The sequence below is a fragment of the Bombina bombina genome, chromosome 5 (assembly GCF_027579735.1).
Source record: "Bombina bombina isolate aBomBom1 chromosome 5, aBomBom1.pri, whole genome shotgun sequence".
Lineage (NCBI taxonomy): Eukaryota > Metazoa > Chordata > Amphibia > Anura > Bombinatoridae > Bombina > Bombina bombina.
This window is the reverse complement of record NC_069503.1, coordinates 169,998,336-170,070,424: the sequence shown is the minus strand read 5'-3', so window position 1 is coordinate 170,070,424 and position 72,089 is coordinate 169,998,336. Positions and strand designations below refer to the sequence as shown.

Sequence of the window (72,089 nt, the reverse complement as noted above, 5' to 3'; positions counted from 1 at the left end):
CACATTTTTGTCCCTTCTCACTGGCTGATCTGATGAGCACAGCTAGCAACCTCTAATGAAATGCTGCTCCTTCAACAAAAGACACCAAGGGCGCGATCCGATATAGATCGTAGTTTGCGGCGCAAGCGAGGGAACCCGCGTCGCCCGCAGTTTCAGCTCGCAACTCGAGCTATCTCATATACGGCGCCGTCAGATGCTAACGTGCCGTAAGTCGGATAAACCAGCGATGTCCAGAAATCTGCGCAAGTACAAATTTCTGGCGTCGCCAGTGACTTGCGGCACGTTAGAAACTGCTGCCTACAAAACCTGACTAAAGTCTAAATCACCCGCACTGTCTAACACGCCTCCCTAACATAGCCCGACACGTCTAACACGCCTCCCTAACATAGCCCGACACGTCTAACCCTCTATCCGCTATCCCCCCTCACTAGCCTAACAATAAAATATGTATTAACCCCTAAACCGCCGCTCCCGAGCCCGCCGCTACCTAATAAAGTTATTAACCCCTAAACCGCCGCCAGCTATATTAAATCTATAACCCCCTAAAGTGAGCCCCTAACACCGCCGCCATCTACCTTACCTACCCCCTAAAGTGAGCCCCTACCCCGCCTATCTATATTAAATTATTTAACCCCTAAAATACTAAACTATCCCTACCACTAAACCTAAGTCTAACCCTACAAATAGCCCTGAAAAGGGCTTTTTGCGTGGCATTGCCCCAAAGTAACAGCTCTTTTGCCAGCCCTTAAAAGGGCTTTTTGCGGGGCATGCCCCAAAGTAACAGCTCTTTTGCCAGCCCTTAAAAGGGCTTTTGGCGGGGCTTTGTCACAAAGTAAACTGCTCTTTTGCCTACAATCTACATCCCCCTACACCGCGGCCACCTATAATAAATGTATTAACCCCTAATCTAATCCCCCTACACCGCCGCCAGCTATATTAACTATATTAACCCTAATTATATTAGGGTTAATATAGTTATTATATTATATATATTAACTATATTAACCCTAATTATATTAGGGTTAATATAGTTAATATCGTTATATATAATATATATTAAGTATAATAACCCTATCTAACTCTAGCATCCTAACTAAACCCTTATTAAAATAAATCTAAAATTAATATTATTAATTAAAATATTCCTATTTAAATCTAAATACTTACCTATAAAATAAACCCTAACATAGCTATAATGTAATTATAGCTATGTTAGGGTTTATATTTATTTTACAGGTAAATTGTTAATTATTTTAACTAGGTATAATAGCTATTAAATAGTTATTAACTATTTAATAGCTACCTAGTTAAAATAATTACCCAATTACCTGTAAAATAAATCCTAACCTAAGTTACAAATACACCTACACTATCAATAAATAAATAAACTACAAATATCTATCTAAAAATACAATTAAATAAACTAAACTAAAGTACAAAAAAAACAAACACTAAATTACAAAAAATAAAAAAAGATTACAAGATGTTTTAAGCTAATTACACCTATTCTAAGTCCCCTAATAAAATAATAAACCCCCAAAATAAAAAAATTCCCTACCCTATTCTAAATTAAAAAAAGTTCAAAGCTCTTTTACCTTACCAGCCCTTAAAAGGGCCTTTTGTGGGGGCATGCCCCAAAGAAAACTGCTCTTTTGCCTGCAAAAAAAAACACAATACCACCCCCCAACATTACAACCCACCACCCACATACCCCTAATCTAGCCCAAACCCCCTAAAATAAACCTAACACTACCCCCCCTGAAGATCTCCCTACCTTGTATTCACCCCGCCGGGCAGAACTCCTCATCTGATCCGGGCGATGTCTTCCAGCAAGCGGCAATGAAGTCTTCTTCCATCTGGGCGAGGTCTTGAAGCATGCGGCAGAGAGTCTTCTTCCATCGGCGATGTCTTCAAGCAAATCGGCATCTTCAATCTTCTTTGTTCGCTCCTCCACGCGGAGCATCCATCCGGCACGACGACTTCCCGACGAATGAGGTTCCTTTAAATGACGTCATCCAAGATGGCGTCCGCCGAATTCCGATTGGCTGATAGGATTCTATCAGCCAATCGGAATTAAGGTAGAAAAATCTGATTGGCTGATTGAATCAGCCAATCAGATTCAAGTTCAATCCGATTGGCTGAACCAATCAGCCAATCGATTGAACTTGAATCTGATTGGCTGATTCAATCAGCCAATCAGATTTTTCTACCTTAATTCCGATTGGCTGATAGAATCCTATCAGCCAATCGGAATTCGGCGGACGCCATCTTGGATGACGTAATTTAAAGGAACCTCATTCGTCGGGAAGTCGTCGTGCCGGATGGATGCTCCGCGGCGGAGGAGCGAACAAAGAAGATTGAAGATGCCGATTTGCTTGAAGACATCGCCAATGGAAGAAGACTCTCTGCCGTTTGCTTCAAGACATCGCCCGGATGGAAGAAGACTTCACTGCCGCTTGCTGGAAGACATCGCCCGGATCGGATGAGGAGTTCTGCCCGGCGGGGTGAATACAAGGTAGGGAGATCTTCAGGGGGGTAGTGTTAGGTTTATTTAAGGGGGGTTTGGGTTAGATTAGGGGTATGTGGGTGGTGGTTGTAATGTTGGGGGTGGTATTGTGTTTTTTTTTGCAGGCAAAAGAGCAGTTTTCTTTGGGGCATGCCCCCACAAAAGGCCCTTTTAAGGGCTAGTAAGGTAAAAGAGCTTTGAACTATTTTAAATTTAGAATAGGGTAGGGAATTTTTTTTTATTTTGGGGGTTTATTATTTTATTAGGGGGCTTAGAATAGGTGTAATTAGCGTAAAAATCTTGTAATTTTTTTATTTTTTGTAATTTAGTGTTTATTTTTTTTGTAATTTAGTTTAGTTTATTTAATTGTATTTTTAGATATACATTTGTAGTTTATTTAATTTATTGATAGTGTAGGTGTATTTGTAACTTAGGTTAGGATTTATTTTACAGGTAATTGGGTAATTATTTTAACTAGGTAGCTATTAAATAGGTAATAACTATTTAATAGCTATTATACCTAGTTAAAATAATTAACAATTTACCTGTAAAATAAATATAAACCCTAACATAGCTATAATGTAATTATTAATTACATTGTAGCTATCTTAGGGTTTATTTTATAGGTAAGTATTTAGATTTAAATAGGAATATTTTAGTTTATAATATGAATTAGATTTATTTAATAAGAATTTAGTTAGGGGGGTTAGGGGTTAGGGTTAGATAGAGTTAATATAGTTTATATAAATACTATAGTAACTATATTAACCCTAATATAATTAGGGTTAATATAGTTAATATATATAATGTAATAACTATATTAACTATAATATACTTAGGGTTAATATAGATAATATAGCTGGCGGCGGGGTAGGTAGATTAAATTAGGGGTTAATAATTTTAATATAATTCGGCGGTAATTAATAGAATCTAGATGGCGGCGGTGTAAGGGGTTCACATTAGGGGATAGTTCAGTTAGATGGTGGCGGTTTTAGGGGCTCACAGTAGGGGGTTAGTTTATGTAGATGGCGACGGTTTAGGGGTTAAATACTTTATTATGGATTGCGGCGGGGGATCGCGGTTGACAGGGAGATAGACATTGCACATGCGTTAGGTGTTAGGTTTATTTTAGCAGATCGCGGTTGACAGGGAGATAGACATTGCGCATGCGTTAGGTGTTAGGTTTATTTTAGCAGATCGCGGTTGACAGGGAGATAGACATTGCGCATGCGTTAGGTGTTAGGTTTATTTTAGCAGCCAGTTTAGGGAGTTACGGGGCTCCAATAGTCAGCGTAAGGCTTCTTACGGCTGCTTTTTGTGGCGAGGTGAAAATGGAGTAAGATTTCTCCATTTTCGCCACGTAAGTCCTTACGCTGTATATTGGATACCAAACTGCGCGGGTTTGGTATACCTGCCTATGGCCCAAAAAACTACGGGCGACGGCAGAAATATACGCGCGTAACTTCTAGGTTACGCCGTATATAGGATACCAAACCCGCGCAAATATTGGCGTCGCCGACTTTTGCAGGCAACGATTTTTATCGGATCGACCCCCAAGAAACCAGAGTTTAACTGAAAAGTTACATACACATTTGCCTGCTATGTTTATTATACTACTGACTTCATGCCGCATGGTACTAGTGGGCTTAGAGCGTATGTAGTGAAAAATGCTTGTTGACATGGTCCATTAAAGTTCTAGCAGAGATAATGTTCAAAATTACAATTATTTTGGAAATATTCTTCTAATTGTATATGATGTGTGCTAGGGATGTGCATCCAAGAAATTTTTGTTTAGAATATTCAGGGATATTTGTTTCCCCCGAATATTTGGTGGCTGCACTTATCAGCATTCGTTTAGTTAAAAACAAAATGAATACTAAATTTTATTTTCATTAAAGGGACAGTCTGCTCAAAATTAAACTTTCATTATTCAGATAGGACATAATAATTTTAAACGTTTCCAATTTACTTTTATTATCAAACGTGCTTGGTTCTCTTGGTATTCTTAGTTGAAAGCTAAAGCTAAGTAGTCTCATATGCTAATTTAAGAGTTAGCACAACAAAGTACTAATTGGATAAAGTTCAAAGTCAATAGATAAAATACAAAGTCACATGATCAGGGGTTTGTCAGAAGATGCTTGGATATAAGATATCACAGAGGTAAAAAGTATATTAATATGACCATGTTCACTGTGCAAAGCTGGGGAATGGGTAATAAATAACAATTCTGGTGTAGACTGACCCTTTAAAACAAATGTAAATGTACTAAAGATACAGGTGAAAAGTTCACCTGTAACTACAATAGTTTAACTTAACGCTCTCTGGAGAGTGCGCTAACCCGATCCTCTTCTGCCAGAACCCCGACTGCCCTAACAGCAGGGCTTAACGCTCTCGGTTTCCCAGGACCTGCACTAACTTTAGGGGTTAACTCGCTCTCCAGAGCTTTGTGTATACCTTCAGATTTTTGTTTAGTGGCAAAACAAATGCTCCTTATCCCTTCAGTAAAACATACAGTACATAGGAGGGTTGATCACATTTTCTATTTTTTGTTAATTATCGGCATGTTTTACAGCTGGATGAGCCCTTTTTGATGTCATTATTGACATCAGCTTTTTCTTGTTCCCCCCCACATTGGTCCTATACAAAATGGCCACTTACTAAGCATTTGTCAGTCCTGTTTGGTTGAGCACAATACGGTAATTAATGGCACATTTACAAGGTCATTTGTGACTATTCTTTTTTATTACCGAGTATCCCAAGTTTGCAAATGTAACATAGGTTTTGTGCCTGGTTACAAACACACTGACATTATCTCTGCCATATTTGATGGAGTTCAACAATTATTAATAAGGAACACACATATATGCCCACAATACTGCCCCTGCTCAAATCCCAATTTTCGCTGCTGTTTTCAGGAGGGTAACGGTTTCATGGGGTATTAAGAGTAAGAGTATTGAATGGTGATGTGCATTAAGGGTTGGAGGAATATCTGGCAAATGTGCAAGGGTGGGGAGTGTCCTAATATGCCTAAGGATGTCACAGTACCGGTGGGGGGTTGTATAAGGATGAAAGGTGTAAAAAAGAATACCTTGTTAGGTATCGCAGAAGTGTAGGAGAGCAACATGGGTGTACATAAGGGGAGATTAATGTCTTAAACAGAGAGAGAACACCTGCAGTGCGTGTAAGAGTAGAAGACCCACATGGAGGGTGTGCACGGCAATAGGAGAATGAAATGGGGGTTGGAAAATGCATAGGGTAAGTATGGAAGTATTGAGAGTGCATGGAAAGTGTGCAAAGAGTAGGGGATATATTTATCAAGCTCCGTATGAGCTTGATGCCCCGTGTTTCTGGCAAGCCTGCAGGCTCGCCAGAAAAAGCAAGTTATGAAGTCAGCGGTCACAAAGACCGCTGCTCCATAACCTGTCTGCCTGCTCTGAGCAGGCGGACAGACATCGCCGGAAATCAACCCGATAGAGTACGATCGGGTTTATTGAACACCACCCCCCCTGCTGGCATTGCTTGCCCTAATTCAGCGAGGTCTGGCGGACCTGATCCACACTGTCGGGATCTAGGTCCACCAGACTTTCATAAATAGGGGGCCTAGGAGTACACGTCTAAGAGGTGAGCATGTGTGTAGTTAAGATTATATATGTCTTCGTATGTGTACAAGGAAGAAAAAAGCACATGGTTGTATGTAAGAGTGTCTGTGTGTACAACAACAGACAAGAGTGCATGCATGTATGTATGTGCATATGTAACAGTGGTAGAGTGCCAGGAAATGTGTAAGGGCAAGAACGTAAACGGGCAGGTGTGCAGTGGGAAGAATTCCTGGAGATGCGCTGGGCGTGAACAGTAGGAGAAGAACTGGTGCTATATTTTTTTGGTGGAGACAGTCTAAGTATGTGAGGTAGAGTTACGAAAAGTTGGAGGAGCACAAGAAATCTTGGAGGTCGGAGAAAGATTAGTAATAATAGGAGCGGATGTAAGGTTGGAGGTTGATTGAAGAGGCAATTTAGGGAGTATCTGGAGATTACACATTAAATATGGTTGGATATGAAGTTGCTAAGAGCTTTTTAGGTTAGGATTAGTATTTTTAATTGATTTTAAAGCATGGGGAGATATTTTTAGAACAGGGCAGAAGTATGGGCATATATGGATCAGTGACTTGGGTGGAAGGGGTTGGAAGTTGGGAAAGGTCAATAAGAAATAGGCTGTAGTAATGAGTACAAAACAAGTGAGGTACTATGTAGGTGGAGTGGAGAGATCCAGTGCGATCCCAAGGCAGCGGGGACCTGTGTAAACTGTAGGAGAGATATGTGGTGTAGGTTTGTTTTTAAAAGTGCTGCAAATAAAGAACATTTCTGTTTCTGAGAGATTGAGCTGCAGGTAGTGTGTAAACATCAGGAAGAAAGTGCAGAGACAGCTAAATGATCTGGTTTAAGAGGGAGAGAGAACAGAAGAGGAAATCTAGATGTGAGTTGTCAATACAGAAGTTGGTGCTGGAGAGCAAAGATAGATATGAGTTTTAAATAGAAGCTGAATAGATTGAGAAAAGCAAGGGGCCCAAGATGAGCATTGTGTTACTACTACAGATAGAGACTAAGGGGTAGATTTACCAAAGGGTCGAGCAGACATGATTCGCTGTAGCTGGTGAAAATTTCTGGTGAAATGCTTTGTGCAATGCCACCCCCTGCCAATCGGAGGCTAGCAAGCCATCAATCATCCCGATCGGATCAGGATGATTTCAGTCCAAATCCTGAGATTTCCAACCTCTGCTTCTTAACTTCCATTTCAGGCAGGATGAAACGAAGGGTCGACGAGCAGCTTAATAAGATGGACCCCAGAGGAATCAGAAATATGCTGTTGAAATAGACTTTAAAGAGAAGTTGGTGAGATAGGCGGCGAGTGTACATTGGATGACAAAAGAATGGACATTTTGTAAGAGGGAGTATACCCTTATACTATACAAAAGGTCTGCCATTATAGCTGTAACCGCTCTCCACTGAAGCCGATTATTAAGAGCCATTATAGTCCAAAAAATGACATCCTCTTATCTGTAAGAGCAATATTTACACTACACTACTGTGTTGTTTTAGCCCTTTGAAAAATAGCGTTCAGGACCTTGCGAGGCACTGCTGTCCACGTCTGAGTTGTGCGACTAACGCTGCTGACTGGATACAGTTGCATTTTTCAATCTCAGTACCACAGCAGTGCTCTGCAAGTGCTTATTTCTATTGTGCGTTTAGTCCCTTTGCTGGTGTTAAGCACAAAGTAGAGCAGGGTTGATAGATTTTATAGATGTAATTTTTTTTGCTATAATGACCGTTTAATAATCTGCTGTAGTGTGAACGAGTTTTCACTGTGTTTTAGGGCCAGAAGTCTGACTGTAGAGCTAGGCGATTCTAGACTAGAAGCAAAGTAGAAAGAAAACCGGACAAGAGAGGAGAGGTAGGTGAACTGTTCCTTATTGAGATGAGGAGATTAAATCTATACCTGAATGGATTTAAGAAATGTTCAAATGGTAAAGACACAGGTTGCATAAGAGGATTTAAAGGGACTATGAAACCCATTTCTTTCATGATTCCAGATGAGCATGTAAAACAACTTTCTAATTTACTTCTAATATCACGTTCTCTTTGTTCTCTTGTATCTTGTTTAAAAGCAGGTAAGTAAGATGAGGAGCGTGCACATTTCTGGAGCATTGTATGGGCAGCACTTTTGCAAGAACATTAAAGTGGCAGCACTATTTCCTACAATGTACTGCTCCAGACACCTACCTAGGTATGTATTCAACAACAAAAATACTATGGGAACAAAGCAAATTTAGTAATAGAAGTAAACTGGAACCTTATGTAAAGCGGTATGCTCTGTCTGAATCACAAATCATATGTTTTTGGTTTCAAAACCTTTAAAGGGACAGTCAAGTCCAAAAAAAAAAAACTTTCATGATTCAAATAGGGAATGTAATTTTAAACAACTTTTCCAATTTACTTTTATCACCAATTTTGCTTTGTTCTCTTGGTATTCTTAGTTGAAAGTTAAACTAGGTGGTTCATATGCTAATTTCTTAGACCTTGAAGACTGCCTCTAATCTGAATGCATTTTGACCACTAGAGGTGCATTAGTTCATGTGTTTCAATATAGATAACATTGAGCTCATGCACGTGAAGTACCCTGGAGTGAGCACTGATTGGCTAAAATGCAAGTCTGTCAAAACAACTGAAATAAAGGGGGCAGTCAGTAGAAGCTAGATACACACAGACTGTGTTGGTTATGCAAAAACTGGGGAATTGGGTAATAAAAAGGTATTATCTATCTTTTTAAAAACAAAATTCTGGTGTTGACTGTCCCTTTAATATTAGCCTTAATATATATATAAATATATATATATATATATATATATATCATAAAGGGATGGGGTCAATGTGACAGGTTGTGAGATGAAAAGATAGGAGTGTGAAGAATAAAAGCTGATAAACTTATACCTTCCTTAATTGGGTCCAGATAGGGGTTAGCTCAGTTTTGTAAAACGCTCTAATAAATCGCTGTGTACTATTTATAGTATATTACAGGCATACTTATTGGGACAGTCTAGTCAAAATTAAGCTTTCATGATTCAGATAGGGCACGCACTCGTAAATCAACTTTCCAATTTACTTTTATCATCAAATTTGCTTTGTTCTTGTTAAACAGCTAAACCTAGGTAGGCTTGTATGCTAATTTCTAAGCCTTTAAGGACGCCTCTTATCTCAGTGCATTTTGAAATGTTAATAACAGTTAAACATCGCTAATTCATGTGTCATAATAGACAACATTGTGCTCACCCCCCGTGGAGTTATTTATGAGTTAGCACTGATTGGCTAAAAAGGAAGTCTGTCAAAAGAACTGAAATAAAAGGGCAGTCTGCAGAGGCTTAGATACAAGGTATACACAGAGGTTAAAAAGTAGATTAACATAACCGTGTTGGTTTATGCAAAACTTGGTAATGGGTAATAAAGAGATTGTCTATCTTTTTAAACAATAAAAAATCTGGAGTAGACCGTCCCTTTAAGTTTCAATAGTTGAGCTCCAGTCAAAGGGGCGTTGCAGTCAAACTCTGAGCTTTAGCTCAGTAAGGTGGTTTCAAAGTACAGACTGCAAGTGCCCAACTTCTGCACATGCTACAGTAATGGGTTTATATTTTCATTCATTATAATTTCAACAGATAAAAACTAAAAATGTACAAAAGTTGTTGCAGTTATTGTTTAAGTATGCTCACTTTAGAGTGTTAACTTCTTAGAAATTTAGCAAAATGCTATTTGATTAAGGATGCCAAATATTGGCACACAAATTATATATATATATATATATATATATATATATATATATATATATATATATATATATATATATATATATATATACACACACACACACACACACATATATACATACATACATACATACACATACATACATACACATTAGTTTGTGGAAAACAGAACTAGAGGCGGATGATACCGCCTGTGTTACTAGTGGTGAGGAAGAATTAACCACTAAGCTTGTTCCAATGCAGATAAAAAGGAAATATGACAAATATGATTGATTACATATTTTTTTTCTGACAAATTTCAAAGTTATGTATATTCTCCCCTTGTATCAGGTGACAGCCATCAGCCAATCACAAATGCATATACATATATTTTGTGAATTATTGCACATGCTCAGTAGAAGCTAGCGACTCAAAAAGTGCAATTATTAAAAGGACTGTGCACATTTGTTAATGAAGTAAATTGCAAGGTTGTTAAAAATTGCCTGATCTATCTGAATCATGAAGTTTAATTTTGACCTGAGTGTCACTTTAAGCTTAGGTACATTTGAAGTTTTAGGTGTTCAAGCAAATTTTAGCAAGTGAAAGTCCCCCCCCCCCCCATTATGAAACATGCAACTGGAATAACAACCAGTTGGTACTGAAATATATAGCACTTTTAAAAAGAATTTATAGATTTTAAACAACCTTAAACTTTTGTCCAACATATGACAAGAGTCTGTGTTAATTTGTATGGTAGGTTGAGTCCGATTCATTTAGTATTATATTAAGGACCACTCAATGCAGTAGAATTACATAATTAACAAGTGCATAATTAAAAGACAATGCAATAGCAACTTACTCTAAATTTCAAATAAATAAACAGATTTTTTTTTCCTGACAAATTTTATTTTTTTCTCAATTTTGCGGGCCCATGATCATGCGACAGATTCTCAGCCAATCACAGATTAGAATATATACCCTGTGAGCTTGTGCACATGCTCAGTAGGATCTTTCTTTCCCCAGAAAGTGTGCATATAAGACTGTGCAAAATGTGATAATGGAAGCAAGTTGGAAAGAGTTTTGAAACTTCTGCTCTATCTGAATCATAACATTTTATTTTTACTTGAGTGTCCCATTAACGGTTCTCCACATAAAATCTGATCCCTATTGATAGGTTACATATGAGCTTGGTAAATTAAATATGACTCTGTATGACCATATACAAAACATGATCTGAGCAGTCCTTGTCTGTACTGTGATGTCCCTCAAAGAATTTAAGAAAGGCTTATTTTACCTTGTGAGCGGTATAGTTAGCTAGCAGTACTCTAAATGCTCAAAGAAAGACCCCAAATATTTAAGCAGTTCCCTCCATGGTGTTGGGTTTTTGATCATCAAGCCCATAGTAAGTTGGCTAGTCCCTATGCTATGCTATACTGGTATTTTTAAAGCCATGTTTAAAAAAATAAATAAAAAAAATAATAATAATAATATTCTACTAAACCAAATCTTTTTTTTCTAGAAATGTCTGCAGTTTAAGTCTTTAGCCAAAATAATATTAATAGGTCTCCAAATAACAAAACAACAATATGAAAAATGTACTTTTTTTATTGAAAGATGTAATGGATTTCTTCATATTGCTTTAATGAAATGACAGTACAGCAGGCCATTTTTTTTTTTTTTACTTTATGTACAAAATGGTTTTGTTCAGTTCACTTGTACACAAAGAAAAAAAAGATTTTTGTACACACAAAATGCTAAATTTGAGCTATGGTGAACAATTACAAGCTGTGTCAATAAATACCCATGTATAATTATACATGAAACTATTATACAAAAGAAAAAATAGTATAAGAAAAAAAAAAATATACACACATTTCTATTGCCTTTAAAAATAAAATACAATCTTCATTTGTTTTTTTTTGGCACAAATAAATTAAATGCAGATTATATAAGTAAGGCAGGATGTCCATGTTTTTTTGTTTTATTTTTTTAATTAAATCGTGGCCATGCAAAGTAAACCAGGAATGTTGTAATAAATGTCATATTAGTGCCCATAAATATTAGGAGTACACGAAGAGATATTGCCAGTGGATCCAAAAGAAATGCATCAAAATATTGTACGTAATATGCCATCAGAACTAGTAAAGTCTGATATTTTAGTTATGAATGAGATGTTCAGTCTAACATAAATAAAAAAATATGTATTTTTAAATAAAAAAAATATTAATAAAAAAAAGGCACACAAGTTGCCACAAAATCCAATAATGTATGAAAAATTAGTTCAGTCAGCTCTCAGGTGTTAACATAGGTCTCCCCTATTTGCTTGGGATAATGACGGAATATTATGTACAAGAAATTAAAGATGCATTTCTGCAATCCCATGGTTTTTTATTATGGCTTTATTTGTTCATGCTCTGAAAAACCTAGCTCAGATCTGGGGACTAAACATTTTTTTTTATATAGCCTACAATCTATAGTAGAGGGAATCCTATTTGTCCTATTTTTTGTTCAGGTTATTTTTTTTTAGAAATATTTGCATGATAATCTGCATCACAATAACATTTTACATTTTATGAAAGAATATCAAAATTTGTTTTATTTGCCTCTAAAAAGATACAAAAAATAAAATAAGGGCTCAGCTGTGATGTAGGGTTCTGAATCCTGAACTAAATGTGGACAAAATGATAGTACCTGGAAAAAAAAATAAAAAAAATATTGTGGTTGTAAAGTTTCATATAACTTTGCACATTATCTGAGGCCTAAGGATTTATATATTAAGCCAACAAACTTTAATAATGTTGGCAGAGGCACTTATGTGGTATAACTTAAGGAGCAATGCCCAAAATGTTTACTTCAACAATGTAGATTTTCAGTGTTGGGCACACTACAGGTGGCTATATAAAAAAAAAAAAAAAAAAAAAAAGTACTTTACTCCAGATTTTATGGACATTAAGGACAATATCACTTAGGCACCTGTAAAAATGCAGCAGAAATGCAATTCAAATGAATAAAAGTACAATGCTTTAATGTAATTCAATACATATAGGAAGTATATCCTTAATGTGATGGTAACTTTTAAACAATTATTGAAATGAGTTTTAGTAATCAAAACTTTTCATCTACTTTCAAATCAGAGAGTGATTTTTTTTTTGTGATAATTTCCCTCTAAATTTAGAGCAATGCCCACTGGACACACAAGAACAGATCTTTACATAAAAGAGCGGTAATAACCAAAATGACGTATTTAAAACTAATATTTTGTGATACTGGACGGGCACAGTAGTAGGTGGTTTTCTAAGCCTGTTTTCACATTGGCAGAATAGCAATATAAATGGCATGGTTTTCAAGACTATTAGTTTACTTAAAAAAAAAAAAAAAAAAGGAAGAAGGTGTAATGTTTTCAGTATACCAGAAACTTCCAATCTATTAACATTATTACTTAAAATAGATCTCTTAAGATTTTAAAGCTTAAATGGATTTTAAAGATTTATTTAAATAATACAACTGAATTTAAAATTAAAATCCATTAATTTGATTTTAACCAATAAATAGCCCAATGTTATTATTTTGTCTTAATACATATGAGAATAATTTTGTTATAAAAAAATATTTATATATAAATAGCCTGAACTATTGTTCAAAGATAAAATGAAACCCTTTAGACTTCATAAGGAACACTTGTTTTAGGTTTTTTTCTGCATTTCCACCTTGTACATCCTATACATTAGGGTTATCACACTCCACTACATCTTGCTAATTTTTAATTTAAATATTAAAAATAACATAATAATCATCATGGCCAAATCCTGACAAATCAAATAAATTAAAATAATTTATGGAACAAAGTTAAATATAGTATCATATTATTCTTTTAAAATGTATGGCTTATTTTGAAGATACAGCCAAGCCACCTGAATAGGATTGCATTTTATCCAACAAGATATTATATGGCAAGAAAAAATAAAAAATAAAAATACTGTTTCTTTTTATTACCTTCACAAACATTGTGCTCTTTAAAAATATAAAAAATCCAAGGATCAGTGTATGGAAATCAGTTTAAAATGACTTACTATTGCACTTCTGGAATGTAAAGGAAAGATAAGAACAGTATATCTATTTAGTACAGAAATAAAAATTATAAATAATACAGATATATTATGGGAGAAAAAAAACAAACAAACATGATTGTACTCATAATACATCTGAGGTATTTTCATTTTTTAAATAAAAATTCATGCTAGTTCAAGCTTATAATTCATTCCTGGAATTTGCAATAAATAAAAAGTTCTGTATAAAAGTATGTTTTTTTTTTTCTTTTTGTAAACTGGAGTAGTGCACACTACTTCTTAAGCAAAAAGGTTTCTTTTTACAATAAATACAAGTATAAATTTTTGTTTTAAAAGCACAAAAAGTTTCTAAGGGTTTGTGCATTAATAAAGAATAAGTTTTCATAGGTCTACAAACATAATATTATGTGAAGTCTTTATACAATTCACTTGTTTAGAAAAAAATATTTTGTTCTATCCAAACTAGTAAAGAAATTTCTGTGGCAGTTTTTTTGTATCCTTCTTCTAAAGGCCAAAAATTATATTTTTTCCCACGTAATAGAAAGATTCCCTCATTTTTCATTGCTGTAACATGTATAATAATTGCCAGTTTAAATTAGTGTTCCTTTTTTTTAGGCTGTCCATAGTTTCCATAAGAGATGACTTAAAGGCATCTTCAAGAAATTGATTGTCTGTGAAAGGAACAAGATTATCTGGAATGGTTTCAGACTGAGATATTAAAGATTCTAAAAAGTTTGTAGTCTGGTCACAGGATTGGGATATTCCAAGATTAGGTAGCTGAAATGACAAATAGTCTAAATTCTCATATTCCTTAAGTGAATTGTAAAGGAGGTCCCAAGTTGTAATCAGGAAAAAACAAAAGAGGAGGAGTCCGAGGAAATAACACTATCAGCATCAACTTTTAGAATGCTGTTTCCCTCTTGTGATAAATCTATAGATTCACTAGAGGTGGTCAAAGACAATGCATCATCTGAAAATCCTGATGAATCTTGATTAGCATTCTCATCCATACACATAGAAGGAGAGTTTGAAGGACTCAAGCAAATTGATAATTGCAAGCTCGTCTGTGTTAGGCAAAGGCTGGTAAACATTATCACTAAAAAAGTCTGCTGGATGGAAAATACTCAGATTGTCCTGGCAGTCACTGCTATTCCCGTCATACTCTGACTCATCAAATCGAAGAATCCTTGCAAGATCATCATCATCAACATCTAGTTGTTGGTGTTCTGGGCTCATACATACTCTTCAAATTCTTCACTTTGATTGGAAGATGTAGAGACATCAGTTGTATCAGTTGTATCACTACTGCAAACTGTTCTCACCCAAGAGTATCCAAGTTCATGCTGAACTGATATGGAGTGGTTAAAGGAACGGTCCTTTCATCATTCCTGGGTTCGAATGCAGGGGGGCAAACAAAAGATTTAATTCGCTCATTGCACAATTCCTCTGGCTCTGTGCTGATCTCCCTTTGTTGCTTCTCCTCAAGTTTGAGCTTCATAACAGTATGGATGTAGTGAGTTTGAACTCGGGATGAATTGAATTCCACTCTTCCATTCCTATTGCCACAACCATCTTTTGTGCAACCACAAGGGAACGTTGAATGGTCCCTCTGAAATAAGATAAGAAATTTTACTTTAGGGATCTATACTTTTTTTCCTTTCTTTACATATTAATAAAGTCTAATCAATGTTGGGCACCTTAGGTTAGAATACTGCAAAATGTCCTCTGTTTAGATAAGTATTTGTTTATATCACTATTCAAATAAGGCTAAACATACTACTAAAATATGTAGTCAGTCTACATATACATAGCTACAATTATCTGAAAGTTACCTGACACTTTATTCCGGCCAAGTTACAACTGCATGTTTCTGGTTCACAAAAGTCTTGACAGTTGCAACCACAGTCTTCTCTGGATTTCCGAATTTCATTGAGCTCCCGTTTTTCAGTTTTGTCAATCTTAACCCCTTCTCTCTTGAGTAGTGCTCGTCGTTTCTTAGCAGGGTACATTCGGGGACAGAAGCCATCTTCAATTTCTGCATTAGTCATGTCAATATCCTCATCACAAATGTCATCAATGGAAAGGTTATTGGCTTTTTCAGACTCTAACACACCATTCATTGTTAACTAAAGGAAAAAAATAAAATAAAAAATATAGGAGTTCATAAAAACAGAATTTGTAAAAAAAAAAAAAAAAAAACACAAACAGGGTTTCACAATTGAATTCAATTAAACAAACAAAAAAAAAATTATATATATATATATATATATATATATATATATACATACATATACACACACACACATACATATATACATACAAAAGGTATATGCACTCTCACCACCGTCCTGCAACTGCCAGGGCACTCTTGAGGAATATGCAGCAAGAAAACAAAGTGAAGCACTCACTTTGGACGTTTGAGGTCACAAATCGTCACTATTAAAATATATCACACTGATATCCAAAGTCCAGTGAGTGCTTCACTTTGTTTCCTTGAGAGAGATGATAGAGAGAGAGATATATATGTGTGCGATTAAATCTAGTCAGTAAAATTAATTACAGCACTTACCATATTCCTCAACGACATTAATTTCTCCTCTTTTAACTGTTCCTTTAGTCTCTCCCTTCGTCGGTTGAGTTGTTCCTTTGAGAACTCTTCCAATGTGAACTGTCTGCAATAGCTGTGTCTGTGGCGCATACCGAGGGTGCACCCTCCTCGACTGGGAACGCTTGTGAAGCCTTGGCATCGTGGAAAGTAAAACACAACCACCCTGTCGAATTCCACTTTATTCTTCTTAACACGCTTTGCTTTCTTTAAAATTGATGTAGCTGGAATAAAAATAAAAATGGTTAAAATGTTATAGCTTCTAGAAATCACAATAATTGGCTTTAAATGGTGCAAAATCAGTTTTTCTATGACAGGTGCCTGAAAATGTCAATTTTTCCCCCCACATCATTATTCAAACGTCTGGTTGCCAGTGGGGGCAGCAATTGTGTAGCTTCTCCCTGCGACAATCAAGGGCTTATTATGAAATCACTAATATATGATTTTAATAATATATAAATACACTACAAGTCTGGGGCTGAACAGGGCTGCTGAGACACTCACAGGAGCAGCATATTTACATAGCAGCCAATCGACGGCCAGCTTCAGCTCAAGACCACTTGTGAATTGCCAATCCAGAGAAGAATTTATAGGGGTTAGAGGTTCTCTAAAGCTCTCTGATCTGGGAATTGTCAGTATATTGGGGACCATCAAAGAATTTTAGGGAAGTAAAATTTTTACTGGAGAGCTGATTATCTTGCCAAGGTGGGTTCAGAATGTGAATGAGACCCACACATTACAATATAACAACAAAAACATTCTTAAGATTCTGAGTGATTTCTCTCCATGCTGGAGAGTTTTTGATGGACAACTCAATGGTTTTGATTAAGCAACAGTGAAATAATAATAATATCATCTAACACATTAAATCATTCTATTATTGTTGTTTCTTTATGTCCCTTTAAGATTGTATTTAGGAATATCTACCCAAGACTAAGAGCAACTAAAATGATGTACATGCATTCATAGTATATGAATTTGTGAAGTAAGCGCTTGGGTTATTACAAATGTTTTCTCAGGTGCTGAGGATCTGAACACTTTACCAGAGCAACTACAGAAACTATGCTGCTTATTTAAAGAACATAATGTGGTCACACAGCACAACAGCTGGGGACGTGAGAATCATTAGCTGGGATCTTTCAATACAAATATGTAGCAGCCTTTAAAAGATACTTCGGAGGCTTCTCTAAGCTCCTGTACAAACTTTCAAACAATATTAAAACAAACTTTAATTAAAGGTGAAGTCTGGGACAAATAATGTATTTTGTTTATTATATAGAGGGGCATGCAAATGAAAAATATGCATATCTTGTATCCCAACATAGAGCTGGTTATCTTTCCTGGAAGCAGGTTATCCCTGAAAACAAGGTCTCCCATACTGGGCACGCTCAGTAACTGCCTAACAAGTGCATACAAAGACTAGCCCACTCAACATTAAAAAGAGACACTGAACTCAATTTTTTTTCTTTCGTGATTCAGCTAGAGCATGAAAGTTTAGGCAACTTTCTAATTTACTCCTATTATCAAATTTTCTTCATTCTCTTGGTGCCGGCCCATTTTTGGTGAATAACCTGGGTTGTTCTTGCTGATTGGTGAATACATTCATCCACCAATAAAAAAATTGCTGTCCAGAGTACTGAACCAAAAAAAAGAAGCTTAGATTCCTTCTTTTTCAAATAAAGATAGCAATGTGAACGAAGAAAAATTGATAATAGGAGTAAATTAGAAAGTTGCATGTTCTATCTGAATCACGAAAGAAAAAAAAATTGGGTTCAATGTCCCTTTAAAGATAGGAAAACGTAAAAAACATTTTACTCATCCGCTGAAAACGCATTACTCATCCAGGACTAGTGGAAATTTTAAAGTCTGTCTGTCTTCCAACGTTTATGTTTTAGAAAGCTTTGAGACTATAAAATTGAAATGCCTAGTTGTCAACATACAAGATATTAAACAAATAATGATACTTACGAGTGAAGTCGTTGATTAATGGCCTGGCACTGACATAATATTCCTCATCTGACTCGCTTCCTGAAGACGAGTTGAACGATGAAGATGGGGATGAAGCAGAGGAAGAGGAATAATTGGTATCCTCTTCCAGCTCGCCATACTTTCTTTTCAGTACCCCCACTCATGGTCAATGTAGATTTTTCACAGGCCTAAAATTAAAAAAAAGAAGTATTAATTTTTATATACATACACATTTATAAAGGGGTCACCCTAACAACAAAAAAAAAAAAATCTACAATAGTTATTTTTAAATTAAATAAATACATGTATGTTCTCACATCTACGTCAGAATAATAATAAATAATTTTCTACATAAAACCTTTTTCCTCAGGGAATGTTTCCCCCCCCTGGAATTACAGTTGGACAGTCAGTCATATTAAATATAAGCTTTAACCCCCTTAATGACCGAGGACGTGCAGGGTACGTCCTCAAAAAAAAGGCAGTTAACGCCTGAGGACGTACCCTGCACGTCCTCGGTGTGGAAAGCAGCTGGAAGCGATCCTGCTCGCTTCCAGCTGCTTTCCGGTTATTGCAGTGATGCCTCGATATGGAGGCATCCTGCAATAACCTTTTACGGCCATCCGATGCAGAGAGAGCCACTCTGTGGCCCTCTCTGCACCGGACATCGATGGCCGGTTTCGTTGGTGGGTGGGAGCCGACTTGGGAGGCGGGTGGGCGGCCATCGGTGTGCCGCATGACGTCAAGGGGGGCGGGATCGGGGGCGCGATCGTCGGGGGCGCGCACGGGCTGCGCGCGCGCGTGCACGGAGGGTGGCGGGGCGGGAGCGGGTGGGAACCGCTACACTACGGAAAATGTATTAATAAATAAGACCCAAATCTAAGCACAAAAAGTGATCATGGAGGGGATCATGGAGGGGGGGGGGGTTGGTTTTGTGTGGGGGGAAGCTACACTACAGAAACTTTTAATAAAAACCCATTTTTTTCTTCTAAACTGGGTACTGGCAGACAGCTGCCAGTACCCAAGATGGCGCCCATTAAGTTAGAGTGGGAGGGTTATAGAGCTTTTTAGGGGGGGATCAGTGAGGTTGGGGTCTAAGGGGGGATCGTACACATCAGCATATGTAAATATGCTTCTTTTTTTTTTTTAAAAAAAGGGCCAAATACCTTTTATTTTAGTACTGGCAGAGTTTCTGCCAGTACTTAAGATGGCGGGGACAATTGTGGGGTGGGGGAGGGAAGAGCGCTGTTTGGGAGGGATCAGGGGGTCTGATGTTTCAGGTGGGAGGCTGAGCTCTACACTAAATCTAATATTAACCCTGCAAGCTCCCTACAAGCTACCTAATTAACCCCTTCACTGCTAGCCATAATACACGTGTGATGCTCAGCGGCATTTAGCGGCCTTCTAAATACCAAAAAGCAATGCCAAAGCCATATATGTCTGCTATTTCTGAACAAAGGGGATCCCAGAGAAGCATTTACAACCATTTGTGCCATAACTGCACAAGCTGTTTGTAAATTATTTCAGTGAGAAACCTAAATTGTGAAAAATGTAACTTTTTTTTTTATTTGATCGCATTTGGCGGTGAAATGGTGGCATGAAATATACCAAAATGGGCCTAGATCAATACTTGGGGTTGTCTACTACACTACACTAAAGCTAAAATTACCCCAAAAAGCTCCCTACATGCTCCCTAATTAACCCCTACACTGCTGGGCATAATACACGTGTGGTGCGCAGTGGCATTTAGTGGCATTCTAATTACCAAAAAGCAACACCAAAGCCATATAAGTCTGCTATTTATGAACAAAGGGGATCCCAGAGAAGAATTTACAACCATTTGTGCCATATTTGCACAAGCTGTTTGTAAATAATTTCAGTGAGAAACCTAAAGTTTGTGAAAAAATTTGTGAAAAAGTGAACGATTTTTTTTTATTTGATCGCATTTGGCGGTGAAATGGTGGCATGAAATATACCAAAATGGGCCTAAATCAATACTTTGGGTTGTCCTTCTAAAAAAAAATATATACATGTCAAGGGATATTCAGGGATTCCTGAAAGATATTAGTGTTCCAATGTAACTAGCGCTAATTTTGAAAAAAAGTGGTTGGAAATAGCAAAGTGCTACTTGTATTTATGGCCCTATAACTTGCAAAAAAAGCAAAGAACATGTAAACATTGGGTATTTCTAAACTCAGGACAAAATTTAGAAACTATTTAGCATGGGTGTTTTTTGGTGGTCGTAGATGTGTAACAGATTTTTGGGGTCAAAGTTAGAAAAAGTGTGTTTTTTTCCATTTTTTCCTCATATTTTATAATTTTTTTTATAGTAAATTATAAGATATGATGAAAATAATGGTATCTTTAGAAAGTCCATTTAATGGCGAGAAAAACGGTATATAATATGTGTGGGTACAGTAAATGAGCAAGAGGAAAATTACAGCTAAACACAAACACCCGCAAAAATGTAAAAATAGCCTTGGTCCCAAACGGACAGAAAATGGAAAAGTGCTCTGGTCACTAAGGGGTTAAAAAAAAAAAAAAATTAAAAAAAAAAAAACATCCTTTCCTTGATTCCCACAGCTCCAAGACACATCAATGCTTTGAATTTTCAACACACATGCTACATGTCACTATTGTTTTTATTAGTGAAAAAGTGTACCAACTTTATACCTAGAGTGTAAATGTGTAATAATGTCACAATGTTATAGTTCAGATCTTAAAAATATTAAAAGAAGGCTTTTTTAATAACCCATGCAATATTTGTCCTTCAATGTGCACTGCACACACATCAATACTATATTAAAAAAATATTCCAGTAAAGATATGAATACATGGCTACCACATTCAAAAATGCGTGGGTGGATCTATTAATAGCAACTGATATAAATAGCCCCTCAGTTCTACGCTATCAGGAAGACTTCTGCTATGATTGCATATTCCAAAAGCCCTATGAATCTCTTTTTTTTCCTGAGTGATTAACAAACGCACTTGTAAGTAAACCAGTTTAATATTAGATATATGTGTAGGAGGCACGCAGACATCATTGCAAATGCATTATTTGGAAAGATGACTCAGGAGGACTTGTATTAGACAGACGTGACATCGTGACGAGCAAAAAATCTCTTTGCTGGAAGTAGAAAAATGCTTTCCTGTTCCTTACTGGCCTAATGCAGACTCATCTGTCCTAGAAGCATACAAGGATTCACATGGCAGATAGCGTTCTATGAAGGCTTCTGAGAAATGCCTGTGCTTAGTGCATCGTTCCTGGAGCAGGAACACTATGTGATTGTCACTCTAATAGCTCATATATAACTGTCCCCAACTAGCAGAGGAGATGTGTCAATAGGCTTTTTAAACCTCAGGAAACCTCAACTAGCAGCAACCTATACTTTATCAAGAATAAAAATTAAACACTTTCTACAATATTTAAACAACTAAAAATAATAAAATAAAAAAATGCATCCACATATTATTCTCAGAATATTTTTTCCACTTGAATAGAACATTAAAACTAAACAGATGTTATAACTATAATGATCCCTGTAAGGCTACTGTACAGCATTGCTAGGTATGTATATATTCTTATGTGATAAGTAATTCCTTTTAAATAAAGTTATTAATATAAAATGATATCTATCTATACTACACAATAGCTTGAAGATAATCTATTGATTGACCACTATTAATAGTGTCAGGTGGCAAATGTGCAAATCAGCAAACGGAAACTTAACTTGCTAAAATGCACTGGACAGGTGATTAAAAGTGAATTAGTGCTATATTTGCAGAGTGGAGAAGCAATAACCTGGTTAATTATTTACAACCTTGTTATTTGAGACCGGAGACATGTTACTTGTATCTCAACTAATGTATAGTGCAAAGCTGAGTGCACTCAATATCTTTTCCATAGCTACAGTGTTTCACCTGTATCCCTTTTTCATTTTTAACCTCTTAAAAACTGGAAATGCATGTAAAGTCTGTGATTCTATATCTTTTGTATGAAAATGCCTTAAATGTTGTTATCACTTAAGGCAAAAAGAGTAAAAAAGGGAAAATGCTGTAAATGTGTAGCAATGCAAGCAATTAGTGCAATAATGCTCTAACTATGTGTTTAACCCCTGCAAAAAGGGGGTTAAAAGTCAGCTCAGGAGCAGCAATGCACTACTAGGAGCTAGATGAACACACTTGGTGAGCCAATAATAGTGGTCAGCTAGCTCCAACAAAAAAGCTAGCTTGCAACAAAGAATCAAGAGAACAAAGTAAATACATTTAAAAAATGTATTAAGATTGCATGCTCTGTCTGAATCATGAAAGTTAAATTTTTACTCGTGTCCCTTTAGTTAAAGTGAAAGTCATCCTAGCGTTGTACAAACGCTAGGATTGACTATTTAAACAAATAAAGGGCACTTTCATTCATGAGGTATAAGATACTTCATGTAGAAAGCTCCCTTTATTTGTTTCAAATTGGTTGCCGTTCTTAGCTCCTACAGCAGCCCACGGCTAAAAAAATTTTTTGCTAAGAGGTGACGTTTTCACTTCTTAGCCAATAGCCGTGCAGTAAATCCGGCTAGGATCGACTTTCACTTTAAAAGGGACAGTCAACACCAAAGTTATTATTTAAAAAGATAGATAATGCCTTTACTACCAATTCCCCAGCTTTGTACAACCAACATTGTTATATTAATATACTTTATAACATTTAAACCTCTAAAAAAAAAAAAAAAAAAAAAAAAAAAAAAAAAAAAAAAAAAGGAGTAGACTGTCCCTTTAAAGGGGCATTGAACTGGCATCATCAAATATAGCTACTGTAAAATTTTCAACTTTACATATTTATTTAGTGCAGACAATTTGCAAGCAATAGCCCAGCCCCTGCAGTGTCGTTTCTTCCTTGAGCCGCTACTATATCTGATCGGTTACACTCCCACATCTGTCATTCTGTCTGTTACAACAAGGATGAAGTTTAGCACTGTGCACGAGCAAATTGATAGCCATGGGAGAAGTTAGAAACCATGTTCAATCCAGGATCTAGATTAAAGGCTGCAGGTTGTGTAAAAATTTTATGTACTTGTTTTTAAGCAAATTAATTCAATCAGAAAAAATATAAATAAAAAACAAAAATAAATACATTAAAACACACACACACACCAGCTAGAAACAAATAATTGAAAAATGCAAAATCACTGACAACAGTTGACCTGAAGACAAAAAAAAAACAAAAACAAAAAATCAACCAACCCACAAAAACAAAACAACCTCGAGTAGAAATCTAAATCACAAAATGTGTAAATATGTTCACCTCCCTCAAGCTCAAATCACTTATGTTGACACAGGCCAGAGTTCAAGAGTTCATACAGGATAATTTATAGAGCTTGCGTTGTCCTCTGCACAAATATGTTAGTTATAGACAGGGAGATATCTGTATTTAGACTGCAAAATAACAGGAATTGTGACTAGGAGAATCTACAAGTGGCAAAAGGTTTTGAAATATAGGCAAGAAAAAAAAATGTTATGCCAACCTGAGTGCCAGATAAGCTGTATTTATTCTTATATTAAAAACCAAACATTATCAAAATACTCAATGCCAAGTCAGACAAAGCAAAATGTTTTATAACTACCTAATGTCTAACAAAATGTGCATAAATCTATCCATGGACTCACTTCTTGAAAATCCTTCAGTATGCCCCTTAGTTATGGCCAATTAGGGACAGACATAAATGAACTCTTAGCACTGATCAATTAATCACTGTAAAGAATGTTGCAGGGCCAGGTCTCTAATCCTACAGGATGCACTTACTCACCAGAGACAGAGAAAACCCATAAATGTTTAGAGTTGCATTTTAGGAAAAAATGCAAAATAAGTAGATAGTGATTGCAGGTTAGAAAGTATTTTGAATTAAGAAATTAATAATTGACTGGTTAGTGGTGATATGAACACAGTTATCTGAGTATTTTACACTATAAAGAAAACTAATAAAACAGGGGCCAACAAATCACAAAACAAATATACTATTAGCTGTACAAATTCTCAAGTAGCTTTGCAACTTAATTATATGCAGTAATCAGTGCCAGATGTTTTATGGAGTTGCACTAGACAATAGCAACTTTATAAGCCAATTTCTTGCACTTCTGGTACCCAATAACAAGGTGGTCTTAAGATGTGAGAAATCATGTGACAAAATGTGGCCAATGGAGATTGAGTGAAAGGGGTTACTTAAGGACGTTGGCACTCAAATTATTTTTAACACCAATACAATCTATGAATTACCCTGAAGGCCTGCAAAGGCTATTAAACAAAAGACTATTTGTTATACATAATAAATGACCAAAACATGACAGGTCATTTAACCCAATATGATTATAATTTCTAGTGACAATTTTTTAATCCCCCTCCATGGCCCGCAATAACCTGTTCCAAGGTTTCTTGTTGTAACAGAAAAATAATCTCCTTTGGCTAACTGTCAATTTAGACTAAACTCAACAACAAGTAAGTTCAAATCATATCATATGACAGGGATGAAAAATCCAAGGAGCCTCCTAAATATTGTTTTTATAGTCTGTTATGTATCTCCGAACATATCTTCCATAGCTAAAAATGTGTATGTCTAAAGGGGATAGAAGAAAGAAAATAACCCGCTCCCCCGTATCAGGTTACAACCATCATCAAATCACAAAATGCATATACTCTATGTATACCTTGTGCACACGCTCAGTAGGGCTGGAGCCTCAGAAAGTGTGCATATAAAAATAAATGTGCAGGTTTTGATAATGGAAATATATTGGAAAGTTTTTTTGTTTTTTTATTGTACGCTTTATATAAATCACAAAAAAGTAGTTTGCCTTTAGTTGCCCTTTAAAGGGAAATAAATCAGAATCTTTAATAAAAATAAGGTGGCATGTTTACATAATTTCACTCATGAGATTCCTATGACTTGTAGTGTAAGATGTATTTTTTTCCCAATAATCATGGAACAAAATTCCACATTTCCCAAACAACTGTTAAAATAGTATATAAATAAAGATCTCTTTTTCCACTAATGAACAGAAAAAAAGTCTAGCATTCTGTCCCACACAAAAAGGGCTATTTAACTTTGTTTTTTAATAACCTGAAATAAAATAATCTCCCTCACTTGCCACTGCCAAAAAAGACATTCTGTTCTTGGCTCAGGCACCTTACTCATCTATTTTACTAAAAACAGCTTTTTTTTTTTTTTAAACAAGTACAAGAGGCGATGGACCAAACCCGCAAGAATTTCAGCCTAGCACCAACCCTCCCACTGAGCTGGGAATATGTTTAAAGGTGCAGCGTTGCTTAACAACTGGAGCTATAGAAATTAGCAAAATTACTTACTAGATAAAACTAGAAGATGATTTTCTTTTGTACTCTGGGAATGCTGATGGAAGGGGGTGGAAATGCATAGTTTAAACAGGAAGGAAGTCTGTGCATGGAACGGCCTCCCAGCAAATACACTAATATGCCAAATATTAAAAAAAGATTAACATAACTATATAAAAGGGGAAAGGCAGACTAGTTTTTATTTACTGCAAAATATAATATATTTTTTCCCACCCATGTGTGTGTGTGTATGTATATATATATATATATATATATATATATATATATATATATATATATATATATATATATATATATATATATATATAATATTTTTTTCTTCCTTGAAAATAAAATAGTTTTAGAATAAAAACAATTATGAGTCAGTAATAAAATTCTAGAAGCCATAGCTCTCAATCTCCTGTGGATTTCTCAAGCTCTGAAATTGTGCTATCTTCTTGTATCTCCTCCTGTTAGAACACTAAATAAATAATAATAATAGTAGTAATGATAATCAGATGTACATTTTTTTCTTGCTAAATAACAATGGGTGTGCCTGAGTGTGTGAGAGGGATGGAGAAATTATTGTGGGCCCCAGATCTTACCAATGCCTCTGGTATTTCCCCTATATAGAGGAATGTTTGGAATGAACATTGAGCTGAACTCCTTTTGACTAGACAGTAAACATATTCAGCAGGGTTCTGACAATATGCCCAAACAGTGTCATTTAAATGCATATTTAATGTTCCACACTATCTTTTATTTTAATGAACCTGACATTGTGCAGAGCTTAATAGATTTTACAAATGATTAAAACCAAATACTATTTTTAAATAGTATTTTCAAATGCTTCTTGTATGCAGTTTCATTAACAACAACAAAAATAAATACAATTTTTAAAAAAAGCTGTTGACTATGACATTCCTCCAAGTCACAATAAACTTTTTTTTTTTTTCAAAAGACATTTTTTTTGCCAGTTTTCAGGTAGGTTATAAAGAATAAATATACCACATTTATTTTCTAAGATAAGCTTTAACCAACAATCTGTCAGATTCTGTAACACTCCAAAGAAAAAGGTATATCAATTTAAATTAAAAAAATGTTCCAATACTCCTAGTGGTATAGCACAACATAAAGTTTAAATTGCCAAGAAACGTGGAGACAAAAACTGGTTTGTCGAGTTCTTATTCTGCAAGTGATTAGCATTTGGCAGCTACGTATAATGCATACTGCACAGGTGTTCCTGTAATAAAAAAATAAATAAAAAAAAAAGTACTACTAAATCTGAAACTTAGCCAAAGTTTTGAAAATGAAATAATATTTCATCAGATGTACAGTGTCAATTCAAGACCCGAATGCACAAATGTAACTGTTGGAAACAAAACAAATACCATCTGTAAGTGTCTAGATATTCCATGTTATGTTTCAGATACATTAGTGTAGGAACACATTAAGGAACAAGCAGGTCAGTATGTTCTTAGTCACTGGTAACCTAGCAAACCCCTAAATTCTGTGTGTTTGTAGGAGGGGATATGTTAGCATGAGAGAATGGAAAGCAGAGGCTTATATTATCAACTGTTGCTAAAAAACAAAGGGTGTGTGTCTTATGTTTGGCATTAGCTCAAAAAAGTTCCAAAAATAGTTCTTTATAGTAATTACTCTTTCCATTTTATTATTGGGGGAAAATGCAGAGTGTTTAGGTTGTGGCTTCAAAACACAAAATCAGAGCTTTAATATACACAAATAAGCCTTAAAAAGCTATTTTTCATACATTTTTTACTCTGCAGTTGGTAAAAAAACCAATTGTAAACACATTAAGGGAAAAACTATTTTACAGTATACTGTCCCTTTAAGGAGGGCATTGAAACTGAATTGATAGTTAGGTATTATTGTATGTAATTCAAGCCTTATGAGATAAGAGAATTTCCCACTGAATACAATGTAGTGTAAGGGAATGACTGGGGCAGATCTGCCAAATTACTGCTGGGGGGGGGGGGGGTAGCTGATGCAGTGTAGGGATATATAGGAGGTGGTGCCAATTCCTTCAGGCATGTTGGATAACATTAGCATAGTTCATATAAGAGAAAGTGGCTAACTCACAGAAGTCCATTGGTCACACAGTGCAAACATAACATTTCTTAGTTCATTCTTACAGTAGCAACTGCACATCTGACATAAACCCTAGGAGACCAGAGAATAGCAAAGCTTTTTAGCCCATTCTACCAAAGTGCTAAACACAATGTTTCTTTTATGATCCAGATAGAACATGTACATTTTAAACAGGTTTGCAACGTACTTCTATTATAAAATGTGCTTCAATCTCTTAGTATCCTTTGTTGCAAGAGCCACAATGCACTACTGGGAGTTAGCTGAACACACAGGGTAAGCCAATGACAAGAGGGCATATATGGGCAGCCAATCAGAAGTTACCTCACATTACTCTTGAGCCTACCTATGTATTCTTTTCAACAAAGGATACCAAGAAAACTAAGCAAATTAAATGAGAAGTAAATTGAAAAGTTGTTTAAAATGACGTTCTGAATCATGAAAGAATAATTGAGTTTCGTGTTCCTTTAATTATTTAACCCTTTGGATCAAAGGCTCCAACTTCTAATTGCCGCAGTTTCTTTTTCTTTCTTGGTCTATTAAAACCTGTGGTGTTTAATACAAATACCTACAAACTACTCCTAGATGTTCTTCAAAATGCTTTATATTGTAGCAGAACAATTCTAAGGAAAAAAAGAGAGAGGAAACAACATAATCCCACCAGCACCAAACAGATTTGTAATAGGCAGGTTCACTGAATGGGTTAATACCCTGGGGGGTTATGTACACTCCAATTCTTGGTCATTATCTCCTCAATACGCTGGTGCTTCCAGTGTCTTTAATTGGACAGGGTTTCAATTCGTATATACACATTTATGTTTATCCATAAAATATCACACACTATATATATATATATATATATATATATATATATATATATATATATATATATATATATATATATATATATATATATATATACACACACACACACACATTTTGTGAGTAAGCTGGCACAAGTCATTTCCAAGACGAGAGTCTGAGTCACAACGATTTCTTTTATTTCACATCTTCCAGCCAGAAATGTGATGTAAACTTAACAGGAAAGCAGCTGACGTCACGCGGAGGAAAAGCCCTCCCTGGCTCTGACGTCATATGAGGAAAAACCCCGCGCGCGTTAAATCCACATCTTTAACTATGAAGTGTATAGAATTTCTTTTGTACATTATTTTAGTACCAATAGGCAAATTGTATTGTGAGTAAAGTTGAGTTCAATTGAGCACTCTGCATACAACCGTATACATATTTTACACATTAAACAGATAATAACAAGCAGAAGATTTTTTTTTTAAATGTCTATAAAAGTTCTGGCTCCAACTCGACACATTTGTTTCCGCATAAGTCAAGTCTAGATGGATATACAATTATGACTTTTAGTGCCATCTATAAAGTACATAAAAAACAACAACACATAGCTGTAGACTGTGTCTCACGTTACCACCAAGGTGCTGTATGCAACTAAGTCCAACAACAAGATCCTGCACTATATACATCAAACACGATAACAATCTAACTGCGCTTTAAAAGCCAATTTAATAAATCAGCTGTTAAATTGTACAGGTCATTTAAATCAGCACAGACAAGTTCCAATACTAAACTACAGGGTGCAACTCCCAGATACCACCAGCTGAGGGCGCCATGCGCTCACTCACAGACACAACCGGCTACGCTCAGTGCTTACTCTCCAACCCGCCGGCTGGTACAGCTACAACCCGGTTACTTGCATGGTACCAATGAGGGTTGTTACGTATCCGGTGCCCACACACACGGGCAATCAAAAAGCCAGAACCACTGTACCTCCACAGGGCAACGCTACTATTCAAACTGAAGCCCAGAACCCAGCAAAGACCCCGCGTATCACAGCTGGCACTCACCTTGCCCTGTGCCCGTTGGCAGATCATGAATGGGTCAGGGTGTTGGGTATAAGGCAGCTGCTGCAGACGAGAGCTTATCCTTGCATAGTCCAGTCAGGCGTCTGCTGGTGTTGTGCAGGGAGTGAGCGCAGCCTCCTGCTCCCTACACAGCTCCTCCTGCTCTGATTCCTGCTCTCAGCAAGCTCAGCCTTTTTCGTCAGTGGAAAACTCCTGGGTTGGTGACGCAGGCGGTGACAGGGAGCCAGACAGCCAGCCCTCCTCCTCCTACTGCCCACACTCAGCTTCCTGCTCTCCTTCTATGCACCTCAGCCTGTCTGCCTGTGTGTGTCACAGCCCTTCCTCTCACTCTCAGGGAGTCGCCTGCTGCTTAGCATCTCTACATATGACTGCGCACTCCCCCACTGAACACCTTAAACATATGACTGTGCACCCCCCTCACTCCCCCACTGAACACCTTAAACATATGACTGTGCACCCCCCTCACTCCCCCACTGAACACCTTAAACATATGACTGTGCACCCCCCTCACTCCCCCACGGAACACCTTAAACATATGACTGTGCACCCCCCTCACTCCCCCACTGAACACCTTAAACATATGACTGTGCACCCCCTCACTCACCCACTGAACACCTTAAACATATGACTGTGCACCCCCCTCACTCCCCCACTGAACACCTCAAACATATGACTGTGCACCCCCCTCACTCACCCACTGAACACCTTAAACATATGACTGTGCACCCCCCTCACTCCCCCACTGAACACCTCAAACATATGACTTGGCACCCCCATCACTAAACACCTCAAACATATGACTGGGCACCCCCCCCTCACTCCCCCACTGAACACCTCAAACATATGACTGTGCACCCCCCTCACTCCCCCACTGAACACCTTAAACATATGACTGTGCACCCCCCTCACTCCCCCACTGAACACCTTAAACATATGACTGTGCACCCCCCTCACTCCCCCACTGAACACCTCAAACATATGACTTGGCACCCCCATCACTAAACACCTCAAACATATGACTGGGCACCCCCCCTCACTCCCCCACTGAACACCTCAAACATATGACAGTGCTAGAACACCCTTATTGTATCAGATACTGTGATGTAGGCAGGTAAATTAATTCATACATCTGTTCATGTTTAAAAACTCAAAATGGAGTTTATATTTTGTGATGGGCATTATTATTTATATCTTTTTCAGGCAATAATGGGCATTTGAAAATTAATTGTTATTGTGTATTATCATAAAACACCTTATGCTGAAGTATATAAGGTAGTACATTATATGCTTGTATAAATGCAGCTGGGGTGTGACATAATTATAGGGCAATGCTGAACTATATGATTAATTATATGTATGTACCCAACTTATGCCAGAGTACATACTGAAAAAAGTGTGCATATAAAATATATACTGTATTATATGTATATATTCAGTTTTAAACCTTGAAATTTAACTTTTTTCACAGAATTAAAATTTTCATTCAAGCATTTAAAAAATTGAAAATTCTCCCCTCTCTCGCTTGGAAGATTGTTTTGGTGACATCATCAGTGGTACACACTAATGACTTTATGAATGAGATAATCGATGACATCATACATGTCAATCGTTCTGACATAGCTCATAACATCACCTACATCATCATTCACATAACTGCTGGTAACACATCATCTCATAATAATACATTTTTGTAGTACAATAAATATTTTCTCTTTTATTTATAAAAAACATAATAATAATTCAGAGAACGTGGTATTTTTGTACTTGGAGAATAATAATTACATATGTTTAAAGCGACAGTCTACTCCAAATTTTGTATTGTTTAAAAAGATAGATAATCCCTTTATTACCCATTCCCCAGTTTTGCACAGCCAACATGATTATATTAATATACTGTTTACCTCTGTGATTACCTTGTATATAAGCCTCTTCTGTCAGCCCCCTTATCACATGACTATTTATTTATTATCTATTGACTTGCATTTTAGCCAATTAGTGCAGTGTCATGCATAACTTTACGGAAAAGAGAACACAATCGGCTATATTACAAGTTGTGCGTTAAGGTAAAAAAGCAACGTTAACAGGTCCTAACGCTGCTTTTTTACGCCCGCTGCTATTACGAGTCTTGCAGGTATAGGTGTACCGCACACTTCTTTGGAATTAACGCAAACCTACTTACGTAAATTTCGTAAAGCCTTTTTTCTATGGGACTTCCATAGCGCTGGAAATACGGGTTTATCCTGGGAGGCCAAAAAGTGAGCGGTACAGCCTACCCCGTCAAGATTTGTAACACATTTTAAAGTCAGTAGTTATGAGTTTTACCCTACAACGCTGTAGCATAAAACACATAACTAAAGTGCTAATAAGTACACTAACACCCATAAACTACCTATTAACCCCTAAACCGAGGCCCTCCCGCATCGCAAACACTATAATAAAATATTTAACCCATAATCTGCCACTCCGGACATCGCCGCCACTATAATAAACATATTAACCCCTAAACCGCCGCACTCCCGCCTCGCAAACACTAGTTAAATATTATTAACCCCTAATATGTTGCCCCCAACATCGCCGACACCTACATTATATTTATTAACCCTTAATCTGCTGCCCCCAACATCGCCAACACCTAGGATTGAACTTCAATCCTATTGGCTGATGCAATCAGCCAATAGGATTGAGCTCGCATTCTATTGGCTGATTGGAACAGCCAATAGAATGCCAGCTCAATCCTATTGGCTGATTGCATCAGCCAATAGGATTTTTTCTACCTTAATTCCGATTGGCTGATAGAATTCTATCAGCCAATCGGAATCTAAGGGACGCCATCTTGGATGACGTTACTTAAAGAAACATCCATTCCGAAGAAGCCGTCGATTGAAGAGGATGCTCTGCGCCGGATGTCTTGAAGATGGAGTCGCTTCGCGTCGGAAGGATGAAGATAGAAATGCCGTCTGGATGAAGACTTCTGCCCGTTTGGAGGCAGCAGATTAGGGGTTAATAAGTATAATGTAGGTGGCGACGATGTCCGGAGCGTTAGATTGGGGGTTAATAAGTATAATGTAGGTGTCGGCGATGTCGGGGATGGCAGATTAGGGGTTAATAAGTGTAAGATAAGATTAGGGGTGTTTAGACTCGGGGTTCATGTTAGGGTGTTAGGTGTAAACATAAAATGTGTTTCCCCATAGGAATCAATGGGGCTGCGTTACTGAGTTTTATGCTGCTTTTTGGCAGGTGTTAGACTGTTTTGTCAGCCGGCTCTCCCCATTGATGTCTATGGGTAAATCGTGCACGAGCACGTACAACCAGCTCACCGCTGACTTAAGCAGCGCTGGTATTGGAGTGCGATATGGAGTACAATTTTGCTCTACGCTCACTTCTTGCCTAATAACGCCGGGTTTAGGAAAACCTGTAATACCAGCGCTGTAGGTAAGTGAGTGGTGAGAAAAAACTGCTCGTTAGCACCGCACAGCTCATAACGCAAGACTCGTAATCTACCCAAATGTTATCTATATGGTTCACATGAACTAGCAGTCTCTAGTTGTGAAATAACATACAATGCTCAATTCAAAAACATTTGTACTATCCTCTCATCGCATCCACAAGTTGCATTTCACTCTACATAATAATCAATGGAGCTGCATCTCTCTCGTAACTGGCCACCTCTTGGCGCATAGACAAGGTCCACTATGAAGGATATCAGCATCACTAAAACACCTCCTTGCAATTGCGTCCAAAGTGTTATGGTTGTAATTATTGTTTTACTGTGTCTCATGTGCCTGATATCATGTACTGGGCACCTCACAAAACTGTAAATGTTACTGGCAGAAACACTCACTAGCAAAACTATGATTAAAGGTAAAGTGATGTTAGAGTTGCTACCATTATTCAGGCCAAATCCGAACACTCTTGTGCCGTGCACAGCACAGCAACATTTGTTTTTCAGGGTACACACTATGTATTATAGCGCATAAACACAAAGTCGCACATAGATATTCACACTCTTACACACTCTCTATCTCACACACACACACACTCTCTTACACACACTCAGTCTCACACACACATCACACACTCACTCTCACACACACAAACATTCACACAAACACACTAATGTTCTCACACGCACACACCCTCTCACACACATTAACATACACAAACTCTCTCACACACACAAAGACACTCACACAAAAGCAATAATGCTATCACACACACTGTCTCACATACTAACACACACTTACTCTCAGACACACTAACACGCTCATACTCTCACACACACGCACTCATTCTCTTTCTCACACACACACATATGCACTCACTCTTTCACACACAAACAGAAAGACACAGACACACAACTCTCACACAGACACAATCTCACACTCAGACACACACACACTCACATGCAAAGACACTTACACACACATACACACACAGACACACTTCCAGACAAAGACTCAAACACAAAGGCAATAATGCTATCACACACACTGTCTCACATACTAACACACACTTACTCTCAGACACACTAGCACGCTCATACTCTCACACACAAGCACTCATTCTCTTTCTCACACACACACATATGCACTCACTCTTTCACACACAGACAGAAAGACACAGACACACAACTCTCACACAGACACAATCTCACACTCAGACACACACACACTCACACGCAAAGACACTTACACACATAGACACACTCCCAAAGACACACACACACATAGACACACTCCCAGACAAAGAAACACACACACAAGAGAGAAATAGCTGTTGAGATGTGCAGTTTGTTACAAATTAACAATGTCATCTTTTTTTGGCTGTGTCTGTTTGTTTCCCACCAAGTCTGGACATTTGCATGTCCGGGTCTGAGTCCCAGGGATAGGCACAGACAAAGGCTGTGGCGGACATTTTCCAAAGTACAGACCTTAGTGAAGGACACCAAGGTACATTTGAAATTAAAAACATTTTTTTATAGTGCTTGGTGTTATTATGCTGATGCAGATACCACTGATCCTATAACCAGCCATTCTATGGCTATACCCATAAGACAGTGTCACTACTGTTTCATTATATAGTGCTTGGTGTTATTATGCTGATGCAGATACCACTGATTCTATAACCAGCCCTTCTCTGGCTATACCCATGTGCCAGTGTCACTACTGTGTCATTATATAGTGCTGGGTGTTATTATACTGATGCAGATACCACTGATCCTATAACCAGCCCTCCTCTGGCTATACCCATGTGCCAGTGTCACTACTGTGTCATTCTATAGTGCTGGGTGTTATTATACTGATGCAGATACCACTGATCCTATAACCAGCCCTTCTCTGGCTATACCCATGTGCCAGTGTCACTACTGTGTCATTATATAGTGCTGGGTAATATTATACTGATGCAGATACCTCTGATTCTATAACCAGCCCTTCTCTGGCTATACCCATGAGCCAGTGTTACTACTGTTTCATTATATAGTGATGGGTGTTATTATACTGATGCAGATACCACTGATCCTATAACCAGCCCTCCTCTGGCTATACCCATGAGACAGTGTCATTACTGTGTCATTATATAGTGCTGGGTGTTATTATACTGATGCAGATACCACTGATTCTATAACCAGCCCTCCTCTGGCTATACCCATGTGCCAGTGTCACTACTGTGTCATTATATAGTGCTGGGTGTTATTATACTGATGCAGATACCACTGATCCTATAACCAGCCCTCCTCTGGCTATACCCATGTGCCAGTGTCACTACTGTGTCATTATATAGTGCTGGGTGTTATTATACTGATGCAGATACCACTGACCATATAACCAGCCCTTGTCTGGCTATACGCATGTGCCAGTGTCACTACTGTGTCATTATATAGTGCTGGGTGTTATTATACTGATGCAGATACCACTGATCCTATAACCAGCCCTCCTCTGGCTATACCCATGTGCCAGTGTCACTACTGTGTCATTCTATAGTGCTGGGTGTTATTATACTGATGCAGATACCACTGATCCTATAACCAGCCCTTCTCTGGCTATACCCATGTGCCAGTGTCACTACTGTGTCATTATATAGTGCTGGGTAATATTATACTGATGCAGATACCTCTGATTCTATAACCAGCCCTTCTCTGGCTATACCCATGAGCCAGTGTTACTACTGTTTCATTATATAGTGATGGGTGTTATTATACTGATGCAGATACCACTGATCCTATAACCAGCCCTCCTCTGGCTATACCCATGAGACAGTGTCATTACTGTGTCATTATATAGTGCTGGGTGTTATTATACTGATGCAGATACCACTGATTCTATAACCAGCCCTCCTCTGGCTATACCCATGTGCCAGTGTCACTACTGTGTCATTATATAGTGCTGGGTGTTATTATACTGATGCAGATACCACTGATCCTATAACCAGCCCTCCTCTGGCTATACCCATGTGCCAGTGTCACTACTGTGTCATTATATAGTGTTGGGTGTTATTATACTGATGCAGATACCACTGATCCTATAACCAGCCCTTCTCTGGCTATACCCATGAGCCAGTGTCACTACTGTGTCATTATATAGTGCTGGGTGTTATACTGATGCAGATACCACTGATTCTATAACCAGCCCTCCTCTGGCTATACCCATGTGCCAGTGTCACTACTGTTTCATTATATAGTGCTGGATGTTATTATACTGATGCAGATACCACTGATCCTATAACCAGCCCTCCTCTGGCTATACCCATGTGTCAGTGTCACTACTGTGTCATTATATAGTGCTGGGTGTTATACTGATGCAGATACCACTGATCCTATAACCAGCCCTCCTCTGGCTATACCCATGTGCCAGTGTCACTACTGTGTCATTGAATAGTGCTGGGTGTTATTATACTGATGCAGATACCCCTGATCCTATAACCAGCCCTCCTTAGGCTGTACCTATGTGTCAGTGTCACTACTGTGTCATTATATAGTGTTGGGTGTTATTATACTGATGCAGAGACCACTGACCCTATAACCAGCCCTCCTCTGGCTATACCCATGTGCCAGTGTCACTACTGTGTCATTATATAGTGCTGGGTTTTATTATACTGATGCAGATACCTCTGATTCTATAACCAGCCCTTCTCTGGCTATACCCATGTGCCAGTGTCACTACTGTGTCATTATATAGTGCTGGGTGTTATACTAATGCAGATACCACTGATTCTATAACCAGCCCTCCTCTGGCTATACCCATGTGCCAGTGTCACTACTGTGTCATTATATAGTGCTGGGTTTTATTATACTGATGCAGATACCTCTGATTCTATAACCAGCCCTTCTCTGGCTATACCCATGAGCCAGTGTCACTACTGTTTCATTATATAGTGCTGGATGTTATTATACTGATGCAGATACCACTGATCCTATAACCAGCCCTCCTCTGGCTATACCCATGTGTCAGTGTCACTACTGTGTCATTATATAGTGCTGGGTGTTATTATACTGATGCAGATACCACTGATTCTATAACCAGCCCTCCTCTGGCTATACCCATGTGCCAGTGTCACTACTGTGTCATTATATAGTGCTGGGTGTTATTATACTGATGCAGATACCACTGATCCTATAACCAGCCCTCCTTTGGCTATACCCATGTGCCAGTGTCACTACTGTGTCATTATATAGTGCTGGGTGTTATTATACTGATGCAGATACCACTGATTATATAACCAGCCCTCCTCTGGCTATACCCATGTGCCAGTGTCACTACTGTGTCATTATATAGTGCTGGGTGTTATTATACTGATGCAGATACCACTGATCCTATAACCAGCCCTCCTCTGGCTATACCCATGTGCCAGTGTCACTACTGTGTCATTATATAGTGTTGGGTGTTATTATACTGATGCAGATACCACTGATCCTATAACCAGCCCTTCTCTGGCTATACCCATGAGCCAGTGTCACTACTGTGTCATTATATAGTGCTGGGTGTTATACTGATGCAGATACCACTGATTCTATAACCAGCCCTCCTCTGGCTATACCCATGTGCCAGTGTCACTACTGTTTCATTATATAGTGCTGGATGTTATTATACTGATGCAGATACCACTGATCCTATAACCAGCCCTCCTCTGGCTATACCCATGTGTCAGTGTCACTACTGTGTCATTATATAGTGCTGGGTGTTATTATACTGATGCAGATACCACTGATTCTATAACCAGCCCTCCTCTGGCTATACCCATGTGCTAGTGTCACTACTGTGTCATTATATAGTGCTGGGTGTTATACTGATGCAGATACCACTGATCCTATAACCAGCCCTCCTCTGGCTATACCCATGTGCCAGTGTCACTACTGTGTCATTGAATAGTGCTGGGTGTTATTATACTGATGCAGATACCCCTGATCCTATAACCAGCCCTCCTTAGGCTGTACCTATGTGTCAGTGTCACTACTGTGTCATTATATAGTGTTGGGTGTTATTATACTGATGCAGAGACCACTGACCCTATAACCAGCCCTCCTCTGGCTATACCCATGTGCCAGTGTCACTACTGTGTCATTATATAGTGCTGGGTTTTATTATACTGATGCAGATACCTCTGATTCTATAACCAGCCCTTCTCTGGCTATACCCATGTGCCAGTGTCACTACTGTGTCATTATATAGTGCTGGGTGTTATACTAATGCAGATACCACTGATTCTATAACCAGCCCTCCTCTGGCTATACCCATGTGCCAGTGTCACTACTGTGTCATTATATAGTGCTGGGTGTTATTATACTGATGCAGATACCTCTGATTCTATAACCAGCCCTTCTCTGGCTATACCCATGAGCCAGTGTCACTACTGTTTCATTATATAGTGCTGGATGTTATTATACTGATGCAGATACCACTGATCCTATAACCAGCCCTCCTCTGGCTATACCCATGTGTCAGTGTCACTACTGTGTCATTATATAGTGCTGGGTGTTATTATACTGATGCAGATACCACTGATTCTATAACCAGCCCTCCTCTGGCTATACCCATGTGCCAGTGTCACTACTGTGTCATTATATAGTGCTGGGTGTTATTATACTGATGCAGATACCACTGATCCTATAACCAGCCCTCCTTTGGCTATACCCATGTGCCAGTGTCACTACTGTGTCATTATATAGTGCTGGGTGTTATTATACTGATGCAGATACCACTGATTATATAACCAGCCCTCCTCTGGCTATACCCATGTGCCAGTGTCACTACTGTGTCATTATATAGTGCTGGGTGTTATTATACTGATGCAGATACCACTGATCCTATAACCAGCCCTCCTTTGGCTATACCCATGTGCCAGTGTCACTACTGTGTCATTGAATAGTCCTGGGTGTTATACTGATGCAGATACCACTGATTCTATAACCAGCCCTCCTTTGGCTATACCCATGTGCCAGTGTCACTACTGTGTCATTATATAGTGCTGGGTGTTATTATACTGATGCAGATACCACTGATCCTATAACCAGCCCTCCTTTGGCTATACCCATGTGCCAGTGTCACTACTGTGTCATTATATAGTGCTGGGTGTTATTATACTGATGCAGATACCCCTGATCCTATAACCAGCCCTCCTTAGGCTGTACCTATGTGCCAGTGTCAATACTGTGTCATTATATAGTGTTGGGTGTTATTATACTGATGCAGATACCACTGATCCTATAACCAGCCCTTCTCTGGCTATACCCATGTGCCAGTGTCACTACTGTGTCATTATATAGTGCTGGGTGTTATTATACTGATGCAGATACCACTGATCCTATAACCAGCCCTTCTCTGGCTATACATATGAGCCAGTGTCACTACTGTGTCATTATATAGTGCTGGGTGTTATACTGATGCAGATACCACTGATTCTATAACCAGCCCTCCTCTGGCTATACCCATGTGCCAGTGTCACTACTGTGTCATATAGTGCTGGGTTTTATTATACTGATGCAGATACCTCTGATTCTATAACCATCCCTTCTCTGGCTATACCCATGAGCCAGTGTTACTACTGTTTCATTATATAGTGCTGGATGTTATTATACTGATGCAGATACCACTGATCCTATAACCAGCCCTCCTCTGGCTATACCCATGTGTCAGTGTCACTACTGTGTCATTATATAGTGCTGGGTGTTATTATACTGATGCAGATACCACTGATTCTATAACCAGCCCTCCTCTGGCTATACCCATGTGCCAGTGTCACTACTGTGTCATTATATAGTGCTGGGTGTTATTATACTGATGCAGATACCACTGATCCTATAACCAGCCCTCCTTTGGCTATACCCATGTGCCAGTGTCACTACTGTGTCATTGAATAGTGCTGGGTGTTATTATACTGATGCAGATACCCCTGATCCTATAACAAGCCCTCCTTAGGCTGTACCTATGTGCCAGTGTCACTACTGTGTCATTCTATAGCGCTGGGTGTTATTATACTAATGCAGATACCACTTATTCTCAGGGCCGGATTTACATCTCAGGTGCCTGTAGGCACAAAAACCTGAAGCGCCCCCCCCACCCCCCCACCCCCCCTAGAAAAAAGTGGAAAAAATGAGGACTTTTTTTTATTATTATTTAGGACAACTAAAAATAAATATTAGATGTAAAATTACATTTTCCCTTTTATGGAGATACACAAATACACACACCAATTGCAATATTTGTTGTAATGGAAGCTACACCAAAAATCAATATTCACTTGACTCAAATGGCCATACAATTTCTATTATGTATAACAAAAACAAATCATGTTAAACTTTTAATGCAAAATATTCTAAAGAAAACCCTATTTAAAGGGACATCAAATGTGACAGTTTGCTGGGCATTTTATTATTGCACTAGTGCTTGCAGAGAAGTGTGTTAGCCTCTTGCAAAAGAGTTAAACACATAGTCAATGTCAGTTCTGAGACAGCAATACACATCTGTGCAGACCCAGATGGGCTCATAGGACATGTTTATTGACAAGCCATTAGTGTATTGCTTTTCTGGAGATGACTTTGACTATGTGCTTAACATTTTGTTGGAGTCAAACACAGTTTTGTGTAAACAATAGCAATATTAAAACTAGCAGCATGCAAGCTCATCACCATCAACAACCTGTGCAGCCAGTGGAAGAAAATATAAAATGTAGGGAAAAAAATCTTGTAAACTCTGATATTTTGGTACAAACACACACAGATGTTACATTTATTTTGTTCTGAAATATAAATATCATATGATGTTGCTCTCAAAGGAAAACATGGAATGTTGTAGATTATATGTAATCCAGGGGTCAACAAATGTGTTTAAAATTAGAATTTAGAAATTCAATGGGAGGGGTTTAGTTTTAATCTTTGCCCCTCTCTCCTTCATGGCTCTCTCAACTGCTGTAACATATTCCCAATGAAACACTCGACTTTGTAGGCACCTGGCAGCACAATTCTTACTAAAATAAATGCCCTCATAAAAAAAAAAAAAAAAAAAAAAAAAATTTTTTTTTTTTTTTTTTTTTTTTTATTATTGACAGGCAGGCGCCCCTCACTGCAAGGCGCCTGTAGGCACATGCCTACTGTGCCTAATGGGAAATCCGGCCCTGCTTATTCTATAACCAGCCCTCCTCTGGCTATACCCATGGGCCAGTGTCACTACTGTGTCATTGAATAGTGCTGAGTGTTATTATACTGATGCAGATACCCCTGATCCTATAACCAGCCCTCCTTAGGCTGTACCTATGTGCCAGTGCCACTACTGTGTCATTCTATAGCGCTGGGTGTTATTATACTAATGCAGATACCACTGATCCTATAACCAGCCCTCCTCTGGCTATACCTATGTGCCAGTGTCACTACTGTGTCATTATATAGTGCTGGGTGTTATTATACTGATGCAGATACCACTGATCCTATAACCAGCCCTCCTCTGGCTATACCTATGTGCCAGTGTCACTACTGTGTCATTATATAGCGCTGGGTGTTATTATACTGATGCAGATACCACTGATCCTATAACCAGCCCTCCTCTGGCTATAACCATGTGCCAGTGTCACTACTGTGTCATTATATAGTGCTGGGTGTTATTATACTAATGCAGATACCACTGATTCAATAACCAGCCCTCCTCTGGCTATACACATGTGCCAGTGTCACTACTAATGTGTCATTATATAGTGCTTGGTGTTATTATACTGCTGCAGATACCACTGATCCTATAACCAGCCCTCCTCTGGCTATACCCATGTGCCAGTGTCACTACTGTGTCATTATATAGCGCTGGGTGTTATTATACTAATGCAGATACCACTGACTTTATAACCAGCCCTTGTCTGGCTATATGCATGTGCCAGTGTCACTACTGTGTCATTATATAGTACTGGGTGTTATTATACTAATGCAGATACCACTGATCCTATAACCAGCCCTCCTCTGGCTATACCCATGTGCCAATGTCACTACTGTGTCATTATATAGTGCTGGGTGTTATTATACTGATGCAGATACCACTGATCCTATAACCAGCCCTTCTCTGGCTATACCCATGTGCCAGTGTCACTACTGTGTCATTATATAGGGCTGGGTGTTATTATACTGATGCAGATACCACTGATCCTATAACCAGCCCTTCTCTGGCTATACCCATGAGCCAGTGTCACTACTGTGTCATTATATAGTGCTGGGTGTTATACTGATGCAGATACCACTGATTCTATAACCAGCCCTCCTCTGGCTATACCCATGTGCCAGTGTCACTACTGTGTCATTATATAGTGCTGGGTTTTATTACACTGATGCAGATACCTCTGATTCTATAACCAGCCTTTCTCTGGCTATACCCATGAGCCAGTGTTACTACTGTTTCATTATATAGTGCTGGATGTTATTATACTGATGCAGATACCACTGATCCTATAACCAGCCCTCCTCTGGCTATACCCATGTGTCAGTGTCACTACTGTGTCATTATATAGTGCTGGGTGTTATTATACTGATGCAGATACCACTGATTCTATAACCAGCCCTCCTCTGGCTATACCCATGTGCCAGTGTCACTACTTTGTCATTATATAGTGCTGGGTGTTATTATACTGATGCAGATACCACTGATCCTATAACCAGCCCTCCTTTGGCTATACCCATGTGCCAGTGTCACTACTGTGTCATTGAATAGTGCTGGGTGTTATTATACTGATGCAGATACCCCTGATCTTATAACCAGCCCTCCTTAGGCTGTACCTATGTGCCAGTGCCACTACTGTGTCATTCTATAGCGCTGGGTGTTATTATACTAATGCAGATACCACTGATCCTATAACCAGCCCTCCTCTGGCTATACCTATGTGCCAGTGTCACTACTGTGTCATTATATAGTGCTGGGTGTTATTATACTGATGCAGATACCACTGATCCTATAACCAGCCCTCCTCTGGCTATACCTATGTGCCAGTGTCACTACTGTGTCATTATATAGCGCTGGGTGTTATTATACTGATGCAGATACCACTGATCCTATAACCAGCCCTCCTCTGGCTATAACCATGTGCCAGTGTCACTACTGTGTCATTATATAGCGCTGGGTGTTATTATACTGATGCAGATACCACTGATCCTATAACCATCTCTCCTCTGGCTATACGCATGTGTCAGTGTCACTACTGTGTCATTATATAGTGCTGGGTGTTATTATACTAATGCAGATACCACTGATTCAATAACCAGCCCTCCTCTGGCTATACACATGTGCCAGTGTCACTACTAATGTGTCATTATATAGTGCTTGGTGTTATTATACTGCTGCAGATACCACTGATCCTATAACCAGCCCTCCTCTGGCTATACCCATGTGCCAGTGTCACTACTGTGTCATTATATAGTACTGGGTGTTATTATACTAATGCAGATACCACTGACTTTATAACCAGCCCTTGTCTGGCTATATGCATGTGCCAGTGTCACTACTGTGTCATTATATAGTACTGGGTGTTATTATACTAATGCAGATACCACTGATCCTATAACCAGCCCTCCTCTGGCTATACCCATGTGCCAGTGTCACTACTGTGTCATTATATAGTGCTGGGTGTTATTATACTGATGCAGATACCACTGATCCTATAACCAGCCCTCCTCTGGCTATACCCATGTGACAGTGTCACTACTGTGTCATTATATAGCGCTGGGTGTTATTATACTAATGCAGATACCACTGACTTTATAACCAGCCCTTGTCTGGCTATATGCATGTGCCAGTGTCACTACTGTGTCATTATATAGTGCTGGGTGTTATTATACTGATGCAGATACCACTGATCCTATAACCAGCCCTCCTCTGGCTATACCCATGTGCCAGTGTCACTACTGTGTAATTATATAGTGCTGGGTGTTATTATACTGATGCAGATACCACTGATCCTATAACCAGCCCTCCTCTGGCTATACCCATGTGCCAGTGTCACTACCGTGTCATTATATAGTGTTGGGTGTTATTATACTGATGCAGATACCACTGATCCTATAACCAGCCCTCCTCTGGCTATACCCATGTGCCAGTGTCACTACTGTGTCATTATATAGTGTTGGGTGTTATTATACTGATGCAGATACCACTGATCCTATAACCAGCCCTCCTCTGGCTATACCCATGTGCCAGTGTCACTACTGTGTCATTATATAGTGTTGGGTGTTATACTGATGCAGATACCACTGATCCTATAACCAGCCCTTCCCTGGCTATACCCATGAGCCAGTGTCACTACTGTGTCATTATATAGTGCTGGGTGTTATACTGATGCAGATACCACTGATTCTATAACCAGCCCTCCTCTGGCTATACCCATGTGACAGTGTCACTACTGTGTCATTATATAGCGCTGGGTGTTATTATACTAATGCAGATACCACTGACCCTATAACCAGCCCTTGTTGGCTATACCCATGTGCCAGTGTCACTACTGTGTCATTATCTAGTGATGGGTGTTATTATACTAATGCAGATACCACTGATCCTATAACCAGCCCTTGCTGGCTATACCCATGTGCCAGTGTCACTACTGTGTCATTATATAGTGATGGGTGTTATTATACTAATGCAGATACCACTGACCCTATAACCAGCCCTTGCTGGCTATACCCATGAGCCAGTGTCACTACTGTGTCATTATATAGCGCTTGGTGTTAACATACTGATGCAGATACCACTGATTCTATAACCAGCCCTCCTCTGGCTATACCCATGTGACAGTGTCACTACTGTGTCATTATATAGCGCTGGGTGTTATTATACTAATGCAGATACCACTGACTTTATAACCAGCCCTTGTCTGCCTATATGCATGTGCCAGTGTCACTACTGTGTCATTATATAGTACTGGGTGTTATTATACTGATGCAGATACCACTGATCTAACCAGCCCTTGTCTGGCTATACCCATGTGCCAGTGTCACTACTGTGTCATTATATAGTGCTGGGTGTTATTATACTGATGCAGATACCACTGATCCTATAACCAGCCCTCCTCTGGCTATACCCATGTGACAGTGTCACTACTGTGTCATTATATAGCGCTGGGTGTTATTATACTGATGCAGATACCACTAACTTTATAACCAGCCCTTGTCTGGCTATACCCATGTGCCAGTGTCACTACTGTGTCATTATATAGTGCTGGGTGTTATTATACTGATGCAGATACCACTGATCCTATAACCAGCCCTCCTCTGGCTATACCCATGTGCCAGTGTCACTACTGTGTCATTATATAGTACTGGGTGTTATTATACTGATGCAGATACCACTGATCTAACCAGCCCTTGTCTGGCTATACCCATGTGCCAGTGTCACTACTGTGTCATTATATAGTGCTGGGTGTTATTATACTGATGCAGATACCACTGATCCTATAACCAGCCCTCCTCTGGCTATACCCATGTGCCAGTGTCACTACTGTGTCATTATATAGTACTGGGTGTTATTATACTGATGCAGATACCACTGATCTAACCAGCCCTTGTCTGGCTATACCCATGTGCCAGTGTCACTACTGTGTCATTATATAGTGCTGGGTGTTATTATACTGATGCAGATACCACTGACCCTATAACCAGCCCTTGTCTGGCTATACCCATGTGCCAGTGTCACTACTGTGTCATTATATAGTGCTGGGTGTTATTATACTAATGCAGATACCACTGATCCTATAACCAGCCCTTGTCTGGCTATAACCATGTGCCATTGTCACTACTGTGTCATTATATAGCGCTGGGTGTTATTATACTGATGCAGATACCACTGATCTAACCAGCCCTTGTCTGGCTATACCAATGAGCCGGTGTCACTACTGTGTCATTATATAGCGCTGGGTGTATTAGAGGGAAAGATTTCCTAACCTGTGTGTCGCTAGGAATACATGACATTTGAGAGCTCTAGTCAAAATCACAAATTATTTTGGATTTAGAATTAAGCAAGACTTAAAAGTGTATTACAAGTTTGTCTGTCCCCACTTTAAATATTTGACATATTTGGCGACCAATGGAGGGCACACTGCCATGTTCGGTTGTCAGACTCTGCATGTGATTGGTTGCTGTTTATATGGAGTAGGTTGCTGTTTATATGGAGTATGCAAGCCATTGGTTCTTACATTTTCGGACATATTTATATGGCTGCAGAAAATGGAGTGAAAAAAAATGTATGTTGCCTATATGGTTTACAAAATATAAACTGTTCAATTGTTTTTTAGTTTATTTTCTGACTGCTGCTGTTTTCCTTTAAAATCATTAATCTCTCTTGATGACCCTAGAGGTATGTAAGAACAAAACCTCAAATTCTTTCAGTTTTCTTTTACCCCCCTACTGCTCTAGAATTCTCTTTTTGATGCCACCTGGCCAGTCTGCCTCTGTTATAAAGACAAGAATAGAAGAATCTGCTGGGGGAGACAGGAGACACAAGGGGGAAATGTTAATTAGTGCTTATATTAAACAATACAGTCTCTCCCAGGTGTTTGTAAGCCATTATCTTTAACATTCTCCAAGACACTGGAAGAAAAAAAAGGACATTGTTCTTCATATATAATTCTGATACCATCTTGCGATCATTTAATCAAGTGAAAGAGAATGTGCGACCTTGACTATTTTAGACCAGTTGTGAAGGCATCTTTGTTTATTCAGAATTCAATCACATTATTAATCAGAAGCAAAATGAAATAATTAATGCTAGAGCTCTTGATAGATTCATTTGTAATGAAATAAAAGTTATTTGTGGAAACTGGTAATGTATTGGTATGCAGCATTTTTATTTAAAGGGATACCAAACCTACATTTTTTCTTTACTGATTTAGATGAGCAGCAATTTTAAGCAGTTTTCTACTTCACTCCTATTATCAAATTTTCTTTGTTATCTTGCTATCTTTATTTTAAAAGTAGGAAAGTAAACTTAGGAGCCGTGCCATTTTTGGTTCAGCACCCTGGATAGTGCTTGCTTGTTGGGGACTATATTCAGCCAACCAATAAGCATGCGTAACCCAGGTTCTTAAACCAAAAATGTGCAGGCTCCTAAGCTTTACATTCCTGCTTTTTAAATAAAGATAGCAAGAGAACAAAGAAAAATTGATAATAGGAGTAAATTAAAAAGTTGCTTAAAATGAAATGCTCTATCTGAATCATTAAAGAAACATTTTGGATTTAGTGTCCCTTTAATTCACCCACCAGCAGTATTTTTGTGGATAAGCCTTTGTCATGTTATGTCAATACAAACATGTTTTCCAGGTATTCCTTAAACAAATACAATACAAAACATCATTGCATAGCAAAGCTCTGTTTTATTTACTAGGTTGTATTATAAACAAGTGCCTTATTCAAATCCATTATCTAATCAGTAGGAACAGCTATACGTTGTCCAAAGTTCACCTCATTCAGTCAGTGTTCCATAGAAGACAGATTTATAATCTAATGTGAGAATAAGCACAAACTATAATACTCCATAAAATATGCCTAGCAAAACAATAAATATAAAATATATACAGCTAAAAATCCCCAAACCCAGAGTTCCAAAATCCAAACTTATTGTTAAATCCAAACTTATTGTTAAATCAAAACTTTTTAAGTAATATTTTAAAAAAAGTTATCAAAATGACTTGTAACGCATAATCTTCTCTGCATGTGTCTGGTTATTTTTTTTGTGTTCTAAAATGCAAATAATAGTTCATATTTATTTAAAACAACAAATATGACTTTTCTGATTACAGTACTGTGCTATCTTTCTGATGGTACTGTGTATACAAAAGTATTAAACAACAATATAAAATTACCTTTAGGTTGTTTTATTATGACATGTAAATATTGCCTAAATTACATAAAATATTGATGTTTACACTAAGGGCTAGATTTATTAAGCCCTTACGGCAGCAAGTTCTCACAAGAACTTGCTCGCCGCAATTTAACAAGCAGCGGTCACCAGACCGCTGCTTCCCTAAACTCTTCGCCACCTCTGAACTGGCGAAATTCAATCTCCTCGGTCGAGTCCGACCGAGGAGATTGACAGCTCCTGCCCGCGCGTGATTGGTTGTGCGCGGGCAGGGGGCGGGATTGTACGCGAGCGCAAAATTGCGCTCGTGTACAATGTTAATTACCTACGGGTAATTTCGCCCCGCCACAGGCGAGCTGTGGCGTACAGGGGTGCGTATACGTGCCCCTGTACGCCTCAGCTATGATAAATCTAGCCCTAAATATGCAAATATTCTGAAATCCAAACCGTTTCTGGTCCCAAGCAGTTTGGATAAAGGGTTTTCTACCTGTATTTGCTATTTTTTTTCCCATTTCTCCTGTGAATTTGTGTTTTTTTGTACTGCTTTTAGTAAAGCTAGAATATATGCGGTAGGATTCTTCTTTTAATGCCCCTGCAACATTCTGTACTGCAAATGCTTGATCAGTACAGGAGCTCATAATATATCTGTAATTGGCCTCAGCAAAGGAGAACAAGCAGCTTTTCTCTGGAGAACAAATCTATAAAAATGATGGCAACAGTTTTACCCTGTATGGCGCTGGTCATTTAGCCCTTAAAGGGACATGAAGCACAATTGTTTTTTCTTTCATGATTTAGACAGAGCATTTAATTGTAAACAACTTTTCAATTTACTTCTATTATCTAATTTGCTTTGTTCTCCTGATATCCTTTTCTGAAAAGCATGTCTAAATAGGCTCAGTGGCTGCAACTCGATGCCTCGTGTGATTGGCTCACCCATGTTCACAGCTATTTCTTCAACAAAGGATATCTAAAGAATGAAGCAAATTAGATAAAAAGAAGTAAATTGGAATGTTGTTTAACATTTTAGTCTCTAGCTGAATCATGAAAGAAAAAATTGGGTTTAATGTCCCTATAAGGATCATCGTTGTATGGCACTGCTGTCCTGGGCCCCTTTTTGCCGCGATCTCGCTAACAGTGGTGAGATAGCACTATTTCTGAGCTGTTTAGGAGAGATCAGGTACGGATTAGGGGGTGGGAGGTATCAGGTGGGAGAGTAAACGTAACCTTACAAGCTATGTTATTAACCCCTTCACTGCTGCAAATTTCAGAAGTGTGGTGCACAGCTGTAATTGGTGGCGTTCTAATTAATTATCAAAAAGCCTTGCATGTCTGATATTTCTGATCAAAGGGGATCCCAAAGCTTTAACAACCATTATTGTTATGACTGCATACGCAGTATGTAAATAATTTCAGTGAAAACCCAAAGTTTGTGAAAAAGTTAACTTTTTTTTTTAAATATGACCACATTTGGCAGCAAAATTGTGGCATGAAATAAAGTTTGTGAAAAAGTTAACTTTTTTTTTTTAAATATGACCACATTTGGCAGCAAAATTGTGGCATGAAATATACCTAAATGGGCCTAGATAACTGGTTTTAAAACCTGTCCTTGTGCCTCCCCAACAGGCCAGATTTTCAGGATTACCTTGGATGAGAGCAAATAAAATAACCAGGTTTACTCAAAATCTGTCCTGTTAGTGAGGTTTGAGGATAGGTTTGAAAAACAGTGGGCTAAATCAATACCTACTTCTTTTTAAATAGAGTGATGTAAAAAATGATAAAAAATTCTCTGGGCAAGTTTTTGTCTGAAATGCCCGGTCCTTTAAGGGATACTAAACCCAAATTTTTTCTTTCATGATTCAGATAGAGCATGACATTTTAAGCAACTTTCTAATTTACTCCTATTATCAATTTTATTTATTTATTTAAATAGGCAGGAATGGAAGCTTAAGAGCCGGCCCATTTTGGTTCAGCATCTGGGTAGCGCTTCTTGATTGGTGGCTAAATGTAGCAAAACAATCAGCAAGCTCTATCCAGGTGCTGAATCAAAAATGGACTGGCTCCTTACCTTACATTCCTGCATTTTCAAATAAAGATAGCAAGAGAACGAAGAAAATTTGATAATAGTAGTAAATTAGAAAATTGCTTAAAATGGCATGCTCTATCTGAATTATGAAAGAAAAAAATGTGGGTTTAGTATCCCTTTAAGGGGTTAAATAATTTGCCCATTTGAAAAGCTGTTTTTAGCCAAACATGTCAGAAGCAGTTAGTTTTTAAAGTGAATGTAAATTAACGCTCTTCCGATGTCTCCTAATCATTTTTGTACACTTAATTAATCAAACCGCTAAGTTTAAAAAAAAATAACAATGTACCATTTAGTTAATATTTATTACACAAACTTTTGCAGATTTCTCTCGGACTCCTCCCAGCCGGCACTTCCGTGTTCTTCCCAGTGTGACGTATAGAGCGGTCCCACCCGCTCTATACGTATGTCTCAAGCGTGCACCCGTGGAGTTGTTTACCTGCTCATGCATTAAAAGCCGACTAACTTACATTGCAACATAGTATTGAACCCTCATGGGTTATTTGTTCGCGCTCTATAAGTACCCAATAGATAGATAGATAGATAGATAGATAGATAGATAGATAGATAGTATTCAATGAATAAATCCATTAATTGAATACCATTCTGACAGCGAACTTGCCGGCTGATTGATGCATATTCCTCTATTTCACAAATGCGTGAACGTGCATCGGAACTGAATATGGAGACTCAGGTTTAACGCATGCGCAGAAGTGCATGATGTTTTTAAAAAAAGGGTTTGAACGCCCTGGGGGGGGGTGGACACAAAATTGGCAATTGTATTTCTCAAGAATTGTCAATCAAACTAAAATATGGAGCGGAGGAAGTGCGGAAAGAATAAGAGGGAAAAAAAAACGTATATTTTAGCGATATTAATTGGTTCTTACAAAAACGATGAATTAAAGTGTATATAATCGGATAGAATAACAATATGGCGTTAACGGCTTTCCTTGACTTTACATTCACTTTAAACAGCATTTTGATAACTAGAGAGATAATATGCAATGACACACTAAATGTATTTATTCTGGCACTTTAAAGTCAAAGTGTACTAGTAATATTTAATCTAAGGGATTTATTTTAGTCCCATTCTATCTGATACATATTGTAGACTTTTTATTAAAATTTTAATACATCAATAAATTATACCATTTAAATAAACTATAGGATAACTCTGTATTCTTAGTATACTGGATTGAGTGGCACGCTGACCTTTTTCAATAAAGTGCTTAAAGGACTTAAAACATAATTTAGTTCCCCACAAAATGTTTTATCACACATAGTAAACAAACTTTGGAATGTGTTTAATCAGCCCAATTTTCCTTCAATTTGACCTTAAAATGTGGAATTTTCACTTTCTCCAGAAAGACTGAAGTTCATCCTGCAGCCTTCTGTTCACTGACCCTACAACATTTTGCACAGTGATTGCTTGATCAGTTAAGTTTGCAAACTCGTTTATAGCTGTCTATAACTGGCCACAGCAAATAAGTTAAAAACAATAAAAATGAATTTTGTACCTGTGTGCGCGTATGAGTCAGAGTTTCAGACCAACCATCTCATTTGAGGTGAGCCAACTCAAAAACGGAATCAAGGGTATCATCATTTGTTGTGTAAAAATTACATTAGCTGCATCAGTGTATGATACCAGAAAATTCTTCAGAAAAGGAGGTAACTATACAATCTCAATTTTTTTCGTTTAGCTAAGTTAGATACTTTGAGATTTTGAAATTGTTGTAATGTACCACTGGCAATGCAAAAACATTTTATTGTTTAGGAAATTAAAGGGACAGTCAACACCAGGATTTTTGTTGTTTAAAAAGATAGATAATCCCTTTATTACTCATTCCCCAGTTTTGCATAACCAACACAGTTATAATAATACACTTTTTACCTCTGTGATTACCTTGTATCTAAGCATCTTCTGACAGCCCCCTGATCACATGACTTTTTATTTATTATCTATTGACTTTCATTTTAGCCAATTAGTGCAGTATCTGCCACAAGCCACGGGCGTGATCACAATGTTATCTATATGGCTGACATGAACTAGCTCTCCCCTGTTGTGAAAAGCAAATAAAAAAGCATCTGATTAGAGGCGGCCTTCAAGGGTTTAGAAATTATCATATGAGCCTTCCTAGGTTTAGCTTTCAACCAAGAATACCAAGAGAACAAAGCAAAATTGGCGATAATACTAAATTGGAAAGTTGTTTAAAATTACATGCCCTATTTGAAACATGAAAGTTTTTTTGGACTTGACTGTCCCTTTAAATAACTGAAGAATCATCAATTAGGCCAAGATTAGGCTGAACTCAAACATTCACGTGTTATACAAAACTAATAATACTTGTACACAATCTATCGCTTACATTTTTGCACTCAAAGTCAATGGTTAAACTTTTTGTGCGTGTTGCATTCAGATAAGGCATATGCGGAATTTCCCTCAGGTAATAGATTCTTTGTTATACACATTCAATTGAAATTTTACAGATACGACTTAAAGGGACAGTCAACACCAACATTGTTATTGTTAAAAAAGATAGATAATGCTACATGTAACTAGAGCATTACAATTATAACATCACGCCTGTTCAGGTGTATTGGGTCAGTGAAGAACTCTGGTGCATGGGACACACAGCATATGTGCGTATGCCGCTAACAGTAATAACTTTTACTTGAAGCATTTTTGCTAATTGAAGTATAATGCAAAAAAAAATCTATTTGAAACTGAAATGCACATGTGCACATTTCGAGGTTGTCCTCTCTGTAGTTTTAAATTGATTTTACTTAGATCAGCATTTGAAGTGAGTAACCTACTTGCCAATCCTAAATGCCTGGAAAAATGTAGTTCCTAAACTCTACAAGATTACAAATGCATTCCTTGTATTAATGTGTTACTAAGTATATCAGTTTGCAATGAAAATACTGCTGAGAGGATTATAACACTGACCGACAATCATTGTTTGCTGCAATTATTAATCTTACATTTTAATATTTCCTTATATACATGTATAGTCACTTTGCACACAATTTGTATGACAAATAAATATTTTAATATCATCTTAAATTGTCATTTTATTAACACAATCTGCTTTTTTTTTTTTTTTTTTGTGCTGTCCAGGGATATAGACCTTGAAAATGCTCTGGAGTATATTTATGTTTTTTCCTTTGCTGTGGTCAGTTAGAAACAGATTTAAATGAGCTCCTGCACCATCAGTCAATCACTGCGTATCATGTTGCACTCTCAGTGTTTAAAATCTTATGAGTAGTGGAGAAAAAAGACCACAATTTTCAGAGCTGATTTGCAGAAAACATGAGAAAGATAAATAGGGAAAACACATAGGTTTTTTCTTACTATACATAATTAAACTTTTAATGGGAATAACACTTTGACTTCATGTGTCTTTTAAAGGGACATTAAACACAATTTTTTTCTTTCATGGCCCAGATAGACCATTTTAAACAACTTTCCATTTAATTATATTATCTAATTAGCTAAATATCTTTTGTTGACAAGCATATCTAAATAGGCTCAGTAGCTGTTGATTGGTAGCTGCACAATTCACATAGATGTCTCATGTGTTTGGCTCACCCACGTGCATTGCTATTTCTTCAACAAAGGATATCTAAAGAATGAAGCAAATCAGATAATAGAAGTAAATTAGAATTTTGTTTAAAATTGTTTTCTCTATCTGAATCCGGACAGACAATTTTTTAGTTTCATATCCCTTTAACTGTATAAGACAATGTGTTTTATATTATGCATGACTACTCTTTTATATTAACATAACATTCTGTATTGGTGATTTCCATAATTGTAGTTGGTTATTTCCTATTCATATGCAGAAACTATTAAACATCATTTTACTTTTTTCCAGCCCTTTGTTAAATGACAATACAGCAAAGATAGGTCAAAAAGGTGTCTATGTATTGGTGTATATTATAGGGTGAAATATCTTGGCTGGCTTACAGAATCAATAAGATGTCATGTATATAATATATAATGTACTTTGGATTTGTGATTATTTATTTTGTTTAACATATTTTAAATAAATTAGCGCACTACAGAAATTGGCTGCAAGTTTCTAAATAAATAAAGTGAGGTTGGTAAACATGTTCTTGGAATAGTTAAAATGACTCTACAATAACATTTTCTATATATGCAAAATATATATCAAGCAATTAAATGCCGCATGTAAAAAAAATCTTATACTAAGTAAATATTTTTTGTTGACAAAAAGGTTTAGTAATTCCAAAGCAGTCCAGCACCTGTCTTGAGTATGTTTATCTGGCCTGCTGTGTTGTGGCCAGTCTGAGGACACATGTACCTAAAGGAGATTGCACAATGAATGAAGCAATTACTTTGTAGCATGAATAAGGGTCAGACAAACTGTAGAAATGTCTAGAAATATCAATTTTTATTATCTTTTATTATGACCCAGATATTATTTACTGCTTTGCAAAATAATTACATACAAAATACGGGCTAGATTACAAGTGGAGTGCTAATTTATTTCACACCCGCAAACGGGCAAATTCGTCCGTTCACGGGCACGTGATTAATAACCAGCCATTACAAGTGATTCGTTATTGCTACCGCAAGTTCATGGTAGCAATTAGCGCTCATAAAATTAACCAGAGATCAGATGTCTGCTTAATTTTATAAATGTCCCCCAATTGGCCCCCAAATTAGAAATTGTGTGCCTTTATTAAAAAGGATATGTAGCATCTTTAATAAAAAAATAAAAAATAATAACTGCACTAAGAATCTTTTGGGGGCCTAGGACACGACCCTAGGAAAAGCCTCTTGGATGTTGTTTACCTTACATCCTTTACTGGTGCCAATAAGGGTCTGACATAAAAGAGCTCCCACACATATTAACCAATCACTTTGCAGCATGTAGGATGCCCAGGGTTCTGCATTACATTACAATAAGATCAGGCAAAACAAATAGTGAACGTACATTGCAAAGTTTTTTAATTTGACTAACTTAAGCCTTCATGTCCTTAGGACGTCCCATGCTGTCCAAACAACGCTGGGCTTTAATGCCATTAGGATAGCACGGAACATCCTAAGTTTTTTGGTGACCTGCTCCCCTCCTCAATGAGTAAACTGATGATATGACTGGGGGAATTGCCTGGCAATGTAGGTAGCTCCCCAGAATCCAAACAGCGGTGTTGGAGTCACGTTATCGCAGGTGACAATTATGTGACTTCCGTTTTTTCTAGTTTGTTTACTATGGAACTTCATTCCGATCTTCTCCACTTGCCCCCCCCCACCCTGAAGGGGTTAAAGAGACATGATACACAATATTTCTCTTGCTCGATTCATGAAAGTATAGCAGTCTCAGGTGCTGCTGATTGCTGGATGCACATATGTGCCTCATGGTATTGGCTCACCCAATGTGATCAGCTAGCTCCCAGTAGTGCACTGCTGCTGCTTTAACAAAGGATGCCAAGATAATGAAACTAATAAGATAATAAAAGTAAATTGCAAAGTTATTTAAATTAGTATTCTCTATTTGAAGAATGAATGAAAAATGTTAGGTTTCATGTCCCATTAAGGTACTGGATCAATAAGCTAATGGAAATTAAAGTAGAATTACACTTGGTTCATGGTTCAGTTGGAACATGCAATTAAATAAAAATTGTTCTATTATCAGATTTACTTTGTTCTTGCAGTATCCTTTGTTCAAAAATCATACACATATGCCTCTTGTAAATTAGCTCACTGGATATGTTCAGTTACATCCCAGTAGTGCATTGCTACTCTGGGACTCATTTTGAAGGGAAATTAAACCCAAAATGTTTCTTTCATGTGGGAAAAGTGTAATTTGTAGAGGTAACATACAGAAAATAAGCAGACAAGATAAATAATGAATCATATAAATTGTGCTAATTTAATTCCTCATTTGAACTCTTATGCCAGGTTATTAAATAGTTAAACACATAGATAAAGTTTAATCTGTGTACCACAAACTTTGCAGTGCGTGAACAGAACACGGCTGGTGAGCCAATCAGGAGCAGAAGTCACATGTAGCAGCCAATCACCTGTCTTGTTCACTGCATCATTTTCTAGGATCATCATCCAAAAATGACACTCTATAAAGAATTAGCTCATGTTGATTTTGAGTTTGAATGTCGATTTAAATGCAAGTTAAAGGGGCATGAAAAAATACAATTAAAGTTCTGTGATTGTAATAGAGCATGCAATTTAAGAGACTTTTCAATTACTTCTAGTATCAAATTTATTTTATTCTCTAGATATCCATTATTGAAACGCATACCTAGGTAGGCTCAGGAGAGACAGTTAGATGGTGACTGGTGGCTGTGCATCTTGTAAGTGGTTCGCCAGATGTAGCAGTGCTCTGGAGCTCACTTTATGTGTTTATCTCTTTTGCAGGATTTAAAGGGACGTTAAGCACTAAATACATTTCATGCACCCCCCTATATTTATGGGTGCCACAATTATGTGATCTAGGTTTCACATCAAATGTCTGGCAAATGTGTCAGCACTGGAAAGCTAGATTTCAACATGGCTGCACCAATGACCAAAGAGGGGCAATAGTATGCATATAAAATGTATTTAATGTTAAATATCACTTTAAATGCAGTTATATGCAATAAATAGTGCAATAATAAAATGTTCCAACACTTACAGCATTTCCTTTTTGTACTTTGATGTCCGTTAAAACATGTGATATAATAGAATCTACTTGTTGTATTTTACTGACCAAAATTTACACCTTGTTTTTTTTTGTGCACATTATTTTAACATAATGTTTTTAGTTAACTGATTTAATAAATTGAGCTCTGTATCCTACAGAGTGCCGGCCTGAGCCTATTGGTGTGGATCATATGGATAAGCACATTATGTAAGGGGATCAGATCAAATTGTGTCCATCAGTCAATTCATTAGGCAATGTCAGGGCCTGCAGGCGGCACGGTTAACTCTTTATATGGTCTTAGCACATTATAGCAGTTAAATGCCTATATATTATCTATAAATCTAATATTTACTGCAATTATATAAAGAACAGAACAATTATGTACGGATTAATTTTCAGACACTATATCCTCAGTTCAACCACATATTTAAATTTATTTTTATTGATATTTTGTATTAATATGATTTATTTATTTTTTGTATTTAATTATTTTTTATTAAATAATTGTATTATTTCAATATCGGCAGCACTGTGACTCGATTGTTTCTTTAACTTCTGCTTCTCGTTACTTAGTTTTGGCCCAAATTTACTTTGTCTTTTTAATTCATTTTGGATCTTATATTTTGCTTTGTTGATTTTTAAGTAAAAAAATAAATCATAATTTAAAAAATTAAAGCAGTGAATTAAATATGGAAATGAAACAGAAATCTGTACTTTAGAACCTAGAGTGAGCCTATTTTTTCTGTGTAATCTGTCAGGCCACAATAGCTGTTATGGATTGTAATATACATAATACCTGCACAAAATAGTACAAAACTCATATACATGTTTTCCACACAGACACTTACAAATATAATATATATATATAGATAGATAGATAGATAGATAGATAGATAGATAGATACTATACATATATATATATATATATTACACTCACACATTCACACACATATAAAGATAAAGTTATCTATACATCTGACATTGTGCATAATATATATTTTAGCTTTTTTTATTATTATCGGATTTAGGTGCCCAAACTTATACATATTTTCTGTGTACTCTCCGGTTCCAGGTGCGAAAAGAGATCTTAGCGCTTATATACTGTAAGCTCTGAATTTCTTAAATACCTTGTTCCCGAATCACAATTAATACAATTTTTTTTTTTTTTACTTTAAAGGGCCATTAAACCCCCAAAAAATTATTTCATGATTCAGATAGAGAATACAATTTTAAACAACTTTCTAATTTACTTCTATTATCTAATGTGCTGCAATCTTTAGATATCCTTTGTTAAAGAAATAGCAATGCACATTGGTGAGCCAATCACATGAGGCATCTATGTGCAGCCACCAATCAGAAGCGACTGAGCCTATCTAGATATGCTTTTCAGGAAAGAATATAAAGAGATTAAAGCAAATTAGACAATAGAAGTAAATTAGAAAGTTGTTTAAAATTGTATTCTCTATCTGAATCATGAAAGAAAAAAAGTGGGTTTAATGTCCCTTTAACTAAACAAATTTACAGCTGTTCATACTTCCCAATATTTTCTTTTCCTTTGATTCTGGTACAGAAAGGCCAAGGTGGAAGCTAAACATTCCAGGGGCTGGTAAAAGCAATCTATGGGTGACATGTGACCAGTCCAAGCACAGGACATGTGGTCACTATCATATTTCTTATAGAGATAGGTTAAAAGCAACGGGGGGGGGGGGGGGGGGGGGACTAATGCTCGCAATATATACAATACTTGCAAAATATGGGATTACTGTAAAATCCCCATTTGTGCTTATATTATGACTACTGACTGTAAATCACTTACAGGTTTACTAGCAGATTACAACACACCTCTGGGTTATAGTGTATAAAGGCTGACTTATATTAAACAGTATGAGATTTTAATAGAAAATGTTTAATTATGCCTAGTTCAAAAACTTTACAATATACTTTCACTATTTATTTTGTCTTCTTTTCCTGTAATTTCTGACTATGAAAATGGTCTCTATAAAATGATGGGCGCCACCATTTTTTAAATTATGTTTTCCACTTATCTGCCTTACCTGCTGACAATTACTTACATATAAAAAACATGCAATGGAAGAGTCTGTCCAAGCAAGGCTGTGTGGAACACAGGATTATTTAAAAATGTTTCCACACAGTCTGGTTTGCACAAACAGAGATTAATAGAAAACTAGTTCTAACATCGCTGCACCCATTACTGTATAGAAACTAATCGTTACACTTATATTTTCAATGTTTTAATAACTAATAATTGTAAAAATACATCTACATATGACTTTAAGGCTAATCTTTGCTTTGAATACATCATTATGTCTCGCATGAATTTAAAGGGACACTGAACCCAAATTTTTTCTTTCGTGATTCAGATAGAGCATGCAATCTTAAGCAATTTTCTAATTTTCTCCTATTATCAAATTTTCTTTATTCTCTTGGTATCTTTATTTGAAATGCAAGAATGTAAGTTTAGATGCCGGCCCATTTTTGGTGAACAACCTGGGTTGTTTCCTTGCTGATTGGTGGATAAATTCATCCACCAATAAAAACGTGCTGTCCATATACTGAACCAAAAAAAAAAAGCTTAGATGCATTCTTTTTCAAATAAAGATAGCAAGAGAATGAAGAAAAAATTGATAATAGGAGTAAATTAGAAAGTTGCTTAAAATTGCATGCTCTATCTGAATCACGAAAGAAAATGTTTGGGTTCCGTGTCCCTTTAACACCTCTTTAACCTAACCAAAAATAATCTTAAAGGGATATGAAACCCACATTTTTTCTTTCATAATTCAGATAGAGCAGGCAATTTTAAGCAACTTTCTAATTTAATCCTTTTATTACATTTTCTTTGTTATCTTGGTATCTTTATTTGAAAAGCAGGATTGTAAAGCTTAGAAGCCGGCCCATTTTTGGTTCGGCATCTGGGTAGCGCTTGCTGATTGGTAGCTAAATGTAGCACAGTATTTTTATATTTACACTTTTTGAATCACCAGCTCCTACTCAGCATGCACAATAATTGACAGTATATTAGTATATGCATTTGTGATTGACTGATGGCTGTCACATGATACAGGAGAAGTAGAAATAAACTGAAATTTATCAGGAAAAAAATCCACTACTTATTTAAAGTTCAAACTAAAAGCTATTGCATTGTCTTGTTATCATGCATTTGTTTGTTATGCAAATCTACTCTATGTACTGGTCCTTTAATGATTAATAGGGCAATTTGGAAAGGTAGAACAAATGAAATAAACTGAATAAAAAATGCAAACACACCCATTGTATGTTGATACAGTCTAATAATTATATATATGTATTTAGATTTGATACAATTGTATTCAAATACAATAATGATTTTAAATTTAAATCATTATATACATTTTAACTATAATCATATTAAATAAATATTTAAAGTAGTTTAATTTTTTAATGTCAGATTATTTGATTTATAAATTAACATTTTAGTTTTTAAATATATTATCCTTGTATTTAATTACAATATTATTGTATGTATATTTGGGTTTCATTGGTGTGCTGATTACTAAGTCAATTTCAAAGGAATTTAAAAAAGTTTAAAGTCTCTTGAAATTAAACAAATGTTTTACAAACAGAAAATATTTTCAGCAAATTGGAATTCATTTTTTAATATCTTGAATTTTTGTGGATAGCCAATATTATATATTTTTATATATTATATATTTATAATATATTTTCAAATATGCATACATACGTATTTACGGGACACTGGCAAGCAGCTGATAATAGTTCATTGCATTTAAACTCCTTCAGGAACACCCTTTAAAATGGACAGAGCTCTCTATCTACCATCTCACTGAGAGGTTGATTTCTGCTGCTGTCTCTTGTTAGCTTTTCTATTGCCAATACTGCAACATTGAAATATTTTCAGTGTGGGTGGAGCTTTTAACAGTAAGAAACAGCTAGAGGAGAAAATGTTACATTAAAACACCCTTTAAACTATGATGTCAACACCATAATGTGCACTATATGGTCCCTATTTTCATAGAGATGTTAAGGATTGTCTGAACCCATATTCCTTCTAACAGAAACCTCTGAATGGGGTGGAGGGGCAAACAACCCAGGTCTTAGGAAGTAGCAAACAGAAGAAAGCTGCCAATTATTCCTACAGAGTGTCTTGCTCTGTCTGACATTGTGGTTTATCTGATGGGAAAGTGTGTGTTTGGGCTTTGTCACAGCAGATGGGGGGTTGTGCTCACCTCTTGTTGTTGGGATTTCATTATTGCCTTGTGCTGCTGGTTTGTGACAGCTAATTGAATAGTTGATCTTACGCAAGAATTTCAGGGTTGGCTCTGTGTCAATGTGTGACTTAGAGAGCTGGCAGTGACATAGGCAAGTACTGTGTATTATGGTTTCACATTTATATTCTGTACTGGGGACAGTGATTGTTATTTTACCATGCTGATCTTGCCTATGGTTGCTAGACATGTACATTTGTATATTTAGTTACTATCTGAAAGCAAAGGAAGACAGCTGTTTCCAATGTTCGGCTCTTTATGGAGCTGGATTTTAGAAGTGGCATTGTTTTTGGACGAATTCACATTCATCGTGAAAATGGTATTTTCGTAAACGAAAATGAAAATCAGAATGAAGGCACCAACTAAAACTAAAGAAAATGAAAAATAATGAGGAAATTTGTCAGTATTCATTAGTTTCCTTTAATTTGTTTAAAGGGTTAAATACTTAATGTGCTCTGGAGAGAGTGGTAACCCGATTCTCTACTTGCCAGAGCCCCCGGCCACTCTAACAGGAGGTTTAGCGTTCTCGGCTATGACACTACATGCACTAAATTTAGTGCAGATTATGGGAACCCAGAACATTAACCCAGGTGTTAGCGCAGTAAGTGATCTGGCAAGAAGAGGATCAGATTACTGCACTCAAGAGTGCAGTAAAATAAGTATTTTTAGCTACAGGTAAACTTTTCACCTGTAGCTTCGAAACATTTACATATGAAAACAAATGAAAATGTTGTCGAAATGACATTTTCTGGCCTGTACATGTCTACTGGATTTATTCTTGTGAAAGTCCAAGACACTAAGATCTGGATTTGCACCTTTCCTGGAAAAAATATCGACCAACCTCATTTGCATAAATTGTCATATTCATTATACAGCATAATTCATTAAAGGGATGATAAAGTTAAAGAGACACTAAACCCAAAATTTTTCTTTCATGATTCAGGTAGAGATGAGAATACAATTTTAAACAGCATTCCAATTTACTTCTATTATCTAAATTGCTTCATTCTTGAGATATCCTTTGTTTAAGAAATAGCCATGCCCATGTGTGAGCCAATCACATGAAGCATTTATGTGCAGCACCCAATCAGCAGCTGCTGCACCTATATGCTTTTCAGCAAAGAATATCAAGAGAATGAAGCAAATTAGATAGAAGTAAATTAGAAAGTTGTTTAAAATTACATGCTCTATCTGAATCATGAAAGAAAAAAAAATGTGGGTTTTATGTCCCTTTAAAATTATTCAAATAGATCATGCCATTTTAACCCTTTGAGTGCTAATGACGGCTCTGAGCCATCACAGAGTTTCCCACTCTGGTGCTGATGACGGCTCAGAGCCGTCACTAGCACTCTCACACCTTGAGGGAGATCTTGGGGCTCCCACCTGCTCCTACCCTGACGAGCGTGCCTGTAGAGTGACAGGCATTGCCGGGGCTTCCCGTTTTGCGTGGTGAGGTCACGCGCAATAACGTGATGATGTCACTGCGCAACTTTATTTATACTTAACAATGTTAAGTATAGGAGCCGGGGGCATGCTGCTTAGAAGCCTATATCTCAGGCATCTAGCAGCTACAGACCCCCAAAAATCCACCATTGGAAAGGTAATCACCTAACCTTTCCAACAGTGTTCAAAAAATAAAAAAAGAATTAAAGAAATCTTAGCACCCAGGTGGGAAAGTGCTTAGCACTCAAAGGGTTAAAACAACTTTCCAATTTACTTCTATTATCAAATTTGCTTTGTTCTCTTGGTATCTTCTTTTTAAAGAGCTTTGTATTACAATGTTGCAAAACACTGCTGCCATAGAGTACTAAAGACACGTGCACACTCCTAAGCTCTTATGAGCCTACCTAGTTTTACTCTTTAATACAAGATACCAAGAGAACAAAGCAAATTTGATAATAGAAGTAAATTGGAAAGTTTTTTTTAAAATTGCATGCTCTATCTGAATCATGAAAGTTTATTTTTAACGTTACGGTCCCTTTAATGAATTTTACTGTATAATGAATATGACAATTTATGCAAATGAGGCTGGTCGATATTTTTTTTCCAGGAAGGTGAAGCCCTAAGTGGGCATGAAGCAGATCCTCCCCCAGCCCATGTTTTAAATCAGTTATTCCCACTATTTTGCAGTGTTACAAAGGCAGCTCAAATTTATACTCCATAGTAAAGAACACATAAAAGAACAAATTATTGGATTGTCACTAGTTATGGCTCTGATACCTTTTTAAACAGGTTAGTTTTCTGTAATTAAGTATAGAGATAATAGGTTAAAAAAGGTTTACAACTTTAAAAAAATGTGCGTTGAGTCAAACATGTGTGGGCCATTCTTCCTAATGTCCTTGTTTTCCAGGGACAGTTATTGTTTTTGGCTTTTTATGCCATGTTATCATTGTCCTGAGATCGCATTGGGGTGTTGGCTTGGCATGGATGTCTGTGGTTATAGGAAGCAGACATCAGGTCTTTGATGATCTTGTGTATATATTTGTTTGCTTTTTGTGGCATCTGAATTTTATGCACTTTACATTAGAACAGCACAATAAAAAATAATATATTGTGTTTGGTGATCTGGCATATGTAAATATCCTGTAGTTTCCTTAGATATTTCTTTCAAATGTTGGCAATTCTGTTAAAAGTACAGGTATGTACCTATTGTGTATGTAATGGGAATCTCTAATCTATCTTTTGCAGTCACGTTAACCCTCTTACATCCAGTAAGAAATTACTTTTTTAGGGTTTCTTAAAGGATAAGGCCCACATTTATAAATATGTTGGCAGTCAAAGTTCTGAAGCAGGGAAACCTCCCGTAAGTTAGCAGGGAGTGAGAAAGGATCTGCCCTGCCCCTGTTCTTGTGCAGCCAGTTGCATGAGGGCAGAGATAGTCAAACATCCCATTAAACACTAAATACATGCTGGATAGAATAATGCATTCAAAGAAAACATTAGTCTGAGAATAACAGTAGATGTAGTGTGTAAAGTGTCAGTGTCTATAAATACTGGGAGCTGCCATGTTGTAACTTAGGTTACCTTCTCTGCTGTGGCCAATTAGGGACAGTTATAAATAGGTCACTAGAGTGTGCAGCCAATGGCTGTGTGTAATATAACAGTGTTCTGCATTTCCATTTGTAACAGGAAGTGAAAAGCTCACAATTATAGAATGGAATTACAGAAAAAGGAGACAAAATAAATACTGAAAGTATATTGCAGAGCATATATATATATATATATATACAGTATATATATAATATATATATATATATATATATATATATATATATATATATATACAGTATATATATATATATATATATATTATATATATATATATATATATATATATATATATATACGATTTATCATTTTATATTACCAGCTCAAAGTGTTTAATGGCAATCAAATAAGGCAGAATACTTCAAATGGTTCTCACGACATTTTAAGATTATTAATTGTGATTAAATTATGCATTTTATACCACATTTTAAACAGGGCATATATTACATATATATATAAACACCTTGTAATTACAAGACATTCAGTTGTCTTGCTATAGTATAGAATAAAAATATCAGCCACGTCTTAATGTTTTTAAAACAAATTAACATAATTTTACTGCAATTATTTAGATTGACTAAGTCAAAAAAGACTGAAGATCTTTAGAAATGTAGCTTTTGTATCACTATATTGTATAAAATGTAACTTTTAATTGCATAATTAAAAAAGAAAAGAAATGCAACAATGTATCATTCTGAAATCCACTCATATACTCATTCAAACCAAAATGTTCTAAAACACAATGTATCAGCTGATACATACAGTGTGCAGGTCACAAAAGATACTGCAGATTATTATTGTACCCTCAACAGCTTTGTATTATACTGCAATTATAGTTAAATGGGTAAATTCCAGCCACCATTTGACTTTTGGAGCCGATCTGGGCTTTAGTCCACAGACAACAAGACTAGTCACTGTCATAAAGTTAGTATAAAGTTGAATTGTTTTGAAGTTGCTCTCTGACAAAGCCAATTATGGACAGATATATATCAGATTTTGCCTTGAGAAGTCAGCAGGTGCGTTTCAAGTTCTGATAATTACAAAAAATGTTTAATCTGTAGAGCTAAATTTACAATAAAAGGGGACAAAATAAATAGTTATTTTATTAGGCATAACTAAACATTTTATCTAAAAATCTCAAGATGGGCTTCCTACGAGCTTCTGATATGGACTATCAACCAATAAATTATGAATGTCATATAAATTAAAAGGACATGAGTCAAAAATAACTATTTGGGGTTCTGATAGGACATGCAATTTTAAGAGACTTTTTAGATAACTTTTATCAAATTTGCTGTTGGTAATCTTTTTTAAAAAGCAATATCTAATGAGGAGCAACAATAAACTGCTGAAGCTAGCAAGTGATTGATGGCTATGCACATATGCTTCCTGGCATTGGTTAATATACACTATAAAAACTGCTTCTTTAGTTCTAATAAATAATGACAGTATTTCTGTGTTTTGAGGGTGAGCCACTTGAAAAACAACAAAAAGACCCTATGTACATTTTTTTTACATTGTCTACTAAAATAATTTGGAACAAAAGGTTTGTTGAGGTAAATATTTGGCATACAAAAGTAGATACCTCACTTTCTTCTCTATATCTCTTGTACATTTACTTTTGTATTGATTTATCACAAAGGGTTTTCTTTTTTTTCTTTTCTTCATCTAATCTGTAAAATTAGCACAATGTCATTGTCTCTCAGTCACCTATTTGCATGTAAACACCTAAAGGGCCAAATCCTAATTACTTGTAATGTCAGCCATTCAATAAAAAATAAAAAATAAACATCCCTTGCATGCTGGGTAATGCAAAGCTGTTATGACAAGTGTGAAATTTAACATTTTGGTAATGAAACTGAAAGAAGGTTTCAGCACAATATAGACAGATGATTTCATTAATGAGAGACAAGATAATGGCCATAAAAAAACAAGAGTTTTTGGTAGGTATATTCCAACTAAGGGACTTTTCTTGAGAATGGCCCTGAGGCTATTCAAAGCAGACACAAACTAAAATCTGTGTGTCTGTAATCAAGAGGATGGTATTACCCTTAAATTCCAGGAAACACAATAAGTCTGTTGATTTTGTGGTACTTTTTTAAAGGACAATAAGTTATTACAGATTGAACTAAATAGATTTTTAAAAACCACCATGATATCACCAATCACTATGTTAAATTATATTCTCAAAATCAAATTGGTATTTAAATTTTTTAGAAATACTATAAAGTATAATAATAAAAGCACAATTTTCTTTTTGACTTTTTTTAAGCAAAACAATACATTTTGAATTCTCCACTATACTGTGATTTATGGGGACAATAAAGTTTATTACAATAGATTTTGAAAGCTGCTGTAATTTTATTAAACTAACTTGTTAAACTATTTTCTTTAGGGTCCAATTAGCATTTTAAAATGCCAGAAAGGTGTAAATAAGAGAGCACATATTTATTTCTTTGTGTGTATTTACACCTTTATATATATATATATATAATATATATATATATATATATATATATATATATATATATATATATATATATTTATTATATGTATACACAAAATCTTCTAAATTGTACATTTCTTAAGGAAATAGGTCGTCAATTCCCCTCCTGTATTTATTTCATAATTTTATTCTGTCTCTAAACATATTGGGGTCAATTTATTATTGGCCGAATTGGGCCAATTCACCCTGTTTTCGCATGAGTCTTCAGGTCAGGCTCGCCGGGAAAACAGGCGTTAAGAAGCAGCGGTCTATAGACCGCTGCTCCTTAACTCATACGACACCTCTGAGGCAGCGTACAGCAATCTGCCTGATCTAATATGATCGGGCTGATTGACACCCCCTGCTAATTTGCAGGGGGCGGTATTGCACAAGCAGTTCACTAGAACTGCTTGTGCAATGCTGAATACGGACAGCGGTATGCTGTCCGCATTCAGTGATGTCTGGCGGACATGATACGCTACAGTGTATCATGTCGCCAGACTTTAATAAATTGACCTCATTGTATCATCATTGTACTTTTATCTTTGTACCCATGGACAGTGATGCAGAATTTGTATGATATATATATATATATATAATATACACAGTGTGTATTATATATATATATATATATATATATATATATATATATATATATATATATAAAATGTATGTGTTGTGTAGTATATATATAAATATATATAATATATATATATATATATATATATATATATATATATATATACTATATATATATATATATATATATAGGGTCACTTGTATAAACGTCCACTTGTTTATATGGAATAAAACACTTGTTTATTTCACCTGTATTAAGTCCAGTAAATGCTTGTGTTATAACTTGATATTTGAACTTTCTATAGAACCCTGGCAGAATTGAAATTTACTGTTCGTGGGAGTGCACTTATTTCAGTGGAGTATATACTGTATATATAAGATCTTTTAATTTCATGATTTTATCTCCACCATAGCTAGGGGTGACCATATTGCCGCTTTAAAAAGGGACACATATGAAAAATACATATGTCAGTGTTCTTATACAAAACATTTAGTTAAACAGCCCTGAATGCAGCCCTGACATATGTATTTTTCATAGTGTCCCTTTTTAAAGTGGCAATATGGTCACCCTAACCATAACCCACATGAATATGTGTATATAACTGAAAGTATACTGCTTATTGTTAACCGTGACCAATAATTATATGTAATTTGCAAGGCAATTTCTATTATCTAAAACTAGATCAGTGTTATCAGCAGCCTGTGATCTGTCACTGGTGATGAGATATTATATTGTGGTCCCAGGAGTTGGATGAGGAAGGGATAATGAGGAGGGGGTAGGGGTGAGGGAAAAGGAATGCAGTAGAATACGGAATGTAGAAGAGTGAAGGGGGAGGGAGGTTAACATGTCATTGTCATTAGTCACCACTATTGAGAATCAATGATGGAAGAGCATGTAAATATTGTTTATTACACTTTATTACATCAGTGAAGGTGGTCTCACCAGCGGCAGGGACAACGCAATGCTAAGGTGCGCTAACGGTATTAATATCGATGCCATATTTGTTGTAGACAATGGTGGGTATAATACACAGCATAATTAAAGGGGACAGTCTACACCAGAATTTTTATAGTTTTAAAAAGATAGATAACCCCATTATAACCCATACCCCAGTTTTGCATAACCAGCACTGTTATATTAATTTACTTTTACCCGTGGTTACTTTGTATCTAAGCCTCTTCTGACAGCCCCCCTGATCACATTACTTTTTTATTATCTGTTGACTTGCATTTTAGAGCCAATTAGTGCTGTGTTGTGCTGACTCTTAAATAACTCAATGTGCGTGAGCACAATGTTATCTATATGACCCACATGAACTAGCACTCCCCTGCTGTGAAAAAGCAAATAAAAAGTATGTGATAAGAGGCTGTATTTAGTGGCTTAGAAACAGACAGAATAACAATGTTGGTTGTGAAAGCTGGGGAATGGGTAGTAAAGGTATTATCTATCTTTTTAAACAATAAAAATTTTAGTGTTGACTGTCCCTTTAATAATATAGCACCCTATTAATATTGAAGTGATTAAGACTAAAGTGTAGTTTATTTTGTTTGTTAACTTTATGATTGATAACAACAACAACAACAAAAAATTGCATAAAACATCTATGTATTATTATTATTACCAGTTGTAATGTTTTCTGCTGGAATAGAATCTACTCCTAGATCTGTCAATCTGGATATCGCCAGTGCATTATTCCCATAGGCAGCTTTACTACATAGCTATGATAAGATAGGTACAATAGAATCACACACAGACAGCTGTTTCACTCCCTTTAGACCGTATTAGCACTTGGTAGATTTTGCTACTTGCTGTATTGTTCTTTATAGCCAGTAATATATCTTAGAATCTGTATACAATAAAGGCTTATTAACGTTCATGATTCATATACAGCAAGCAAATTTAAACAACTTTTTAATTTACTTCTATGATCAAATTTGCTTTGTTTGTTTAGTATCCTTTGTTGAAGAACATACTTAGGCAGGCTCAATTCGCTATAGCGTATCATGTCTGCCCGACATCGCTAAATGCAGTCAGCATACGCTTGTGAAATGCTTGTGCCATGCTGCCCCCTGCACATTCACGGCCAATCGGTGGAGGACAAGTTAAGGAGCAGCAGTCTTACGGCGAGCCCGAAACTTCGGGGATAGAAAGCAGCATCCACTGCTTGCTAAATCTACCCCTAAAGCTCCTATCAGCCTACCTAGCTTTACTCTTCAGCAAAGGATACCAAGAGAGCAAAGTTTATTTGATAATAGAACAAAACTAAATTTGAAAGTCATTGTTAAAGGGACAGTATACTATAAAATTGTTTTTCCCTTAATGTGTTTCCAATTACTTTATTTACCAGCTGCAGATTATAAAATGTATGAGATTTGCTTTTTTAAGGTTTATTTGTGTATATGAATTAGCCGATTTTGTGTTTTAAAAGCCACAACCTGATAAAATGGGGTTGAGCTTGTAGGTATAATCAGATCTCATTACTTTATCACATTGTGTACATATACCTGCTTCTTTATCTTATATCTGTCCATAAACCAATCATCAATACTTGGAGAGAACAATGGAAAATTATCATTTTATTACCTTATCTCTTCTATAACCCACTGGGAGTGTAATTTCTTCTACTGGCTGTGTTAACACAGCTTGGCCTCGAGGCCAAAAACTTTCAGGATGGGTGGGGATACCACAGGCTAAATAAACAATTTCAAATGCTAATATAAGGGTAATGGAAATACTTGTAACAATTTAATACACTCCAGCGGGTAAAGTGGATCATTAGGAACAAATTAAAGGGGAGAATTTTTTGAGTAATCTGTCCCTTTAACAATGCTGCTTCTGAATCATGCATTTACTGAATTTACTGAATTTCCAGTGACCCTGAGACCTTCTTACCATGCAGTGAATATATCTGCATTATAATTATTTTTTTTTGAGACAACCGTGGGAATTAAGAAGGGACAGTCAAGGAAAAAGTAAGAGTTATAGAGGGAAAAGGGAGAGAATGAACACAAAGATAAGGTTACCCCCCTCACATCCTGGGCATAGTACAGGGTCACTTGTTAGTGGGTTTATAAACTTGTATCCTGCCTGTGCTGAGCCTGATGCCAAAATGAATTGTTATACGTCTCAGCCAAATAAAACATATGCTGGCAACATTTCACTGTCAGCATTTGTGAGATGTGAGCTAAACACAATTAAAATACAATTTTCTGCTACAGCAAGCTACAGGGTCTTTAGAATCTCATAGAGAAGTAAAATCAGTTGTACTGGGACATGGGGACTTATCCAGTAGTCAGTTACTAGTGAACAATAAGTTCTGATTAAACATTAGCTTAGATAAACATGCAAAGTCCTGAAATTCTACCAAATGTCCAGTAAAATCACACAAAGCAGATTCTTTATATAATAGGAAATAAAAATGTTGGCAACGCTTTAAGTCTCAGGAATGACTCATACAGCTTTCTGTTTCTAATTAGAGGAAAGCATTCGGTTTCATTGACAAAAACTCTGTTCCTCAAATGTTTTTTAACTTCATATTTCATAAGTAGATAGATAGAAAGATAGATAGATGAATATAATAGATGAATAGATAGATGACCTAGATAGCAGGAATACGATAGATAGACCAGATAGATAGCATGAATACGATAGAGGAATAGATAGATAGATGATAAATAGATGAATTGATAGACAGATGAATAGATAGCATGAATAGATAGATGGCATACGATGAATAGATGGATAGATAGCTACGATATACCAATATTTAGACAGATTGAACAGCTAGATAACTCTCAATAGTATATGTAGCGGGATATACAGATGACACATTTATTTCCTCTATAATCAAAAATATTCAAAACGTAATCTGTTATAAATTCCAAATATAATACATATTCATGATGCATGATGATTACAGTACTTTAGTCTTTAGGTTTTTCCCCAAATAATACTGTTTAGCAACTGCACTGTGTGTATTTATTTACAGGAAATGGTAGTATATATATATATATATATATATTTTTTTAAAGGCATTGGCCTCTACTTATGACAGCGCCTTCTCTACTTACCTGCATTCGCCGGCCCATCGACAGTCTCGATCTCGCTGCTCATCGGCTTCTTCGCAGCTTTCTTAATAGCCTGTCACTAAGCACCCACACTAAACTCAGTGATGTGCGGTGACGTCAGAGGCTAGTGAGGCAGTGGCTAGGATATGCCTTCATTCTTTAGATATCCTTTGTTGAAGAAATAGCAATTGCACATGGGTGAGCCAATCACATGAGCTATCTATGTGCAGCCACCAATCAGCAGCTACTGAGGCATATTTAGATATGATTTTCAACAAAGGATATCAAAAGAAGAAGGAAATTAGATATTAGATGTAAATTGGAAAGTTATTTAAAATTGCATATGGGTTTCATATTGTGTTTCATGTCCCGTTAAATGGTGTCTTGGAAAACTGGTCAACTTAGTAAACATCTGATTTTAGTCTAAAGGATTGTAACAGAAACTCTTGCCAGATAACCACAAAGTTTGCTCTGATTATGAGATCTAGAAATCCATGCCCATTCAAATATTTTTAAAACTTTTTACTTTAATGCTGCAAATTATGCTTATAGATTCTTTCATTATTCAGTAAATATAAAAATGTCTTGATCCAGTGGTGGCTGGTGAAATTTAAAGATGGTGGGGTGCTTGACCCCACCCCCATTTAAATAAAGCAACACCATCAGATGGCACTACCAATTCATTAATTAAATAAATAAAAGGTAGACAGAAACACAGAAAAGCACTCGGGGGGAGAGGGAGAGAGAGACGGGGGGGAGAGAGACACAGAGGGTTAGAGAGAAAGAGAGAGGACACAATCACACACAGAGG

The 72,089-nt window shown here is 36.9% G+C and overlaps 1 protein-coding gene across 1 annotated transcript; it reads right to left on the bottom strand.

Annotated features, from left to right (window-relative positions):
- Positions 1–13,032: 13,032 nt before the first annotated feature.
- On the bottom strand, positions 13,033–71,324 carry CSRNP1 (cysteine and serine rich nuclear protein 1). The gene is given in 11 exon segments (XM_053715665.1): positions 13,033–14,692; positions 14,694–14,723; positions 14,725–14,892; positions 14,894–15,105; positions 15,108–15,174; positions 15,177–15,473; positions 15,697–15,990; positions 16,434–16,693; positions 18,438–18,596; positions 61,311–61,466; positions 71,282–71,324. Coding segments are annotated over 11 exon segments (1,956 nt in total). The 3' UTR covers positions 13,033–14,422.
- Between the last annotated feature and the right edge of the window lie 765 nt (positions 71,325–72,089).